The 70,539-nt window shown below is 46.2% G+C and overlaps 1 protein-coding gene across 2 annotated transcripts; it reads left to right on the top strand.

The window, feature by feature from the left end:
- Nucleotides 1-12,104: 12,104 nt before the first annotated feature.
- RYK (receptor like tyrosine kinase) lies at nt 12,105-65,910 on the top strand. 2 transcript variants are annotated; one of them, XM_066556419.1, is made up of 15 exons: nt 12,105-12,402; nt 28,528-28,649; nt 30,344-30,443; nt 30,761-30,895; nt 33,075-33,131; nt 33,768-33,912; nt 37,791-37,891; nt 40,713-40,838; nt 43,372-43,458; nt 55,104-55,173; nt 56,575-56,707; nt 57,463-57,572; nt 60,096-60,255; nt 63,817-63,953; nt 64,876-65,910. In XM_066556419.1, exons 1-15 carry the CDS (start codon nt 12,105-12,107, stop codon nt 64,985-64,987), a joined length of 1,893 nt encoding a protein of 630 aa, XP_066412516.1. In that variant the 3' UTR covers nt 64,988-65,910. The 2 variants fall into 2 exon arrangements, with proteins under 2 accessions (XP_066412516.1, XP_066412515.1); XM_066556418.1 differs by having other exon boundaries at nt 37,791-37,892; nt 40,705-40,838.
- The last annotated feature ends 4,629 nt before the right edge of the window (nt 65,911-70,539 follow it).

Below are 70,539 nucleotides of genomic sequence, written 5' to 3'. Positions count from 1 at the left end.
GTAACCCCGTGTGCTCCCCAAGCCTGACTTTCAGAGCATGACTAGAAAGTGCTGCTGGCTCCAACGTGCCGAGGCAAGCGCTGCCTCTTCCTGCAGGTTCTGCAACTGCTGCTGCTGCTGCTGCTGCTGCTGGGCTTTTGTGCAACACCTGGAGCCTTTCCAGAGGCTGGCAGGTAGGGAGGAATGGGAGCCTGCTCCGGGAATGCTGCTGGGTCAGTCTGTGGCCCCACACTGTGAGGTTCCTGGCACGGTGGGTTGGCAATGCTGCTGCACTCACCCCCTCCCCAGGAGCAGAACCAAGGCAGATTTTGTGATACTTTCTTTTATTTTATCCTGTTCTTGAATAGTTACCCATGGGCTGGGGGAAACTCTCCTCTTGTATTCAGGTTTTATGCAGAAATTCCACAAATTCTTTGAAAACTCCCCAACTTTCTCAGCCTCGCTGCAATCTCGGGGCTTCACAGCCCTCCAAAATCTGTGGAATGAGCAGCATTTCCTGGTGTTGAAATGCTGATGTAAGAGGGTGGTGAATCAGTGGGGATCTCTCAGCCTGAACCATGTTGTATGGCTGTTAGTGCTGAAGTTTCGCTATTTTAATCCACAAAGCCCCACACAATCCAGCTGGAGTAAATGGCGAGTAACCCCGCTGCACCCAGTGTCAAACCTGGGAACTGGTGGGAACTGAATTCATGCCAAACTATTCTGCTTGGTGGGACCCTGCTCCAAACAGCCTGGATGCCATGCAGTAATCCAAGCAGTGTGTAACATTGTAAAGGGTATAAATAGCCGGGTGTGTCGGAGGGGCAGGGGGAATTACAGCAGCCTTGGAAAGATGAGCTGAAAGCCAGCTATGGGCCTGGGGCTTGAATTCACACTCAATCCTGGCTCCTGCCATGTTACAGGCACTAAAACAAGTTGGCTTTGCTTAATACATCCAGCTTGCACTGCTTTGTTCGGGTCTTTAAGTAACACCCATCAAACTGGGGTGCTGGTCCCCAAGTGCTGGTCTCCTTCCCTGCCAGCAGCTCACTGAGGATGGTTTGGCTTCTCCAAAGTTAGAGCTGCCTGCTGCCTTGAACCCAACTCCTCAGCCAGCAGCATCCTCATGTTCCCCCAGCTTTTCCAAGAAAAAGCTGACGCAGCTGCAGATTGAGGGGCAGAGGCCACAGAGCCACCAAAACAAGGACGAAACGAGTCCCCAGATGCGACGGCATGACGTGGGGAGATCCTTGGAAGTGACAGAGGAGACCATCACCCCCAGGTTATGGCAGCCTGGTCACCGAGGGCCGAGCCCTGCTCAGATTCCAGCGTCCCCCTCCTCCAGGGTGAATGAACTCCAGTGCTGCTGGAGTTTGGAGCGGACACTATGTCCACATTCTTCAGCCCAGGGCCGGGAATGTCAGCTCCTGTCCGGACGCCAGGGGCTGGCATTCCTCCCCGGTGCTGCTCCCAAGGAATGCCAGCCTGGAGGGTGCCGGGGAGAGGGTGCCACTGGCTCCGGGGGGATCAGGGGAGACACGCTGCTCCTCCAGGAAAGCCTTTGCCGAGCTGGCAGAGCCGGGCAGGGTTAGCACATGTGTGCTGCTGCCCTGTGTTTACTAAACACTGCTCCCGGCCAGAGGGAATGGCTGGAATTCACCCCTCGCTCCCCAGCAGACCCCAAGGACATGCAGGCGGAGCAGGGGAATTCGCTCCTCCAGCCTGTTGCCATGGCTGCATATTTCAGAGACTCAAGCAGAGAAAAAAATAAAAGGAGAAAACCAAAACATTTCAATGGGAGGGAAGAAAAATAGGAGGGGGAAAAATGCAGAAGAGTAATGAGAAGGACGAGCGAGTCCAAGAAATGTATTAGATCATCCTCAGAAACTGGTGTCTGAGGAGTTCTCCACAGCTTAGGCTGTTCCAATATTTACTGTGTGTTATTTAAACCATGACTCCTGGCACCAGCTGGGGCTCTGCAGCACCACGAGCTGCTCGGGAACATTGTTAAAAGCTGGTCCTGGGCTCCAGGAGAGGGGCTGGAAGCAAAATATCCCTGCTGGCTGTGGAAGGCAGCCTGCTGCAGGGGAGCTGCTGGATCCTGAGAGCAGGGCTGGATCCTGAGAGCAGGACCCAGCGCAGAGCTGGCAAACAGCAGTGTGGGATATCAAGTCCTAAGTTACAGGATCAGAGCCTTGGAGAGGCTGAGCAAGGACAGGCAAGGGCTGGCTGCAGTGTGAGAAAGGAGCTGAGCTGAGCAGCAAGCAGAGCCTGAGTGAGGGTGAGATGCACACCTGCAGGCAGTGAGGTATCCTGGCTCCTCTCATCCTGGAGGGACTTGTTGCTATCAGTGCCCTGCGTATTTAAAGTCACTCTGTGGGCAGTTTTTTATGAGCAGGTTTTGGCACAGGGGTTGCTTCCTGTGCTTTGTGTCCATGGCACTCTGGAAAAGCATCCCGTTCTCATGCAGAGGCAGTGCACAGCATCAGGAGCCTGGAGTTCCCACTCTGGCCAGGGTGATGCAAGTCTGGCTCATGTATCCCTGTGGTACCAACTGGAGTTCACAGGGGAGCCACAGGCATGCCAGAATCCAGCTGGGTTTAAAACCCTGCAAAGATCTGGCACCTTTGGCTCCCATATCTCCTGGAGGAATCTGGATCTGCAGCAATGTTTATTCTCTCCTGGGATTCCCACTGTTAATTACACGATATGGAATGATGGTGCCATGGCCTGTGCTCCATGCCAGGAGTGCCAGTGCTGTCTGACCACACGCAAGAGCTGGTCTGGAGCTGGAGGTGAACAGGAACAATTTCCCAAGGGATGAAATCAGATAATCAGGTTTGGGTGGGAAGAGACCTTAAAGATCACCTATCTTCACCCCCTGAGACAGGCAGGGACACCTTTCACTATCCCAGGTTGCTCCAAGCCCTGTCCAACCTGGCCTGGAACACTTTCAAGGATGGAACAGACACAGCTTCTCTGGGCAACCTGTGCCATGAGCTCTCCACCCTCCCAGAAGGGAAGAATTCCTTTCCAATATCCCATCTGGCAATGGGAAACCATTCCCTCTTGTCTTGCCACTCCAGTCCCTTGTCCCAGGTCCCTCTACAGCTCTCCCAGATCCCCTTTAGCTCTGGAAGGTGCAGTGAGGTGATCCCAGCTCCTTCCCTTCCCTTCCCTTCCCTTCCCTTCCCTTCCCTTCCCTTCCCTTCCCTTCCCTTCCCTTCCCTTCCCTTCCCTTCCCTTCCCTTCCCTTCCCTTCCCTTCCCTTCCCTTCCCTTCCCTTCCCTTCCCTTCCCTTCCCTTCCCTTCCCTTCCCTTCCTTTCCCTTCCCTTCCCTTCCCTTCCTTTCCCTTCCCGTCCCTCTCCCGCTCCGACAGCGACACCTGGCGGTCCGCGCCGCCCTTGCACCCCCGCCCGGGCCCCGCAGATCCCGGGGCTGGAGCGTGTCCAGGAATGGAACAGAGCTGGGGAAGGGGCTGGAGCACCAGGAGAGGCTGAGGGAGCTGGGAAAGGGGCTCAGCCTGGAGAAAAGGAGGCTCAGGGGGGCCCTTGTGGCTCTGCACGACTCCTGACAGGAGGGGACAGCTGGGGGTGGTCAGGCTCTGCTCCCAGGGAACAGGGACAGGACAAGGAGAAAGCAGCCTTGAGTTGTGCCAGGGGAAGTTTAGATTGGATATGAAGGGAAATTTCTTCATGGAAAGGCTGTTCAGGTGGTGGAGTCCCCACTCCTGGAGGGACATAAAAGCCAGGTGGATGTGGCACTTGGGGGCATGGGAAGCCTTGGCAGTGCTGGGGGAACTCTTGGACTCTTTCATCTTAAAGGGCTTTTCTAACTTAAGTGGATTTTAGTCACCCACTCCCCACAGCAGAGTGTGGCAGTGGTGTTTTCCAGCCTTTTCCCCATCATTCATTCAGGAACATTTCTCCCTGGCTGGTTCCATTCTGCTCACAATAATGAGTCTTTAATGACAATCCTGTTGCATGCTCAAGACAAAGCTTAGAAATGAGGGAGAGGGGATCTGTTGCCCTGTCCAGGAGGGATAATCTCACTGCACGGGCGGGGAGATGCAAAGATCACCAATCTAAAAGCAATTTTGTGAGTGAAACGCACGGCTGTAAATTATCCATACAGCTTTCACCCCATAAAAATGCTTGTGGATGGTTTTCCAAGACATGCCTTTTGCTTTTCGTGGGGTTCAAGAGATATTAAGCAGCAGAAAGTTCCTTTCCAGCTGACCTAACCCTCACCCTGCCCCACAAGGAGATGCCTCCAGTAGGAAACAGGGGACAGAATGAATTGCTGTGACCCATCAGTGTCCAGCCCTGTCACCCACAGCTCAAGAAAATGCTGAAATAAGACCTATGGAAGTGGTTGAAGGTCAGACTTCCTCTTCACAGGGAAAACCCAAGGAAATGCAGCTTATTTTACTCATGCAAGCAAAACAGCTGAGCACAATCATCACAAAGCCAGAAAATGCCCAAGGATTTTTGCCACAATGGAGACAAAATTTAAATCAGCTGGTGAAAATGTGTGAGGATCCTGCAGTCCTCATCCAAGCTACGGCAAGACCTGGCCCATGCAGGTTCTTGCTTCCAGGATCCCTTCTCTCTGTCTTTGGGGCTTTAAAAGATTTCCTAGCACATAAATCAATGTGGGAATACTGCAGGTCTTACCAGAAGCATTTCAAATATTTTGGATTTTTTTTTTTTTAAAAGAAGTTTTCATTGAATTTCAGGTATACAGGGCTCCATGTGGTGGGAGCTGCTGGAGAGCAAACGGTCTGGCCAGGATTCTGAAATCATCCAGGAATGGTTGGATGGGAGGAGGACAGGTTGCCTTTCCAAAGCCTTTTTCCTGACTCTTCCCACAATTTCAAGATGAGGATCTATGAAAACACACCAGCACTGAAAGAACAGAATAGAGCCAAAGGCACAAAGCATTTTAATGAGGCAAAAACATCCTGCTAAGTCTTTTGGTTTATTGGTGTTGAGCCTGTTCCAAGCCCAAAGAAAAGGACTCTGAATCTATTAAAATAGTTGGCTTGTGGGATCTGCCATGTAAGCATGATTAAAATCCATCTATTTTTATCCATATGAGAATATATCAGCCAGAGGAATCTGTTTTTTTTTTTTCGGAAGTAAAATATATTTGTCTTCAATAAAAGCATCCAAGTGAGCTCAGTGTGCAAAAGCATTGCCCAGTTCTGGGAAGAGAGAAAGGTACCTGGATCTGCAGCTTCCCAGTCCCTTTGCTGGCTGGTGCTGGTGACATTCCAAGAATTGTAATGCCATTTGCACAGAAAATGGGAGACAAGAGTTAAATATCTGCCACCTGAAGAAATTGAGGCTTGCTGCTGCCCAGAGCAATCTAAACCCTGAGAGGAGTGGGGGAGTCCTGCTCTTTCCTGCTTCCAGTTTTGACGGATTCAGGGGCTCTACAATCTCTTCTCTAGAGGGTGTGGGATTTGCTCAGTACTTCTTTCTGCTTCTCATTTATCCCAGTGAAAATGGGGATTTTAATACTTTCTCAGAGGGAAAGTCACAAATATTTTCCACTTCCTGGGCAAATGCTCCAATTGTGCTTTTGTAAAAGAGGGATGGGATACAGTGACTCCTACAATTAATTATCTCCATTCCTGTATTGTGTGTGGGCTCTGAAAAAACGTGGTAAACCATAAACCAGCTCCAACTGCCAGAGCACAGGGAAACACTTGCATAAGTGACCTGTAAAACACAACCACATCAGTTTGTAACTGCTGCTCTGTTGGCTTCCCAAGGGAAAGGGGAAGTCCTGGAGAAGACTGAGCTCTCTGAGGATGGGTGCTGTGTTTGGAGTCATGTGCTGAACTACAATGAAAGGTCTGTTGTTTGAGCAGAGACATAATAAAACCCCTGGAGACCAATTTTGAAGGATCATTTGCACTGAAAAGCCAACAAAAGACCAAGCAGGAGTAGGTTCAGGTGCCTGCTTTCCTTCTCCCTCTGACAGATACTCAATTTTCTCTCAATTTTTCCATTGAAAATGGTTTGATTTGTAATTTTCTGTCCTGATACCAACACTCACCTGAGCATCAAGCTCTGATCAAGTGCAGAACAAACTGCAACAGCATTATAAGCCTTGTTGTGCAATACCCATAGCCCCAAATCTTGGCATCCACTGGCAAGGAAAAGGCTCCCAATGACACACAAACATCAGCCAGCAACCCCTGGGTGTCCTGGGGAGGGAAGAGGTGACACAGCCAGCCCCCAAACACAAACAATTTATTTCTTTTTAGCAATATCATGGCATGCACACTCCCCTTATAAGGCAAACACAGAAATGGCATGTGCCTTCCCAACCACATGCTGAAACCGTATTCCAAGGCTCTGCTCTCCCCCAGCCTCCCTTGCTTCATGCCACAGCAGCTCCAGCCAGCTTCATGTTCCCAGGATGTTTTTGCTCATTAAATGCTACATTTCCAGGAACTTGTACACACATTTCCCTGTGCTGCTGTGTGATTTTCCTCTCTGTGTATCCCAGCCCTCTCTGTGTATCCCGGCTGCAGCAATGGAGCAGACAGCCCTTCCTTCTCCAGGGCAGCTTTATGGACCTGTGGGCACAATTAGGAAATAAATAAAGGAAAAGTAGAAATCTGGTGCAAAGGGGAGCAGGTTGGAAGTCTGAAGGCTTTTACCTTTCCTTCAGTGCTATTCAAGAAACAGGGGGCACCGGTCTTCCCAACAGTGCTGCCTGTTTATAGTTGATGTAATAGGACAAAAAGAGTCTGTAGGAAGGTCTGTATGTTTTAAACTTTGAAATTTCAGCTCTTCCCTCCCCTGGAAGACTCCACGGGTCAGTGCTGATTTGAGTGAAGCCATCTGTCTATTTATATTACTCAATGTGTTGTCCATTCCCTCATTCTCAGTTCTCCTCCTGCTTTGGGATAAGGCATGGCAAATTCAGGGATGTGGGAGAAAACAAGCAGCAAGTCACCAGTTTGTTCCACCCTGATGAGCAAGGAGAACTGGAAATCCTGGGGCACCATGCTCTGGGAAAGACAGGAGAGGGCAACCCCTCAGGAAATGGTAGGAAGTGAAGCAGAGCAAATGAATAGGGTTTTTCCTACTCAGAAGTGTATGGACGCATGCTTGCCCATGGAAAGGGGCAAATAAATACTAAATAAAGGGGAATACTAAATAATAAAGAGGTCAATTAATACTAAATAGCTGAGGAAGCCTGCTGTTTGCACAATCTCAGCTGTGCCTAGCATTCCTAAATCTCAAGCCCCTCTTGCCCATTTCTAATGCTCACCCACGAGCAAAGCCAAAGCTCCAGAGCATTTCTGCAGAGAAGCCTTGCAGGCAGAGGTCCTTGAGCAAATGATGAGCTGAAGATTCCTGGGCGACAGAACCAAGGTGCAGTTGAGTTGGAAGCCATCCAAGCACTGAGGTCACCTGGTACTCGTAAAGGAGAGAAGCTGTTTGAAGGGGAAAATGTTGGAAGACTGATTGGAAGAGGCAGCAGGACTTCATTCCTGTGTCTGTGTGAAGGGGCCAGCTCTCCTCCCCAGGGAATGCTGCACAGTGACTTACAATCATGAAGAGGAGGTGGGAAAAGCCAGCCCCCATTGCAGCAGCGTGTGCGAGCGAGTCTGGACAGGGAGCAGCCATTCCCAAAGCCCTGTCTCCCATCTTCCAGCACCCACATAAACATCCCTGTATCATGTGTCTTCCATGAGGCCCTCAAGTATCAAATTCCTATCAGTGCCATTAATTGTCAGCTATTTGCTTTTACAGATTTGTTTTACATGCAGAAATGAATCCCAGCTCCTCTGTGCCTCTCGGGACACGGCAGTGGTAAATGCTGATACAATCAGGCTGGGAGCACATGCAGTGAAGCATCCCAGTGTCTATCCAAGCAAAACTTTTCCATGTGAGTGCTGTGAGTTCACAGCTATTGCTAGCAGCTTGCCACGGACAGACTTTGTGTATCCTCTTGCAATATAATCTTCCCCAGAATGGTTTTGAAAGACCGTGAACTCGATCCTGCCAAAAATAGTCTGTGCAGCCAAAAAAAATCAACACAAGATCTTCAGTGTTTGAGCTGGCCTGTGAATTGCATTTTTCACCTTTTTCCAATGAGATGTTTCTTGACATCCATGAAACCTTCATTTGGCTTCTAATACCCCCAATTATCCTTGCAGCCTGCATTTTAATTACAACATCAGAGCCCAGCAAGCAATTGGCTTCATAGGCAAGGGGGGCCTAGCCAGTCCTGTAGCCCCGTGAGCGGCTGTGCACAGGCTGGCAGCTGCAGCCCAAGAATGTGTTTGTTTGTGTTTGGTTTATGTGGTTTTGGTGACCTTTTGTTAAAATCAGCCAGTGGCTTCCAAGAGGCAAAGTTACATACTCACTGAAAAGAAATGCAGGGAAATAACCCCGCACGGGCCCTTCTGCTGAACGTCACATTTGTGCTGAATATCGTGTCCTTATGCCCAAGGCAGGGGTGGCTGAGGTTAAGGTTAAAGTCATGGGTGGCTGCATGAATATTGTCCCTTTGGTGCTCGTGAAGAAGGACAGGCCAGAAATAAGTTTGGGAAAAATGGGGCTCAGTGGAAAATGAAAAATGGACCCCCATGTTGGGGTTCCTGTGGGTCCTGCCACCATTACAGGCTGTTACAGCTGAGGAGTGTCACTCACAGATAAAAAGAGCTGTTTGTCTCCTGCCTGGTGCCTACACCACGTTTTCAACCTCACTGGAGTTGTCCAGCCTCCAGAGAGCAGCAGCAATTTCTGCTGTTCCTTCATACTCACTGTGATTGAAGCAGGGGCCCTCCAAGAGATAAATCCATGCCAACACTCTGTTAGTGCCTTCCCATATAAGCTGCCTGCTAATGTCACCAGAAAAGGGCATCAAAATTTTGGTTGGTCTCTGGCTGGCGAGCCTCAGTCTTGGTTTTGATCACATCAGATACCACACATTGTCTGTCTGTCTGTCCACGAGTCCCTAAGTGAGGTGCATCAGAAACCACGCCGAGTCTGGGATTTAGGCTACATCTGCAGGGCAAATAAACACAGATGCCCAGGCGCCGTGCTTCCAGGCTGAGGAAATGGCCTGTGGAGAAGCTGTGGTGTGGAGGGCTCTGCAGCCTGGGCCACATCCCCCAACTACAGGCCTGCATGTAATTTCCAGCTCCATCCCAGTTTGGTATTTTATTTTTTTTACACTTCACACTGTTTAAGTAAGTGATGGATATTGTGGGGAGGAGTGCGAGCGATTTCTCTTTCACCTCAGTGATTAGAAGAACAGAACTTCCTACACACTTTCCACTCTTATGATAATGAGCTGAAAGACTCAGTGATTGAACCCTGCTGTGGCAAATTAGCCTGCAGTGTCCTCCTGTCACAGTGTCCCACAGGAAAAAATTCCTCCTGGCAGGTCAGGAGGGAGCTCAGAATTTAAAGACATTAAGGGATTTAATGGTCATAAGTGAATATTGTGATGCTTCTGCTGAAAATCTCAAGCAAGCAGGCAGCTCCCAGTGATGGATTGGCTAAGAGCTAAGCTGTCACTGCTCTAGGGATTCCAGAGGAGCTGGAGAGCAGCCAGGTGTGACAGCAGGTAGGAAGGTGACAATGCAGGTGGCTCTTCAGCCTTGATAAATGAGGAACAAGGTGTGTTTAGGTCAGCAGCCAGCTCAGAAAAACAAAATCCCCTTCGTAAGCCAATTGGAGCAAAGGTTTTGTGTTTCAGGGGAAAGGTGGACACCTTGAAAAAGGGTTTTGCACCAAACTGACACAGAAATCCTTACTTTTGAAATACTACACAGCAGAGAATTTTGGGAAAAGGTCAGGAATGTTTGTATAGGAGATTCAAAGCCTCTCAATGGAATTTAATGTTGTTTGCATCGTTGGACTTGATTATTATTGCATTCTTTTAAAATATATCAGCTGTCAAGCAGCCCTGCTGCTGGCATTCCATACTGTAACAGAACAGGAGATGTGTTTACAGTTTGGATTTTACTTCAGGATCGTTACAGGCAGCAATGGCTTGGCTGGAGCTGAAATCGCCATCCTCTGTGGGCCAAAAGCCCTTTGTTACAGTGAAATGAAATGCTGCTTTCACTCTGAAAGGACTGTAAGACAAAAAAGCAGATTAAAACATTAAATACAACATCAGTATGTTTTATATACTTATAAACAGCGCATTTAAAAAAACCTTAATTTTTTTGTTTTAAAAAAATTACCAAAAAAGGAAATTCTCTTAAACTAAAGCACGGGTATTCCAGCAGTATTTCCAACTGGGAAAGCTTCTGAGCAGCGTGTTGGGTTTTGGGTAGTGGGGGAGCTATAGGAGTGGTTTCTTTGAGAAGCTGCCAAAAGCTTCCCCTGTGTCTGATGGAGCTGATGTCGGCCAGCTCCAAAACAGACTTCTCATTATCCTACAAATCTGGTAATAAATTCCATAAATTTCCTCAAACTTCCCTCCTGTTTTGCCCACGACAGTAATTGCTGAGTGGTCTCTTCCTGTTTTTATCTCAACTTAGGAGCATTATATTTTCTCTCCCCTGTCCAGCTGATGGAGCAGCTTTGGTGGGCACCAGGCATCCCACAGTCTGTCCCCGGGGGATTATCTTTTTTCAGGGATATTTTGGCAGAGCATTTCCATTCATGGCCACGAACCCCTGGCCCACCCTGGATGGATGGCTGGGGCAGGCTGGAAGTATTTGGGGATGGAATCAACCACAGCTAAGTGGGAGCATGGAGATGTGTAGAGTCTCAGGATGAGCATGAGGTGATTCAGTGGGTGCATCCCACTGATGGGGGATTGGGGTCAGATGCCATAAAGGACCTGGCCAAGGCTTTGGAGATGGTGGTCAACAGTGGCTGAACATAAGCCCAGGTGTGCCCATGTGGGCAAGAGGCCGATGGGTCCAGCAGGACCAGGGCAGTGACAATGACTGGGCACTGTGAGGCCCCCAAGTGCTGTGTCCCGTTCTGGCCCTCATGACAAGGACATCGAGGGGCTGGAGCGTGTCCAGAGAAGGAGATGGAGATGGGGAAGGGTCTGGAGCACCAGGAGTGGCTGAGGGAGCTGGGAAAGGGGCTCAGCCTGGAGAAAAGGAGGCTCAGGGGGGCCCTTCTGGCTCTGCACAACTCCTGACAGGAGGGGGCAGCCAGGTGGGGTCAGGCTCTGCTCCAGGGAACAGGGACAGGATAAGAAGTATTGTATTTGTGGGGTGCCCCAATGAAGGAAGGAATGATAAATCTGACTCCATGCTCTCAGAAGGCTAATTTATTATTTTATGATACTATATTAAAGAATACTATACTATACTAAGGAATACAGAAAGGACACTTACAGAATGCTAAAAAGATAATAATAAAAACTCAATATTCTCTCCAGAGTCCCAACACAGCTTGGCACTGATTGGCCAATGAGTCAAAACGACTCATACCAGAATCCAATGAAACAATCACGTGTGGGTAAACAATCTCCAAGCACATTCCAAAGGGGCAAAACAAAGGAGAAGCAAATGAGATAAGAATTGCTTCCCTTTTCTCTGAGGCTTCTCAGCTTCCCAGGAGAAAAATCCTGGGTGAAGGGATTTTTCCAGAGAATGTGAATGCCACAGAGAAGGAACGGCCTCAAGCTGTGCCAGGGCAGGTTCATATTGGGCATCATGGAAAGGGTGGCCAGGCATTGGAAGGGGCTGCCCAGGGAGGTCTGAAGTCCTCATCCCTGGAGGTGTCCAAGGAAGGCCTGGATGTGGCCCTCAGTGCCATGGGTGAAGGGTGACACGGTGGGGATCGGTCACAGCTCGGACCCGACAGTCTTCGAAGTCTTCTCCGACCTCAGTGATTTTGTCATTCCGTGACGGGCCCTACGCAGAGAGCGGGGATGCTCTGTGTCCCTCCTCCTCTTCCTCCCGCGCCGGGCGGGATGCGGGAAGAGGCGGGAAGAGCCGTGAGGGGGATCCCGCCCCTCCCGCCCGCGCTCAGGGGCCGCCCGCGGCGGCGGGAGCGGCGCGTGCGCGGGGCGGGGCCTGGCGGCGGCCGCGCCGTGCGAGGGTCCGGCGGGGCGGGGGGGTCCCGCCCGCTTCCCCCCGGCCCTGCGTCCGTCCCTCCGTCCCCGCGGAGCGATGGTGCCGCGGCGCCGGGAGCCCGGCGGGGGGCGGCGGGGCCGGCCCCGTGAGGCGGCGGGGGAGGCGGGCGCGGGGCCGCGGCGGGGCCGGCGGGTGCGGGGCCCGCGCGTGCGGGGCCCGCGCCGCCATCTCCTCCGCCTCCTGCCGCCGCCGCCGCTGCTGCTGCTGCTGGTGCTGCCCGCCGGCGTGCAGGGCCAGCCCGGCCTCGGCCCGCATGCCCCGGACTGGCCCCCCAGCGGCCCCGGGCCCAGCCTCAGCATCTACCTGAGCGAGGAGGAGGTGCGGCAGCTGATCGGTGAGTGCGCCCCGGGGCCCGGGGGCAATGCGGGGCTGAGGCGGGGGCAGTCCGGCCGCTCAGGAGGGGCTCAGGGGAGTTCTGCGGGCCGGGGTGGAAGTTTAGGGGGTTGGAAAAGGATGGAGAGCTGTGGGACTGGACTGGGAATGATGGGCGTTAGCAGCACCGGAGGTGGCTGTGGGATCCGGGGGGAATTGGGATGTCTGTGGGAATGCTGGGAGGGAAACAGATCTCGGATGCTGGGGAGGCTGTGAGTGGGGATGAAGGATCTCCAGCTCATGAGAGGATGGGGGTGTGTGAGTCTGGAGTGGGGATGGGTGAATCCAGAGATTTGTGTGGGTTCTGTGGGAGTGGCTGCGAGCAGGGATGAAGGAGCTGGGGCTCGGGAGGGTTGGGGGTCAGGCACTGGGGTGGGGATGGTGGGTGTCAGCAGGACCAGGGCTTTGCTGGGGGGTCCAGGAGACGGGGAATGTCTGTGGGATGCAGATTTGGGGGTGCAGAGGAGGATGGAAAGGGTTGTGAGTGTGGACGAAAGACCTGGAGCTTAGGAGAGGATGGGGACCTATGGGACTGGGATGGGGATGGGTGGTCCCAGGGATCTGTTGGTTTTGTAGGACTGGGGTCGTGGTGAGAATAGATGAGTCAAAGGGGTCTCTGTGCTGCTTTGTGTGTGTGTGTGGTTAGGGGAAGAAAAGGCTTCACCCTTATGGTGAGGGGCTCCCCAGACTGGAGCAACCGGGGATGGTGTCCTGTGGGAGCAGGGTAAGCCCTGGGAGAGGTGAGCTCAGGCCCATGATTTAATTAGCCCGGCAAGTGACATGCAGAGGGCAGAGAGGAGACCTGGCAATAATTGGGTGTGTGTGTGTGAAAGGAATCTTAATTTCTAGGCAGGCTGACAATTGCTGCGCAAGGACTTGGAGGCAGTTCCTGAAGTCCCCCATCTGGCCCGCTGTGGAAGGCTTTCACAGGAGTTCTGTGCTTGGAGAGTCTGACTTAAACAAAGATTTGTTTTCTGTAGGCTTTGCCTTCCATAGGCTCTTGTTTAGAGTTGGTGGCTGGAGTCTCAAAACAAATCTGTGGGTGTCCCCAGTGATTTGTTTTTCCCAAGTGCCCTGTATCTCTGCAAGCTGGAAAACTGGCAGTGCAAGACTTTATTTGTGTCAAATGGACAAAATAAAAATATCTGCAGTTAATTTGCACTCCGTGAGCACACAGCTGACCCAAGTCAGGGGATCTGGGTGCTGAAGAACACTGTAAACATTCTTCCCTCATGGTTTGCCCTGGTGATCAGTGTCCTGCTGTTGTCATTTGTACGTGGCACATGCTTGCTGCCAGATGCTCTGGTACAGATAGAGGGTGAAAATGTCTGGCTTGCTGCTGAGCTGGGATTCTAAATAAGTAGTTAATCTTGGGAGTACTGAATGGTAAGGTTTGAGCTCTCCCCTGTCTAGTGCCTGAAATCTCTGTTAGTTGGATTTGTTCAAGCTTCTATGGCCCACTGGCATAATTATTCATCATGGAGTAGCAACTGAGGAGGCAAGATGTGCTGTTACTATTTTTTAAACTAAATTTCTTCCTCTAGCTTCCATTATGGGTGTCTATTACTACATGGCTGAAATCACTTACTACTCTGTGACTGGTTTATATCATTTTAGTATCTGACATGAATGATCTATTCTGCCTCTGTGACCCCAGAGATAAATTGGAATCTAATGTGGAGGTAAACTGGGACTTCCTTCAGTTAGTGGGGTTCAAATCACTGGAAATGTGTTGCAAACTAAACTTCCACAATCTAAATTGTGTTGTTGGCATGAGCAGATTTTATTTTAGGGTATCTCTACATGTGCCCTCGGCTGTAGGTGAGGTGTAGCTTAAGGAGGCATTTAGACACAGGCCAATTTATCAATAACTTTGTGTATTCTTTTGGCAGAAAAAAAATCCAGAGGGACAAACAGTTTTGTTCCAGGTGTTCACGATTCTGGAAACAAAGCCAGCTTTTCATATGTTCCATTTTTTAGTATCTGATTGGGATTTACAGGTTTACATATAATCAAGTTCATGCTTTAAGGTCTCGTACTGATGTGTGAACTTGCAAAGGGCAGTGAGGGGGTTCAGCTTCTGGAACTTCCCTGAGAAAAGCTGTGGTTCAGCAGATGCTGGGATAGTCATGGGGGATAGGAAAATGAGCTTGCTTGTGAAGTGAAGTGTTAAGTTCACTGAAGCTGCTAATAGAAACTGGATTCTTTCACCTTTTGTCTCTAAACAATCTCGTGTCTGCTACTGTCTTGCTGTGGCTGAACAGAAACACTCAGATTTCCTTCTCATAAACCCAAATGTTACATGGAATTACTACAGTTACTACAGCCCGTGCTGTTTTCATGCTTCTAAATATCACCCCTGTGCATCTTTAGGTGACAAGCTTGATTAGGAATAAATGTAAGCCCACGTGTGGCTGCTGAATCAGTCACAGACAGCAGTGCAGAGCTGGAGCATCCCAGGGTCTGGTGGGAAATCTGTGGGGCCATATCCCCATGTGGTCTCTCCATCAGCCAGGCTGACACGGTTCAGTGGAGTGTCTGGTGCTGCTGCTTTCCCCAGACCCAGAGTTCAGTGTCTTGCAGAACCATGGGTTGTGTTTTAATCAGGCTGTGGCTCTTGGAAGTGAAATAGGAACTTGTTGCAGATTATTTGTGGCTGCTGTTCTTTGTGGCACAGAGGAAGGACAGAAACAGTGATTTACAGTGAAAACTGCCTGCTCCTTTCCTGTGTGCTCACGCCAGATTTCCACCGTCGGGCTGTGGAATTCTGACCATGTGTCTGCCTTAGGAGGAATTGTTTTGTAGTCTTCAGGACTTTATGTAGAAGAAAACCAGAGGAAACTGGCTCGTCTTGTTGTGTGAGGTGGATTTTTATTTCGAAACACTGTGGAGTTCTCAGGGTCTGAAAGCAGGACTTGCTGTAAGGCAGGCATATGGTGTCTCTGTCAGAAATATCCCTTGCCATTCCCATGGAAAATATTCCCAGCCATCCAGACTACAAGCCTTTGGGAAAAATAATCTGTGGTTTTCACATAGTTGAATGTGTCAGATTCCACTTACACCAGGCAGGATTCAGCACTAAAGGGAATGGAGTAGGAAGGAGTTAGCTGAGGGGACTTGGTTGAGGTGACTCCAGCGATGGCAGCAGGACCCTGAGGTGTCAGGGTGAGAGCAGTGGGGAGGTACAGAGTGAGGGGGAGTTGGGGAGGAGGAAGGGAATTGCTGCTTTTTGGGGAGAGACATCCAGAGCACCACAACCATATTAGGGGTGTCTGTGAACTCTCTTAGCACCGTCATCCGTAGCTTTTTAGAGCTGGTTCATCTGGAGACCCTTTTTTGGGCCTATGCTTAGACCTGAAGAAAGTTTTGTTAGTCTTAGATAGTGACTGTACAGGTGTGAGAGCACCACCTGATCCTGTCCCTTTTTCCAGTGACCACCCTGTGGTGCTGACCATGCAGGTGGTGTGGAGTTAGTGATGAGTTTCTCAGTAGGAGGTCTCTGCTTGATTTAGTGACTTTCATTGCAGTTTTCCCATGAAGTCAGAGTGTGGTGTTTGCCCCATGTTGAAATGCTCCGTTGTTCTGCTTTCACAGGATCCTGGGATGTGAAGGCTGGTACATCCCTGTTTTGCAGGTACAAATCTAAGGTTTAGAGAATAAGGTAGAAAATACTCCTTATTATTAGATAGATGGCTTACTTTACTAATTAAGGATTGGATCTAATCTGTTTCAGAACACGATGTTATTTGGCACTTTGTGCATTCCTGGTGTATCTTTTAGACCTTGATTGTGAGTTCCCAGCAGTTCAGCCTCACAGGTTCTACCCTCTGATTCTGAGGACCAGAATCAATAGCTGCCTGTGAAAACTTGGCTTAAGCAGTTTTCCTGGCATTGCATGCTGTTCTTTTGCAGCATTCATGGCAGCAGGAAGGTGCTTAAGCAGTGAGGACAGCCCTTTCTGTCCCTGCAGGGTTTTTTTTGGAGACTACGTGCCTTTCAGCTGTGAAATTGGTCTTGTGGATAGCCCTCCTGTCACATGGCTCTGGATCTTTTTAGGAGTCTGGTCTGGATGTTAACTGAGACTTTAGTCCCATGGGGGGAAAATACCACCACATTATTGTGTAACTAAGGGCTATCAGAATGCATGTATACAGGGGGCTAAATTAGAATTGCAGGGGAATTTTAAAGTCAGAAGTCCTACAATGTTTACATTGAGTTTCCAAATTTAGTGTTCTCTGGCCTAGTTTCTTCTGAGCAATCACTGAATGCTGTCTGTTGTTAGTTTTATATTTGCACTCACTCAATTACAGAGTTAAATTAATTTCACTTATGTGACTTGTACTTATGTGTTCTAGAATTTCATTAAAAGCCATTGTGCAGTTTACTAAAACGAGTTGTCTGGCTGCAAGATGCACCATCGATGCAAAATCTATTACAGCAGAGGGTTGTTTGTTTGGTTTGTAAATTGAGGTGGTGACTCACAGGGTGGTTGAGGTTGGCAGGGACCTCTGGAGGTCATCTGGTCCCACCCCTTGCCCAAACGGGGCCACCCAGAGCTGCTTGTCCAGCACCACATGCAGGAGCTTTTGAATGTCTCAGAGGATGGAGACTTCCCAACCTCTGTGGGCAGCCTGTGCCAGTGCTCAGTCACCCTCTCTGTATGAGTTTTTCTTGCTGCTCAGGCAGACCCTCCTGTGTTTCACTTTGTGCCTGGTTTTTGGATCTTCTCACTGGGCACTGGTGGGAAGAACCTGCTTCCATCCTTTCTGCACACACCTTTGTATATTTATATACATTGATGAGATCCCCCCAAGCCAGCTCTTCTCTGGGTTGAATAGCTCCAGCTTTCTCAGTGTCTTCTCATGGTAGAGGTGTTCCTTTAATTCCCTTTGTGGTCCTTCACTAAACCCTCTCTTGTTGCTCTGTGGCTCTTCTCTTGGGAAGCCCAGTGCTCCAGGTGTGCTCTCACCAGGGCTGAGCAGAGTCCTGGGAAATTAGAGGCCAGATTCAGTGTTGTATGTTAGAAATGGAGTCTAAGCATCATCCTGTTGCAGCAGATGATAATTGTCTTCATTTTATACTGTGAAACATCTTTGTTATGTCACTGTTTTGGGGAGTTGGCCGCAGACAGGAGTTCCCATCAAAAGTGCTTTATGGTACTTGCACAGCATCTATAGTGGCTGGAAATCCTCTTGTTCCTTTGTTGCCTGATTGTTATGAAAGGGAGCTGAAAGTGTGTATTCTTTGTGATTCTTGAAAAGCTTCAGGGCCTTGTTAAAATCCCTCTCAGCCTGCCTTGGACAGAATCACAGCCTGAAGCACCACCAGCCAGCCAGTGCTGTGCTCTCAGTGAGGGCTGTTAGCAGCACCCAAGATCATTTTCCATGGGAGTTGGGGAACTCACAGGTACTGGAAAAAATGCAGCAAAGAGCCTCTAAGGTTGCAGGAGGATGAAGGAGATGTCCCCCAAGGAGCAGATGTTTGAGTACCCCAAGGTATAGAAGCAGGTGTGTGTGTGGTACAAGAGTTACAGTTCAGGCTCAGGTTCTCTTGTATATGTGTTCTGAAATCTTCATTTCACAGCTTTTAAGTGCTTGGCTTTGAAGAACAGAAGCTTTTTGCAGGCTGTACTTTTTCAGTGTTCCACATGCCTGTCTTTGCAGGAGTACAAAATCCCACTTCATGGCACCAGTAGAAAGGGAAGATTTACATAGGTGCACACCTGGATGGAAAGTGTACTTCTAATCCTGGCAGACACCACACACTGAAACAAAACTGAACTGCTGAAAATGCTCTGATATATCCAGTGAAGTGCAGGTGCTGTTTTTAGGATAATAATTCTGTTACCTTGCTCTGTAAAGTCCTTTAGCTCACTGACAGACTGTGATGGGTGTGCAGTACGGTGGGTTTGGGATTGTGGGTGAGTTGTACCCAGCCTGCTCTGGAGCTGTGGGGCTGGGGACAGGCAGATCTTTGGGGCTGTGCAGCAGCAGCAGGTTGAGACAAGTTCCCTACAGCAGCATGTGTTCATTCTAGAGCCTCCCATTGTGCCTGGGTGTCTGTCTGTCTGATTTACCTGTGTTCCTTCTGGAGCCTCCCATTGTGCCTGTCTGATTTACCTGTGTTCATTCTGGAGCCTCCTATTGTGCCTGGGTGTCTGTCTGTCTGATTTACCTGTGTTCCTTCTGGAGCCTCCCACTGTGCCTGGGTGTCTGTCTGTCTGTTTTGACCCAGTGACATGGTTCATGTCCATATTGGGGCTTCTGAGAATGAGCTGCAGTTGGGGCTCCTCTGTCCCCTTCCATTCTGTTACCTCCCCTTTAGCTTGCACACTTCTAACAACAGTGCCATTTCTTTGGGGATGTGTGAAATTGTATAATCCACTGCAATATTGGTAAAGCTTGCAAACCTGCAGAAGAACAAGCTTCTAGAAGCTTGAAATAGCCAGTGGAAGGCCTTCCTCCTAGAGGAGGCAGCCTCTGGCCTGGATTAGGATTGCTTTGAACCATATTCTGTGATGCCACTAAGGCAGAAGTCTGAAATAAATTTCAGGCCTTGTGTGTGTTGATCTGCTCAGCATTGCTGAGGTGGGTGGTTGATTTCTGAATCCTGTTTTACCACATCAGCTGATGTGTTGGGATTTACAGTGCTGAGGGCTCTGTCTGAATCCTGCCTGGAGAAGGCTCTTTCCTTCTGGAAATCTGTGTTCAGGGGGGACTGCAGGGGTGGAGTGCAGCTGGGCTGCCTGGTGCAGCTCTGTCTGTGCTCAGGCCTGGGAGGAAACAGCCATTTCAGCTCCCCAGAGGCCAAGGTCTGTCTAGTGATAAATGTTTGTGGCTCTTGTAACATTTGTGTGTCAGGGACTTGGAAGAAACCTGACCTCTGAAGGCTGTCCTGGTGGTGATGAGGGGAAAAATTCCCGAAGCTGCATTCCTCACTGCAGTGAGGAGGACTTTACACCTGCATTCTGTTTGGCAGCATCCTATTTATCACTGCTGATTGTTTGGTCTCTTTCTCCCTCCAGTGCACAGACAGAATGGAAACGAAAGAGAGGAAATGGAGGCACAGCTCCCTGCATGCATGAGAAAAGCCAGCAAGAAAGGCTCAGGATACTGAGAGGAAGGCAGGGACCGAAACTGCTCCTAAACACCACCCGCGAAGAGGGAAATAAAGGAGATAGGGATCATGTTCACAGGCACAGAAAATCCCAGGGTGGTGTTTTCCTGAGAGTGGGAGCTGTGGAGGCAGCTGTACTGTACACCCTGGCTATTTTAAAGCTTGAAGCCTTGTGTTTTTCTCCTCCCCTTCTGCTATTCACAGTTGTGTTTGGATACTGGAAAAGCTGAATTAATGAGACAAATTCCAAATGTGTTGATTCACGGTTGTGCTGAGCTTTAGTGAAATGACTTGATGACTAATTCCTACCTGAAACTCTCCAGACTGGAATATCGTGGAGGCTCCTACTTTCCTTGCAGTGGAGTCAGATTTACTCCTCTGTACTTTAGTGTGCAGGATTGAATCCTACTCGAGGTCTCAGCCATGAGAGCAGGGAGTACAGGCTGAAGTGCATTTAATGAGTTGTGCCTGTTGAATTGAGCTCTTTTCCCTTTTTCCCCCAGAATGGCAGCAGCACCAGCAGCTCCCATGTCGGGATGAATGCTAACACTCTCTGCAAATGCCTTGTGATGGCACAAAGGGCTCGATGGCAGAGGCTTCAAAGGCATTATTCCTCTTCCATCGCTGCCTTTGTCCTTCTTTCAAGCGGATAACTCACATATTTGCACTGACTGCTCCAGAGAGCTGGGAGCAGAAGCAACAGCATGAAACTAATGTGATGCTTTAGAATTTCCCTGCCACTTACTGGGTGTTGAATAGCTGTAATTAAATTAACCAGAATATTGATTTCAGCACGCTGCTTGGGAAAGAGCAGAGCACAAGCATGGGAGCTGCAGCTTGGAAAGCTAGAGCAGGCTGATAAACTAATGATGGTTATCCTCTCCAATCTGGTTGGGCCTTTATGAAATAAGTTGATGGCCTTGCAGAGTAATTCCTAATAAAAGAAAAAAATACTAAGCTCTGTAGGTTTAGAGATGGCCACAAGAGTGAACAGACCTGGCTTGGTTTGTTCAGAGCTTGGTTTTGTGTTAAACAATCTGTATCACTCTGATCAAAGTGTTCAGAGCATCTCAAAAAGATGTGGACAGTCCATCATCCCTTCAGCAATCCCTTTGGGCACAGAACCAGCAGTACAGACTTCAAAGCTGAGGGATCTGAAGTGGTTTTTTTGGTGTTTTAAAAACTTTTATTCCATTTTCAGTCTCATATAAAATATAAAACAATACAAATGTTACAATTCACACCATTACAATCAAAACCCAACTATTTCTTAATTACAATACACTATAAACATTTCTTAACCTATCAACTTTTACCACACTATCCTACAAATAATTTAAAATCAATCATCTAAAATTACCTCTCCTAAATACTACTAAAATATCTTTCTTTAAAATATCTAATCTTTTTTACAAAACCACCTTTTGAAACTTATTTCTAATTCTGTTTCTCTCTCAACAATATTTATCCTATTCCATAACATTTCTAAATCAACATTTCTTCATCTCAAAATTTACATACAAATACACACTATATGAACCTTCAATCAAATTTAAAATATTTTATATAAATCCATTTCCCACATGATGCACTGAGGGAGGGGGTGTGTCTATTCTTCGTAATTAATATTAAATTTATTTGTGCTCTGTCAGGTACTCATTACTTGAATAGCCTTGGCACTGGCCCAGACACTGTTCTGGAGGTGACTTAGGGTCTTGTCTACAGGGATAACTAAATCAACATGTGGGTGCATGGCTGTAACTAAATGAAATAAAAATACAATGGCACAATTTCTCTGGGTAGGTGACACTGAAACACCACAAACACATGTTAATCACGAGCCCAAATGGCACCTGGCATACCTGTGAGCTGGTGTTTTAGCTGGGAAGGTGACAGCAGCTCCCTTCCAAAGCTTTGGGGAACTACTGAGCATTTGATCAGAGATTTTATTTTGAGAGCAATGCTCTTGGCAGCTGCAGTTCATGAGAAGGGAACCTTTTTTCTATTTTCAGTGTTTGCTTTCATTCTAATTCAAAAGGAGCATCAAACTTCGTATTGCAGTAATTATGAGATTTGCCATAGCTGCTAAGTTAATTTTTTATTTCATAAGTACACTTAAGAATAAAGTTCTTTTATATTGTTCCACAGTCAGATTTATTTTTTGTATTACTGAGTTTCCTTTCAGTTGCTTCCAACCCTGTACCTGTGCCATTCCTCTTCTCACTTGTCCCATTTCTCCTTGCCCTGTGTGTAAATCCTTGCCACTAATTTTCCTCTGCCTCCAAGTATCCATTTCGTTCATCTCTGCTGCATTTTTTCTTTGGAATTGGTGCTTCAGGTAACTCATGTGCACCATCCTGCCTACTAACAGCAACCTGGCTGCTGTTCTGGTGAGTTTTCTAGGTTTTCTTTTTTTTTCTTGCAGTGGCCAAATTTCATTTAGAAAGGTGTTGTCAGGAGCAGAGTTCACTTGTGGTTTGTTCTGAGGTGAGATAAACAGTTTTGGTTTAGGTTTTTCCCCATCTCCCCATTAAGAAGGGTCATTTAACTATTTCTACAGACATTTTTATATCCTACCTAGCAGAAAAGTGGAGATTTTTTTTTTTCTGTAGGTGAAGGAGAGAAGAACAAGCAGGTGGTTGAAATGTAGTTGTTGCTGTTCAGAGACAAATAAATGGTAAGCAGGTGGGTCATAGGAACAATAAATATCTTCTATTTAGTATGGGTGGAGTTAAATATTGATTACTTCAGCAGGTGGCATCTCCTAGGGGAGCTTCTTCCTGTGGAAGTGAAGTCCTCCCTCTGACTTTGCAAAAGGCCTTTCAGTGGAAAAAATCCCATTTGCCCCGGGTGTTGAATTTGCACATTGTATTTAACAGTATCAATGAGGTGAATTGGGGGTGAACTGCCTGTGAAGATTTCACAAGGACTTAATGAGAGCTCTCAGCGAAGAGTTTTTCTCCCATTTGCTGGATGTTGGGGAGCTTCCTGCTAAGATTTCCTGCCGGGGAGTCTTGGTTGGTTTTCAAGGATGCATTAATTGCCTTGAAGTTATGTTGGGTATTTCCTCAAATTGAATGCCTTGCACGTTGTATTCCCCCTCCAGCTCATGAGAAGTTAACTCTGCCCAGGTAACCAATAACCACAGCCCATGTTCCCTCTGCTGCTGCTCCTTGGAGTTGGGTGAGCTTGCAGAGGTGTGAGTATTGCTGGGTTTGTGCTGCTGCTTTATCTCTTGGCTTGACACTGATCACCATCCTTGGACAGTCCCTGGTGCCTGTGTTAGGAGACTGAAAAGCTGCTTCTTCATCATCTCCATGCTGCTGAAGCTTTAACTTGTTTTTGCCCTGTTTTATTTTTCATCAGTCATCTTTTCCACAGACTCCCAACGTGTAAGGTGTTTAAAAAACAAGTATTTCAGCCCAAAATCCTGCCCAGCAGCTCTAACTGACAGACTGTAGCTTTGTGGAAAGCTTAAGTAAAAATGCAGGTGGAAGGCTGTGGTCAGTTACTTGTTTTATTAAAACAAAATTCACTTTATTATTGTATACACTGGATATGCACAAATATGATGTAAGTAGTTTTTTGTGTGTCAGTATTTTCAGAGGTTTAGTATTGCATTCCCAGTAGTTTGCTATTTTCTAAACTAAATCGATCCATGTGGATCAGTTTGCATTTTTTTCCTTGTATCTTTGAACTCCCAGCTGTAGTTTCAGCCCTGGGCAAAGCTGATTGTTGAATTAATTAAGCACATTCAAACTAATAAGGCTTGTTCTGGGAACGTGTTCTTTCTGCCCTGTAAAAAGAAAAGAAGCTTCAGTAGTCAAGAGCTGATTTTTAATTCTGCAGTCACATTTCCTTCTGTTTGGGCTGTATTTTCCAGTGGACATTTGCAGAACATGCTGCAAAACCAGCAAAGTTTAGCATTTAAAGTCAGTGTTTCAGACTTAGGGCGGTGCACTTGAAATGAAAGGAAAATTGAGGTAAAAAGAAGCTGTCTTTTTCAGCAAGCTAAGTTATCCAGTGCTGGGAGAATCCAGTGTGTTTGTGGGGTGAGATAAGCAGGCTTGGGAGGGAGTGGTGTTGGAGGGGTGTTGAACCTTGGGGTCTGTCCTCTCTCACATGAGTGTTCATCCTGGCGTGGAAACTTCTGCTGTGGCCAGAGGACTGACCCACATGAGCAGCTCAGGAGCAGAGGCCTCATTCTCTGGAGTGCATAATAGAACAAATAAAATATTTATATAGAGATCATAACTCACTGAACTGTGTAAATCTTGCCTTTAATTGGTTTCAGTGGCTGTGAGTCAGGATCAGGAGTGGCTCTGCTCTGGGTGGGCTATGGTGGTTTGATGTCACACTGCAGAGATTTCTCAGCTGCTGATGAAGAAACTCTTTTAAATTACAGACTAGAGCATTAAGAAAACAACCCCCAACTTCAGTCATTTCTCTGCTGGGGAGCCACTGGACAGATAATTGTGAGCTATTGTTACCAGACTGCTGTTAATGAAATGCTGCTTCTTGCAAAGCAGCAAATATAATGGGAAACTCTTGCATTGCACACTCATTTTGTATCTCCCCATTTAAGAGAAATCTGCCAGAATTATGTTACGGAGATTTCAAGTGATTTAGTAACAAAGTGGAAACTCAGGTAAGAGACTTTTAAACACTGCTGTCATCTTTAAGAAGAATATGTTAATACTGGTGCATGTTGCAGGATATATTTTCTTCATAAAAATAAAACCCACTTTTCCCATGATGGCAGAGGCAAGTTTCTTTTGTATATTGTGCTTAAAATGAAAAAAAAAAAAAGAATTGAAGCTAGACTGTATTTGCAGAAGGACATTTGAAAAGAAGTATTTTGTTAGGCTGCTAGGCTGACATGATTCAATTTTGTCACGAGCACAAGGGCTGCCCAGCATCCTTGGCATCTAGGAATGAAAGTTGGCCTCCCCCCTTCCTTTCTGAGCTTCTTCAGATGCTTTGTTATGTTAAACAGTGCAAAGAATGACAGACTTTCTCTGTGCTGCTGCTTAAATTTACCTTTTTGTTTGCCTTCAACTTTAATTTATTCTTTCAAGTCTGTGCCCAAGGTACAAAGATGGGGAAGTTAATAATGAGATTTAGAGGTTGCCTGGGTAAAAGGTTGGTGGTTTTGCCTCGAAATCCAGCAGAGCATTGCTCTGAACTGATTTCATGTGTGTTGGTGTAGGTTAGTCAAGTCCAAGTAAGGAGAAACCAGATCCTTCTGTGCTGTGCCTTGTCTGCATATGGACTTGTTTAGGGAGCTTTGCCAAAGCAAAGCTGCAGCCCAGCTTTTCAAACTGGTCAGAATTGATCACCAATATTCTGCTTAAACCAACAGAAGCTGCTTTTCCTCATCTGTGTTTTGTGATTTTTCTTTGTAGGGGTCTCTTCCCCTTTCTTTATGTTTTGCCACTTTGCCTAGAAAATTATTGAGGACCTGCCAATTTCCTGTAGCTGTTTGTGTTGCATCTGTGTTTTCCTCCTAGAGCCACCTGTTTTCTCCTTTTATTATTCCTTTTAGGATATAAAACATTAAATCCATCTTGGATTTACCCTACATAGTGCAAAGGAAGAATTGAGCACCTTCAGAGGAATCCAGCATCTTGCAGAATGACATTTTCTCATTTCTCATTTCCCTCCCCTCACCCACCAGTAAGGAGGCTTAGGTTTAGTAGTTTACTGAGCATTCTTGAAATCTGAAACAACTGAGAAACTAGAACTTGTTTCTCTTTTCCTCTGCAGCCTGCTACCTCAGCTGCTGCATGTTATGCTGCTGCTGAGTTTGGAAGAGATTTACACTAAAAAACTGAAACATTGGGGTTGCTGCTTTAGGCTGTGTATTGGCAGTGACCTGCTTCATTTGATACCATTTTTCTAAGCTACCCAAGTCCAAAGCATGCTTTGGAAAAACCTTACAGCATCTGATGAAGTCACAGGACTGTTTTAGTGTAAGCTCCATCTAAGTGCTGCTGCAGTTTCACCCTCAGTGTGGGATGCTCCTGGGCATCCTCACTAATCCAGGGAGTTCAACTCACTGAGGAGTGTTCCCCCACTTGTTTTCTCTCCCTGCATAGTACCAGCTTGACTCCTTGCACTTGGCTTGCTGAAGGCTTAAATAAGGAATGTTGCCAGGCTTGTGTAAGTTTGCAAGTCTGAAGGAAAAGGGGGAAATGCAGAATTAAAGCAGTTCTGAGTTCAGCTGTCCCGGTGAGACTCAGATCCCACACCACAGCTCTGGCTCTCACTGGTGTTCTCTGCAGTGCCCTGTGTGATTCCCGACCTGGCTGTACCTTCCCAGTGCCTTCCCCAAGGGCTGGTGCAGCTCCCAGGATCAGCCCTGGGCTCCCCTGTGGCTGCAGAACACACTTGCCTGCCTGGCTGCCTGCCTGCAGCACAGGCTGGGGCTTTTTCTCACTGGCAGGTTCAGCTGCAAAGTTCTGTGTGTTTTGCTGGCCTGATTGAGATAAATTATACAGACAGAGTGCTTGGGGAATTCAGGATTGAGGCGGGGAGGTAGTGAGGGGATGAAAAATTAGAAATGGAAGGATGGTCTGGAAGCAGATCTGTCTTGTGGTGGATTGGAGCTGGGGAGATGGGAGCTTGCTTGTCTGGGGAGGACCCTGGTTCTTAGCTGTGCATGGGAAAAGGAATTTTGTCTGATTCACTGATTGGAAGAGATGTGCTAGAGGGGAAATGTTTTAATCATTGATAAGCTTAAAAGGGGAAATGACTGTGCTGTATTGAAACTAACATTTCCCAAGGGTGTATCCATCTGTTTCCAGGCTTGGGGAAAACATTGACCCAGATTCCTAGGAGAAAAACTATCTAGTGAGAAGAGATTGGAAGATACTGCCTGTGAGTTTAGTCACAGAACTATGGAAAGGTTTGGGTGGGAAAGGACCTTAAAGCCCATCCAATCCCACACCCTGCCATGGGCAGGGGACACCATTGCACTAACCCAGGCTGCTCCAAGCCTCATCCAGCCTGGCCTTGGGACACTTCCAGGGATGGGACAGCCACAGCTTCTCTGGGTAACCTATGCCAGGGCCCCACCACCCTCTAAGGGAACAATTCCTTCCCAATATCCCATCCCTCTGGCAGTGGGGAGCTATTCCCCCTTGTCCTGGCACTCCAGCCCCTTTTAAAAGGTCCCACTCCAACCTTTTTGAGGAACTCCCTGAAGTTTGTGACCACAAACACTGGAAGCACGGAGGGTCTGCTGGTAAAGTGTCATTGTGTCCTTGGGTTTGAGTCCTTCCCTAGGCAGTTTCTTTAGCTCCCTGATGGGACCAGGACTCTGAGCCAGACAATCTTCTGCCTTTTCGTAGAAATTCAGAGCTGTAGTACAAAACCTCTGGAATTATTTTTCTATGCCAGTCTTGAAGCATAATACTTTGAATACAACACAGCATTGATGCTCATCAAGCTCTTACATTTTGCTTGTGAAATTCATATAATTAGTGTCTCCTATTAGTGTGGAGCTTTTTCTGGCAGTACAGGCACAAAACATTGATGTCCTATAAAATGGACATCAATTACTCAGTGTTGTACCACTATTAAAGCTTAGAGGTTTGATTTTCTGTTGGGTAACTTGGTTTTGTACACCTTTGGATGATATTGCACATTAAGATACTTCTGGCAGCTTCAGTTACGATTGCATTTTATATTATTCTTAGGAAACTGGGTTTTTGCAATAGGCAATTTTATTGCTGTGTACCCATTTGATTACAATGACCAGATCCTCTACAAAGTTTCTATTAAATCAAGGATTATCATCCTGAAATTTTGAATTGTTTCTGTGAACCTCTGGTTGCTGGGACCATTTGTCAACAAGAGAAGCTTTTCCTTATTCCAGAGGCAGCTTCCTTGTTCCAATTGCATTGTTTCACATTGTTTCCCTAATTTTAAAAATTATTTGTACTTAATGGCATTCATTTGAATGAAAATTCTACCTTTAAACCTTCCCATCTTGGTTGGATCTAATGCCAAGTGTCTGATAGTTGTGAGCTCTTCTCCACACTCCTGTGTTGGCCTACTCTGAGTTGGGTTTCGTGTGTAAACATGTCGACATGTAAGAATGATCCAGGCTGGGATTTTTGAAGTTTGCTGTTGCTTTTATGTGTTTTCAAAATTCTGTTTTGTTTCTGGGGCTGTGTGGGCTTCTCCCTCCTCCCTCTTTTGCTGGTGGATACGTTTTTGCATTTCCCATTTATTTTTAAGTGGAAATAGGGACTGTGTGTACAAGAACTGTCTCAGGCTGTTTACATTAAACACTTCGAGCAGCACCTGCAGCTTTTTCTGCTCAACATCTCATTGAGATCATTTCTCCCTGGGATTACTCCATTATCTTGATTCCTTTCGTGCATCCAGTCTTTGGGGTTCTTCCCCTTACCACCCCCAGTACCTGTGATTAAACTGTGGCAGGGGTTTTAAATCCAAACCATTCTGTGATTCTGTAATCTAATTTCCTTGAAGCTAATCCCATACTGCCTAGGTGTCTCAGGCTCAAGAAATGAGCTATTCCAGAAGGAATTACCTGTGATTAACCAACTGATAATCCAGAACTGTTTGGTTTGAGTGAGCACAGTTGTAAATAAAACGAGCTGTGATTCCCAGAAGCAGAACAGGGGATGTTCAGGAGAGCCTGTAATGACTCTCCTGGATGTTTGTGTGAAAAGTTGTGTTTCCTTCCATTGCATTCCAGTTTTTACCTGTTCCTTAGGCTGTGGCACCTCTCTGAAGTGATTGCTCTGTAAGGTTTTGGAGCACTCTGTGAGAGCTGCTGGCTGTGAGCCTTGGTCTCCAAACCTGCCTTGGAATTTATGGGCTGGAGGAAGTGTTTGCTTAAACATGCGGATATAAGTGGAGCTGCTGGTCCTGAAAGTTGCTTGTTCCAATGTGTTTAGTCCTGTTCTTCTTTGTCTTACTCTTCTCTTTCTTCTTACAGGTCTGGATGCAGAGTTGTCTTATGTGAGGAATGATGTGGTTAATCACTATGCCTTGTCCTTCAATCTCCTGATACCCAGCGAGACCAACAATCTCCACTTCACCTGGCATGCCAAATCCAAGGTGAGCAGGCATGACTTCTGCTCTGGGTACTGGAGACATGAGCTCTTCTGCTTGGTGAATACTCACTGCTATCATTTAATGGCCTTTTTCTTTGAAAAGATTAGCATATGCAAGGTGCAAAATACTTATTTATATGACTGCAGGCAATAAGTTAAGATGGCATACGTCCAAGCTGCTCCTTATTTTAGAAAGTTGAAACACTTATTTCAAAGTATTTTATACTTCTTGCTCCTGGCAAGGTCCATGTATGCATACAAGCCACTGTCTGTGGAATCTCTTCCCTTGGTGCATTGGACACACAGGAGGGCAGCCATGATCTGAAGCCTCTGGCAATCATATGTAGAGCAATTGTTGTAGAGATTTCTAGAAACATATGCTTGGAGACAAGGAGAGTCTATAAAAGCAGCATCCAGTGTGTTGTTACTGAGCCCTGATTAAATGGAAAGGCTTTTTATGTCACTTAATCACTGTGCCTGGAGCATGCAGCAGCAGCTGTCAGAGAGATTGCGTATGCTCTTACATCTGAAACATTTCCAGTTACTTAACAATTTATTTTCATATATGAAATGATCTGTTTAGTCTCTGCCAGATGTTCATTCTGTTCTTTTAAACCTGAGTGATGGTTCTTCTTCTGCCCTTAAGTAGGAAAGGCTGCAGCAGGAGCAGTAGTATTAAACAAGTCCACCAGTGCAGGTCCTGAAGCTTCCTCCTGCCATTGTTCTTCCCTTTGAGGTGTAACTTGTTAAGAGGAGTGACTTTTGGCCTGCAGTGGAGTTGGGTTGAGTGCCAGCCAGCTCTGATGCCATATTCCACATGCCCAGTGGCAGTTCAGTCACTTTGTCATTTGAGAGGAGTTCCTTTGTCACAGCTTCAGCCCAGGCTCCCTGCATTGCTGGCCCTGCCCTGTGTTTCCTTGGGTCTGGCTGGGAATTCTGAGGAGGAATTTTGGAGCTTCCCATTCCTGGGGTTCCATCCCTCAGCATCCTCCTCTCTAACCTGGTGTAGTGCAACTTGGAGGAGCTCAGAAACAGGGTTGTGTCTCTTCCCTTGGCATCTTGATTAAAAATAAATTGATAACAGAAATGAACCATATTATGTTTTTAGAAAAGGGGAAAAACTAACTATTGGCACAAAGTCAAACAAATTGATTCAGCTGAGAGTGGAGGGGTAGGATGAATTTCCAAGAGGAGCTTATGACTTAGAGTAGATCCTGTACTTTTTTTTTTAATGAATGTTTGCAGAGTCAGCTTCTTAAGTGGAAACAAAATCTTGACTATAGTTGAATAAACTATTTCTAAGCGGTTTTGTTTGTTAAACTGACTGTGGGAGGGGGAATTTTTTGAATTCTAGCAGCTTTAACAAACTGACTTTTGAACAAGTTTAAAAGTATAATTGAGTGAAATTTGTGGAGTATTTTTTTTAATACAAGCACTCTGAATTCTACCCCAGAGTTTAAGGAATGATTTCAAGAGTAGCTTCTGTTTTGGCTTTCTTCATTTGAACTGTCACAAAAGTCTTGATACTAAAATGTCACTAAGAAACTTGGAATATGGATGCCTAAAATTACCAGCACTCCTTGAAAAAAAATATATGGGTTTTTATTTTCAAGAAGAATTATGAAGAGGGGTGTTGCATTTCTTTATACTCCAGAACAGATTTTTGATGTGTTTTCTCTCTCCCATCTGTTGTTACAGGTTGAGTATAAACTGGGATTTCAGGTCCATGATCCCATGGCTATGGCTCTGCCCCAGGCCAACATTTCTCTTCAAGGAGAAGTTCCTCGCACCCTCTCAGGTAAACTCCCCACCCCCATCCAGCTGATGGATGAATAATGGTCATTTAGCCACAAATGCAGTTTTAGTGATCTGTGAACACTTAATAAAACTGACAACAATTAATTTAAAATCCATATCCTTTAATGCTCTAGTAGCTGAAGTGATGAGGCGTGAAGACTGAAATAGCATTTCTTAGTATAGAGTTCTTTATAATGTGATAATTTATGATGTTTATAATGTGCTTCATAAACATAATCTCAAAAGGCCCTTATTTAAATGTCATCTCAGAGTCTGAGAGTGCCCCACTCCCCTGTAACCCCTGTTTTGTGTTCACAGTGTTCCGTGTCGAACTCTCCTGCACCGGCAGACTCGACTCTGACGTCACAATACTGATGCAGCTCAACTTAACAATAAATTCCTCCAAAAACATCACAGTTTTAAATTTCAAACGAAGGAAAATGTGCTACAAGAGTAAGAGATTAAGTTTCAGATATTTTAAAGTTTTTACTGTTTAAGTATGATAGGAAAAGGGAGTGGGATGGTGTATGATCCAGGACAGGAATAAAACAGTGAATTTTGGGGAGGATTGGAAGAAACCAGGTAAAATCCTGCCTTTCAGAGAGGAATGAGGACTTGTGTTCATTCATCAAGTTCTGCTTTAACCAACTTTCCCCAAGAGTTCCACTACACTGACTGAGCTTTTAATGGATATGTAACAAAAAACATTTTCTCTCTGTTTGGAAAGAAGAAATCAGTTCCCTCAAAGCTGCCACATTCTGAGAATTCAAACTGTTCTAAAAATTACCAAGAAAATCTACTTAGTTTATCAGTTGTGATAAAATTAGCTGTGTAGTGAGTGTAGGAGGTGTTAGTCTGTTAGATGTGAAGTACAAAATGATCTTGGGAAATAATCCAGATTTTGGAAATCCTTAATTGACTCTTCTGTGTTACCACTTGGGAATTTGCAAGCATAATTTATTCTTAGATTGTTCCTATTTACTGTTGTTGCTTTCTAGAATTTTCCTAGGATTTTCTAGTATTTTCATAGGCATCAGGAGAAGATTATTTTGGAGAATTCCAAGAGCTGTACCCTCCTTAAAAATGCCTGTGGTATTCCACTCCTAGGCAATATTTGGGGATGGCCACCTCTCTCTTTGCATGCTCTTTCTGCCTCTGTTCAGCTTACCTGGAGCCTTTGAGGACAGTAGCTGTCTTTCCAAAGAGGGGTTTATCACTTTTCTTGAGTATAAATACCAAAGGATGAGCTTGGGGAAGGTGTGGATGGAAGAGTCAACCATGCCTTGTAGCACATAATGTTGGGATACTCATGTTCCTTTCTTCAGGAAGACCATTCTTAATTCAAAGTGTGTTTCTCCTTCTAGTAAAATGGAGGTCTGGCTGATAATGTTGATGTTTTTACCTTTATTTCATGTTTTCCTGGGTATTTTTTCAAATACTCCAAGTGGGGGAAGTCAGCCCTGCTGAGCCATTCACAGCTTACTGAGCTGTGGATGTGTGATGGAGCTTTCCAGAAGCGCCACACTGGGGATGAGACAGAGCCACTGCCTGAACCATCAGAAGTGCTCCTTACAGAAACTTCTGCAGCTTCCTAAAACCAAAAAAAGTCTTTCTTTGGTGTGTATTGATGGGTGTAGAGCATATGGGGCTTTCTGATTGAATTTAATGCATAAGTTAGGAATATGCAGGAACTTGCTAGTGGTTTTGCTCAGGGCATTCCTGATAGCTCCTCCTCAAGTTCAAAAAAGGGATAAAAAAAGAAAAACTCTTTGATTTTTAATTCCCTTTGATTACTTTTTCCTAAGCTGCACTGGCTCAACAAGGAGTGGGAAGGGGCTGTGCTGTGTTGGACACAACTGAGAGCAGGAAGGGGGGTGTGCAAGCGGGACTGTGCCTGTGCAGCTTCAGAAATCCATGGGATTCCCTCAGCTGCCTGCAGATCCTCTGGGAGGGTTCATCTGGAGGCATCTCCTGCATTGCCCAGGTTTGCCCTGCCCCTCTTGGTACCCAGACTCAGAGTAAGCTCAGTGAAGATTTGCCCACTTTCTAAAGGACTGCTACCACACATGAGCTGTTGTCCTCCTGCCTTCACTTGCATATTTATGAGTATTTAAATGGACATCACCTTTTCCATCCTTCTGTTTTAACTCTTTGACTCCTGACCGGCATCAGCTGAGAAGGCACAGTGCTTGTGGTTGCATCTCTGACCCCTTCCTAGGGTGAGCCACATTAGACTGGAGCCAGGATTTCCTCCAAAAGATCAGGGTAGTCTTCACTGAACATCCCAGCAATGCTTTTCTCTGCTGTAGGAACTGATTCTGTGAGGTCTTTGTTTAGTGCCTTAGCAAACACATTCTCTGTACCTCTTCTTTCTGCTGCTTTGGACCTTGGACAAGCTGTAGGGTTTTACAAGGATTCAGTGGGTTCAAGTTTTGCCTCCCTGAACATGTGTTTCAGTGTGATTTTAATTCTACCTGGTTAGGTGTTTAAATGGAAATGTAGGGATTAGTGTAGTCCTTGAATCAGCTCTTCCCTTTGGAAAAGCAGATCTGTTTTTCCATACCTGAGCCAATGTGAAGGGCTGCGATAATAAATGTGCTCCAAACTTCATGGTTTTCTCTCATCTCTTTAGAGCTTGAACCAGAAGTCAAATCTCCAACAGCTGAAAAAAACAGCAGCAAGGCTATCTGTAAGTAATCCTGAATGTACAACTTGGGGTTTAAAAACTGAAAAACTTTTTATGTGCTTTGATTCCACAGCTTTCCCTATGAAAACAATCCCCAGGTAGTCTGTACTATACCCAGTATTGCAGTGGGTTTCTGGTAATTAATTGTTTTAACTGGTGAAGAGGAAAAAACCCTATTCCAAGTCTTGTAACAACTTTTGTATCACATCTTAGGGGCTCTGGTTTCTGTACATGGCTCTGATCTATTTTCTTGACCTTGGGACCTGTCTGGTTTGCTGTTTCAATTTATCACTATTGAAGGAAAAGAATGAGGTAGTTTCCTCCTCCTCTTCTAGCTGGAAATATCATTGGCTGACTGTGGCTCCATAATACCCAAAATGGGAGTGTTTTTTCCAAAATCCTGTTGGAAAGCAGTGGGAAAGAGTGCACAGTGCTCTCTTTACCTCCCACTGTCTCTTCCAGGGTAGTTGTTCTCCAGGATACCTTACAGAACATTTGGGATGGCTGAGGCTGCTGCCTCTCCTTGCCCCCAGCCCCTCTGCTTGTGTTGCCATAACAAACAAATGTTTCTTTGGGGCTTTTTGTTGGTTTTTCTCCTTTTTTGAGAGGGATTCAGTAACTTTTCCACATCTGTTGCAGTTGATCCTGTAAACGCAGCTCCCACCACTTCGACCCGGGTGTTCTATATCAGCGTGGGTGTGTGCTGTGCTGTGATATTCCTGGTGGCAATCATCCTGGCTGTCTTGCACCTCCATAGCATGAAAAGGATAGAGTTGGATGACAGGTATGTGTTCAAGCTTTCCCAGGGTCGTTTTGGGACATATTTGCTCAGATTAGTGGGAGTTCAGTCTCAAAATGAGCACTCTGTGGTGGTTTGCAATTTGTGCTCTCAGTGCCAAGCTGTAGCAGATGCTGCCTGTGTGGGGCTGTGGTGAGAGCTGTGCTGCAGAAAGGCAGCAGTTGCAAGTTGCAGGTGCTCTGCTCTTTATAAGGTGGAAGGGTTGTTCAGGTGTTGCCAGAATATTTGTGTGTAGTGGGAAGATTCAGACAGAATAAGGTCTGCAGGGATTGTCAGGAAAAATTGACTTGGGCTCACTGGGAAGGCAGACTGGGAGAGCTGGGGGTGTTCATACTGGAGAAGAGAAGGTTCCAGGGAGACCTTAGAGCCCCTTTCAGTGCCTAAAGGGGCTCCTGCATAAGGGCTTGGAATGCCAAGAGAAGGGGGAATGGTTTTCCACTGCCAGAGAGTTTTTACCTTTATTTTACCTTAGGTAAAATAGGGATATTAGGAAGAAATAGGTGAAAATCCCAATACTGGGGATATTAGGAAATATCCCAATATTAGGGATATTGGGAAGGAATCCTTCCCTGTGAGGGAGGTGAGGCCCTGGCACAGGGTGCCCAGAGCAGCTGTGGCTGCCCCTGCATCCCTGGAAATGCCCAAGGCCAGGCTGGACAGGGCTTGGAGCAACCTGGGACAGTGGAAGGTGTCCCTGCCTGTGGCAGGGGTGGAACTGGATGGGCTTTAAGGTCCCTTCCCACCCAAACCATTCCATGCTTTTACATGATTGGATGAAAACATTTGGGTTTTACTGACACCTGCAGGAGACTGAATTTCAGTTTTCCCTACTTTGATTGATTTTCCAGTGTTCAGTTCAGCCTTAGGGTACAGTCTCTGAGCTTTACAACTGCTTGGTTATAAAACTGGCAGTGTTGGGCTCTCTCAAATATATTTCCAATCAGGAAAAAACGTAGCACATGCATGGAAAATGGAGTTGTAACATGAGTCCAAGGGCATTGGAGTGGGGATTAAACACCAAGGAGAAGAGAGGCTGGAAAAGCAGGTGGACTGAGGCTGTGTGAACAGCCTGCATCAGATGCAACTGTTCAGGAGCAGGCAGTGTGAAACTGGATCCTTTGGAAAACAGCCTGTGGGTGGTCACCCCTGTGAAAGGATATCTTGAACTAAAGGATGTCTTGAACTGCTTCTGTGCTGCCTGCAGCCTCATGGAGTAGCTTTATCTTTTCATCCTCCTCCTTATCCATTCATCTGTTCCTTTCAGTTTCCTCCCTGCCCTTCCCTCCCCTGGTGTCCCCAGCCCATGTGGCTTTGGCACTGCCACTGCATTGAGCAGTTGTGGTTTCTCAATTGTAACCAAATGAATTTGTCAGCTTTCCTCAATTCCTTTGTGCCTGCTTGTCTGAGGGAGGGGTTTTAATCAGCTGAAGGTGTTAAAGGATGTGCAGCTTGCTTTAATTCAGAAAGGAAGAACATTCCATTAATAGTGTGGGATAGTGAGGTGTTGAGGTGTCCAGCCCAGCAGTATGATCAGATGTCCTCCCCTCTACTCCATTGCACTGGATTTCTGTGGAGATACAAGGTCAAAATCCTAAAAAACCAACTGACTTTCTGTGGAGATAAAGCTAAAAATCCATCTAATGTTTGTCCTTTGTGGTTTGCAGGTGTTAATAATTTGCTCTGAATCACTGTATAAATTCTGATAAATTCAGGGCACTTTCCCTGTCTGTGGAAAGAGTTTGGAATGAGATGATCTTTGAAGTCTCTTCCAAACTAGACCATTGTGAGATTTTATGAAGTTTGTGCAGCTCCTGGGGTTTAGCTCTTCAAGCACCATGTGATGATTTATTTTTTGAGCCTGAAGATACCTGGCCTGGATGGACTCAGGGAGTGCCAGAGCAAAGGTGTAACAGAAGCAAAATGTGCCTGAAACTCAGGAGGTGTGGGGCTTGTTTTGAAGCAAGAATTTCTGATTTGATTGTGAATAATAATCTCAGACTGTTTCTGTGAAAGGTTCCTAAATGGAATATGACAATGTCATTAGGGTTAATGACCTCCCAGGAGCAACAGAGCCTGGAAAAACCCACTGGTGCTCTTAATTTCAACCCCCAGAACTAAATAAAACTGAGCAGGGTTGTTAACTGGAAGCTCAAGCCGAGTTTACAGGCTGCACGTGGATTATTTAGGAACATTGTATTGGAAGTCCACAGCAAATCTGCAAACCTCAGAGCAAAGGCACTGGAAAAGTGCCAAGGAAAGCTGGCATGGCTTAACAGCAGAATAATGGGAGTCATTAAAGCAAGAAGGCATCGTTCAAATAGCTGACAGAATATGCAAGTGAGGAAGCTCAGGAAGTGAGTTAAACCTAAAAACCAGAATGAAGCCAACCCAAAAGGCAGTTTTTCAATCTTGCAGCAGGCATTAAAAGAATAATTCCTTCCTCACACTTGCCTCCAGCCAAAGGAATCCGCAGGGCTAGTGGGTGATCAGGTTACAAAAGGAGTTTCCAGCCAGAGCAAGAAAAGGAAATGCGAGTTGTGCCTTGGTGTTTGATGTGGTGGCCATGCCAAGACTCTCCTTCCTGGGGAGCTGCAGAGTGGATCATACTGAGGCAGCTCGGGGGTGCAATAGTGGGAACAGTTCAAATAAGCAGTAATAAGTTGCCAGCACCAAAGAATATTCATTCAAAAACTCTGAAGGAAGTTAAAGGGGAGGAGCTGGACCAACATCAGTGGTTTTTAGGCTCGTGCTAAATGCTGTGCTGGAACCCTGCACCTGGAAGTGGGAATAACTGTAAAAAAAAAGTTCCAGGGAGAGATTGAGGCCAGCTATAAATGAGTAAGTTTGTATTGTGAGATTCCAGTAGATTCTGTTCCAAACTAAAAATTCAGTGGGTTCATCCATGGCTGTGCTATAATGGGGAAGAGTGGACTTGGATTTCTGGTTTTTAAAGGAAGCCTGGCTTCAAAGGTAGCAGTGGGCCTGAAGGGCATCACCAGCCATGCCTGACAGTCCTACAGGGGTGGCTGGCCCTGCTTGGCCAGTGCTCAGCAGCAGCTCAAGAAACCTTAAATGTTGATTATTTGGCAAAGCAGAGGTTGTATCCCAAACCAGTTTCCTCTTTGTCCTCCCAATACAGTCAGTAGTGGAAAACCCACTTGAAGCTGGATCAAAGTGGGAGATGTTTGTGTGTGTTTGGAGGGGAAGAACTACAAAAAAGCTTCTGGCCCTGCCATCAGACCTGCTAACAGGAGTTTTGGTCTATTACAGCCACCACAGCTGTCTTTTTAGGGTTTTGACTATGAAAATAAGACAGAAGTGAGCCTGCTGTGGTTTAGGCTGTGGTTTACCTGTTTCATAAGTACTCTGTGGGCCCCTGGGTCCTTCTGCTCAAAGAAAGCATCTCAAAAAGCACATTTTAGGTGGTGCTGGAAGGAGCAAGAGGTACCCTTAGGGAGGGGAGTGACAAAGTAGGGCAGGCTGTGAAATAGAGCCCTTGTCGGAGTGGGACGCCAGTGCCATGAGAGAAATGTGTGCAAATCTTTCCTGGGATGTAATAGTTGTTCTTGGTATGACAGGGTGGTTCTGGCAAGGAATGTTTTGTCACTTTGATTATTCCAAAGTGGGGAGAACTACCAGAAGACAGAGCAAGTTCTGGGAAGCAAATAGGAGGAAGCTGTTCATGCTTAGTCCCAAGATTTTTGAGTCGCCTGAAATACATTCTCATGTGTGAGCGACTTTAAAAGAGCAGAGTTTTTGAAGTCTTGCCTGGAAACTCTCGTGGTTTTGACCTCAACAGGTTAATTTGGAACGTGTTGGAGTGGCAAGCAGTGATGTTGATGTGCATTTTTGTTTCCCCACAGCATCAGTGACAGCAGCAGCTCTCAGGGGCTGTCGCAGCCCTCCACGCAGACGACGCAGTACCTACGGGCTGACACACCCAACAATGCCACACCAGTAACCAGTAAGTGTTAATCTAAGCACAGAGCCTCCTGCCACGCTGCTTTGGTGGCAAATGCAGGAGAAGAATGTGAATAATTCTCTGGTTCTGTCACCTTGCTTCTTGAATTCACACAGTATGTGTTTTATGCAGCCATGCCATAGTCAGGAGTGAGTTTGGGGGGATGTGAGTGGTCATGTGAGCATGAGGCTGTGTTTGTGCCTTGGGTTGTTCTCCCTGCACTCAGTGCAGTCAGCCAGACTTCACCAGTAGCTGTGAAGTATCTGTTTTAACACTGGGAAGAGCCTACCTCATGCAGGCCAAGCAGAGGAGAGAGAGCAGGATGTGTCCACCCAGCCCTGGGATCAGTTCCTAAAGCAGGTGATGCCATGTGCATGAATTCTGATGGTTGTGTTATTCCTGTCATCTCCTATTGCTTACAGCTTTGCTTGAAATGATATAAAATAGCTGAAGAGAGCAGTGAGAGGAAAGGAAGAGTGGCAGCAGTTTAGATACTGTCCTGATACCACAGAATCACAGAATATCCCAGCTGGAAGGGACCCACAGGGATGGATGATCTAGTCCAACCTGGCCCTGCACAGACACCCCAATAATCTCACCCTGTGCATCCCTGAGAGCGTTGTCCAAATGCTCCTGGAGCTCTGGCAGCCCTGGGGCTGTGCCCATTCCCTGGGGAGCCCTGGCAGTGCCCAGCACCCTCTGGAGGAAGAACCTTTCCCTGATCTCCAACCTAAACCCTCTGACACAGCTCCAGCTGGTCCCTGGGGTCCTCCTGTCCCTGGTCACAGAGAGAAGAGCTCAGAGCTGTTCCAGCTGCAGACTGGGACCAGGTCGTTCAGTCTCCTCCATGTTGAACAAACCAAGTGCTCTCAGCTGTATTCTGAGTTAATTCTGTTGTTAATGAATGTATTTGTTACCTGTGGAACTTTTACTCCTCAAATGATTGTCTGCTGGAGGGAGGGCTATCCCATCCAGCCCTGCTCCAGTGAAGGGACTGTTCCAGCTGGAGGGAAGGTGTCCAGCAGAGGGACACACATGGTTTTTTCTTAAACCAACTAATAAGACCCCAAAGTCTCTCCCATTGTTCTCTGATGGCACTTGGTGATAGTGACTGTCCCACGATGAGGGAGCACAGCAGTAAAGTCATCTCAGCCCTCCTGTGTTCTCCTTTTATCCTCCCCATGTGTGGAAGCAGGTGTTACCTGAGGTTGAACTGCACCTCTGGGAGAGATTTGGCTCACTTCTAAATTGTACAGTATCTCCCTAAAAAAAACCCCTAAGTTATTTGTCATCTGAGTTCATCTTTCCCTTGCAAAGAGCTGCCATTAAAATGTATTTGGTATAAGCATTAATTTAAAAACAGGCTTGTAAAAATTTAATATAAGAAATGATAAAAAAGTTCCTTTTCACAGAGTTTGGAAGAGACCTTACCCTGCAAATTATCCTAGAGCTGGTTCCCTCTTGTCACCTGAGTCCCTCCCCAGCATTTTTATTTTCTGTCTCTTAGAATCACAGAATCATTTAGGTTGGAAAAGCCCTCCCAGATCACCAAGTTCAGTTGTTCCCCCAGCACTGCCAAGGCCACCCGTGTCCCCAAGAGCCACACAGCTTTTAGCTCCCTCCAGGGGTGGGGTCTCCACCTCTGGGCAGCTGTGCCAGGGTTGGACAATGCTTTGGGAAGTGGAATTTTTCCTAATGCCCAATCTAAACTCCCCTGGTGCAACTTGAGGCCATTCCCTCTCATCCTGTCCCTGTTCCCTGGGAGCAGAGCCTGACCACCCCCAGCTGTCCCCTCCTGTCAGGAGTTGTGCAGAGCCACAAGGTCTCCCCTGAGCCTCCTTTGCTCCAAGCTGAGCCCCTTTCCAGCTCCCTCAGCCTCTCCTGGTGCTCCATTCCCTTCCCCATCTCCGATCCCTTCCCTGGACACGCTCCAGCCCCTCCATGTCTTATCCCAGCTCAGGTTGAGCTGCTGACATCCTGTTGACCTCAGATTTTTTGTTTTGGCTTTCCAAGTGACTCAGGTTAATTTGGTTGAGTTCCAGTTGCTGGAATGTTGGCCCCCAGAATCCTCTGGCCAAGGGCAGGTGACCAAGCCCAGGGTGATGGCTCAACCCTCCTCACCCTGCCCAGTGTGGTGGCCACTGTGCCCAAGTGACACCTGTTTGCTGGGGACAGCCCTTGTTTCACAATGTCTCTTACCTGCTTTGGGACACCTCAAGTAGCACTGGAAATGGTGAAAATTAGGAGAGGAAGAGAAAAGGTTTGATGTGTGAAAAAAACATTCCACAGTTGCATAATTTTGCTTTCGGTAACATTTAAATTTTGAAGAAACTATTATCAGAGTAATTCTCAAGATTTCTCTAATAATTCATACACATGTACAAAAATATTCCGGGTTTTCTGACTCTACTGGAGTATCCAGATGGCTGGAAGTGCCAGAAGAGGGCACTGGTAGTTTGTTAATGTTCTGCTGGGGTAAGGCATCTTCCCAGCTCTGAGTTCTCCAACAATCTATTTCCTCCTCCTGAGGGCAGTGCAGTGTTGATCACTTTCAGTACAGGAGTTTCCTTCACCCAGAGTTAATAATCAAAGTTGTTTGCATGACACTACAGAGAATTCCTGTGTAATTTCTTTCCCTGCAGTTGATTATTCTTGTGTTTTTTCTTGCTAAATACTTAAATATTTTTAAAACTAATCTAACATATATTTAAGGTGGTGCTGCTCCCTGGTGTGTGGAGCCATAGGTGGTCAGGGGTGAAGCCCTATGCCTGTTCTCATTCCAAGGGTATTTATGTTGGATTGTTTGGCTCTGCTGGCTCCTCAGGTTATCCCACATTACGGATAGAGAAGAATGATCTGAAAAGTGTCACTCTCATGGAGGCCAAAGCTAAAGTGAAGGACATAGCCATCTCCAGGGAGAGGATCACCCTCAAAGATGTGCTCCAAGAAGGTATTTACAGCTCTCAGACACTTCATTCCTACCACGTGCTGTAGATATATAAATACAAATATATGGATATTTATTTACAGAAATCATTCATGGATGATGTTTCTGATCTTTGTTGCTTTGGTGGATGGGAGGAATGATGAGTTATGTTTGCATTTGGGGTGTGGAGGTGGGGAAAGCAGCTTCCAGAGTTAATTAGGCTGGGGGAGTGACCAGGTGTGCTCAGTAATTCATTGAGCTTGTCTGTCTTAATCACCTGCTCCCTGAAATGATGGGTGGCTGAGGAGAAAGGGAATCACTCAGGGCTCAAGGTAACTCACTTCTGGGAGTTCCTACAGGAACTCTCTTAACAACACAACAGGAACTGCTCTTAACAACATAAAAATCAAAGCAAAACCAACCCAAAGCCCAGAAGAACTTCAGTTGTCCTAATTTGATGTCTCAGTTTGATAACTTTGCTTTGGAAAATCTAATTGGTAGATGCATCATTTACAGCCCTGATGTAAAAGATTCAGAGACTACATTATTGTTTTCCTGGAATATCCTGAGTTGGAAGAACCCACAAGGATCATCCAGTTCCTGAATTGTTCACTCCTCGTTTCCTGTGCACTTTGAAAGTGCTCATGCACAACATGAATTGATTCTTGTTGAAACTGAATTTGAAAAATAGGCTTAAATATTTAATTTTCTTTGTCATTCACCTTTACTGCTGCAATTTCAAGTCTCTGTTTCCTGAGAAATCAAACTTCCCAAAGGTTGGAGATTGGAGTTAATCATCCTTTGGAGGCAGAATGCTTTGTGTTAGTCTGAGCAGCAGTGGAGGATGTTCCCATTCTTGTTCAGTGCGTGCCTCTGAACCCCTGGGGTGGCAGCTCTGTGCTCACTCCCAGTGTGGACCCTGCAAAAACCTTCCTTGGCACGTGGGATGTGCTTTGTGTTGCTCTGGGCTGCCTGGAGCTGGGATGTTGGGAGTCACCCTTGACTAGAAGTGACTCAGTGCCCCAGCCACGCTGCAGATGTTTGGTGGCAGAGCTGCCCTGCTCTGCCAGATGAGGCATAAGGAGCTGTTGAATGCAGTTTGGACCCAGTTCATCCAGGGATCTTAGCCTCCAGCTGTTACTTTGAGTCAGAGCCTTCAAAAGTTAAGCACAGAGTCATTAGGGTTAGAAAAGCCCTCTGAGGTCATCGAGTCCAAGCACTCCTCCAGCACTGCCAATTTCACCCCTGTCCCCAAGTGCCACATCCACATGTCAGAGAAGACCTGACCAATTTTAGTTCAGGATCATAGTGGTGTTGAGTCTCTGCCATTGAAGAACAGAAGAGTTTCAGAGGGGAAGAAGGGGATAAAGTAAATACATGCATGGAACTTTTTTACAGATCTTGGCCACAGATTCATTATAAATTTCACATAGCTTCTGTAGCTTTTACATTTTGGAAATATATGTTTAGGCACTATTTCAAAGTCTTCAAGAACCAAGACAGGAGGAATTTATTTGCTGTTAGGTAATTAACGGTGTTGTGTGCCTGAGAGACTCCTGAGTTCAGCTGTTGCTTACTGAGACTGCAGTTTGAAAACCCCTGTCATGCAGGGTTTCCTTGCCAGCCTCAGGATAGGTGACAGAAGTGTTGTACTGCCCCTGTTTAAGGTATTTAGAAACAAACAAGACCTGTATTTCACACTGTCAAAGATCTTTCAACCTAGTCAGGCAGGAGGAATCCTTGGGAAGGGGCTGTTATGCTGGAGTAGACTCTGTGGAGATGATGCACACCTTGGTGCAGAAAGTGTTGCCAAGCTGAGCAGTAAAAGCCAATTAAATTCTCTGTGTTTTACCAGTTGTTCCCAGCCCAGCTCCTCAGAGTAGCTCCTCTTCCTGCAGTAGCATCAGTAACATCTTGTGAATGGAAAAATGCTGGAGAGTCTGAATGACCCCCAAACAACCCCAGCACCTTCCAGCTGAGGTGAAACTTGTGAATAATGTGATGCTGGCTGTTTCAAAGTGTTCCATGTGTGCTGGCTGGCCAGAATTGCTGTTTCCTTGTGAATGTTTTCAGAAACACTTGGTCCTTGTGAGGAATGCCTTGGCTTAGAATTCCAGACTGGATGGGTGAGAAAAGGGACCTGGAGTTCTTAGTGCAGGGAGTTGACTGAAGTGCTTTGGTCCTTGTGAGGAATGCCTTGGCTTAGAATTCCAGACTGGATGGGTGAGAAAAGGGACCTGGAGTTCTTAGTGCAGGGAGTTGACTGAAGTGCCACAAATAAACCATCATCATATTGATATTTAATTTCACTGAGTGCTATCACTAGTTCACTCTCATGCTTTTCCCCTTATTTATGTAAAACTTCAGCATTTGCTGCCTGTAGTTGTGAATCCCCCTTGTGCTGGTGTTGGGTTCTCTCTTGGTGACTTTATTGGGTTTGGAGACACTTTAACTGCAGGCATTCCTCACTTTCTGCTCTGAAATGTACTGTTTGCTTAAGATACTCCAAATGTTATCAGTGTTTCTTTACTTTACTCATTGGTTGTTCTGTTCCCAGGCACGTTTGGGCGCATTTTCCATGGAATTCTAATAGAAGAAAAAGACCCCAGTAAAGAGAAACAAGTTTTTGTCAAAACTGTTAAAGGTATGTTTGCATGAAGGTGTGGGTTTGTGTGCAGGTGTTTGAACTGTGCTGCAGGCTGAGAGTGCCAAACCTGGCTTTGTAACAACCCCCTTTTCTCCAAAACATGCAAATGATGAAAAGTAAAAGCAGTTTGGATGCTTCCTTCAGCCATAGAGAACAGCAATCATATATGGAAGAAAAATGCATGCACCAGTACTTTCAGTCATCACCCTTGAATACTTTTGTTTATTATTCTTCTAAGTAGAAAATTATATTGTTTTTTTTTACTAAGCATATCATTGTCTTCCCAGTCACAGCCTTGTCCTCTGCAAATTGCTGAAAAACACTTGAAATGTATCTTAAGAATCTTTTACAAATGCATGGCTGTACAAAAGACAGGGCATAGTTTCTGCCTTCCTTAAACTTTGCAACTGAAGCATGAGAATTGGCATTTAGAACTGAATTTATCCAAATACAGCACCTGTGTTCAGGAAATGCCTTGAAATGGGGATAGGTAGACTTAAGGAGCAAGGTGGGTGTAGATGAAAATATTGCAAATGTCCCACATGTCTGTCACATGTATCCATGTGTGTATTACAAGTATCCTACCTGTATCCCTGTGTTAATGTATCCTACATCTATCCCTTGCTCTGCAATCATCACAAGTTCTCTTTTTGCCAAATTCCCAGTACAGTGGTTGTTTTCCCTCTTATTTTTGTCATTTCTGTTGGGTGTCTTATTGCCTTTGGTTTTTCATTTGACAACTTCTTTAATTCTTTCTTGCAAAAAAAAAAAAGCCACTATAAGATTTTCAACTCATTCTGCTTTTTTTTTTTTTTTTTTTTTTTTTTTTTTTTTTTTTTGTGGCTTGGCTATTAATTTTTAAAGATAATGATTAGGAAATGGTGAAGCTGCTGAATTTTGTTGTTGACTCTTTCTGCTGCCCATTTATTCTCTGCTAGCCTTAAGGAAAATATGGTGCTTAAAGGAAGCAGCCACTTTGGTGTGTTTCTGGCACAATCAGATGTTTCTGGTGCTCTTCTCCCTCACATGACATAGAATAATGGAATGGTTTGGGTTGGAAGGGACCTTGAAGATTACCCAGTCCCACCCCTGCCTTGGGCAGGGACACCTCCCACTATCCCAGGTTGCTCCAAGCCCTGTCCAAGCTGCCTTTGGACACTTCCAGGGATCCAGGGGCAGCCACAGCTGCTCTGGGCAACCTGTGCCAGAGCCTGCCCACCCTCACCAGGGAAGAATTTCTTCCCAATATTCATCTAATTCTGCCTTCTGACAGCTTAAAGCATGTCCTATCCCTCCATCCCTTGTCCCAAGTCCCTGTCCAGCTCTCCTGGAGCCCCTTTTGGGGGCCCTGAGTTCTCCCTGGAGCCTTCTCTTCTCCAGGTGAACGCCCCCAGCTCTCCCAGCCTGGCTTCTCTTGCTTAAAAACCAAAAAAATTGCTTCTTTCTAGTATTTTGGGAACACTTTCTGAATTCTGCCTTCTTCTGTTCCCTTTCACTGCCAAACAGTTCTGTCTTTTTTATTTCTTGGCTCTTATTTAATAATAGTTCTCAAAAACTTGGCCCTTGGCACCCGAACTACTTTTTCTAGCATTGGATTAAACAACATAACATTTGTCAAAAGTGATCTTAATTTAGCTGCCTCCCATGACCTCTTATTGAATTGCTTTCCCAAAATGGGACTTCCAATGCACTCCTAAATCCATAATTCTCCCTTAGAGTGACTTGTGCCTGTGACACATTCATGTCCTATAGGGAAAAACTCTTCCCTTTGCAGGGAAGGATTCAGTGCAGTGATGGCATTCATCACTGTAGAGAATTTCCCAGCATTAAAAAGGATCTGTGTGTAAGAAATGTAGAGTAGGTTTTGCTGATACTTGGGCCTGGGCAGCAGAATTTTGCAAGGAATAAAACTTGTAACATCCCCTCTCCTCACAGCAGGGCTGATATTACACAGCTTCATTTTCACACCCTGGCTGTTATTGCTGTGTGTGTGGCTGGGACATGTAATAAGTTGGGAATTTGATCTGGTTGGAAGAGAAAAACCTGCAAAAATTCTCTTGTAACCAGAGTTTTTCCTTGATCTCAGTCATTCTGTGGCCACACACACACTGCTGTTCTGGCACAAGCAGAAGCAGGGCAGGACCATAAAAGCTTGATGGGTATGAGAACCATTAAACTGACTTAAGTATCTCTTTGCTGAAGGCAGTAAAGCCTGAGGGTCATGGAAAATAGACAAGGAATAGCTTTGTCTATGGAGCTAAATTAACCCTTTCCCAAAAGTATGAGCTCCTCCAGAACTGCCTTTTTTAACCCTGAGGTGCATTCTGAAAGTGATAAAATGAAGTCCAGTGGTGCCCCAAATGTCAGGAAACAATGGGGATGGGGGTGGAGTATCCCAGATCTTTGGAAAATGTGAACTGAGGTTCTTTGAGTAGGTACTGTGAGGAAGAATAACCTTGAGAGAAAAAACACCTCTTTTTTCTCACCAGGATCAGAGCTTGGGAAACTGAAGACACTGTTCTGAAATTAGGGGAGTGGTTATGGCTTTAAACCTGGAATTTCAAGAGAATCCTAGAATCCCAGAATGGTTTGGGTTGGAAGGGACCTTAAAGCCCATCTCATTCCACCCCTGCCATGGGCAGGGACACCTTCCACTAGCTCAAGTTGCTCCAAGCCCTGTCCAGCCTGGCCTGGGACACTTCCAGGGATCCAGGGGCAGCCACAGCTTCTCTGGGCAACCTGTGCCAGTGTCTGACCTCACAAGGAAGAATAAATAATTAATTTTTTCAAAATTGTCTTCCTTATGTCAAATGTAAATTTACCCTTTTCCTGTTTAAATCATTGCCCTTTTTCCTGTCCCTGCAAGCTGTGATCAAAATTCTGTTTCAGTATTTCTTACAATCCACCAGCCACAGTAAAGTATCCTTGGAAAATTTTCTTCTCCAGGCTGAACCTCCCCAGCCCAACAAGTAATACAAGAGTTTGGGTTTGTTGGCTGTTAAGAGCTCTGTGCCACTCAGGTGGGTGTCAAGATTGGAGTGTGCTTGTTCAGCATGATCAGACTGCTTTCTCATCTGCCACAGAATTTGGGGTCTTTCATTTGAACACTTCATGAAGTTATTGAAGTACTTTTGAAGTGATTCAGTTGTTACTTGTTCTGTAGCTCTTAAATTGATGGGGTGTAAAAGTTGGAGATGCTTCTCTTGAAATCTCAACACCCCCTCTCTTACAAAGACTGGCTGAAGGAGGATTCATCGCTGGGTTTTACTCCAGATCCTTAAAAGAGTTTTTTCGTTCATGGAGATTTAGTTCACTCCTGGGAGAAAGTTGTAACATGCCCGTGGTAGTGACAAAGTTTCTACATGCAGGTTCATGAAATAGATGAGTTTATAAGTTTTTTTTAATGCTGTATCATCTGTTCTGGGTGCCTGAGCCTTCTTATATGTGCAGTGCCTTGTGCCAAGGAGAGCTTCAAAGGAACATGGATCTCTTTTGGCTTTCTGGAAGCTCTGATAACTCCAGACTGCAAAGATCCCAAGCTCTGGGGGAAAAGTGTGACTTGTTCAGGCTGTCCTGCATCCTTCATGTTGGCCATACAGTTGTTGTGTTGTCTTTGCACTTCACACTTCCACTGTGTTCATCTGCTAGGCAAGGTGCTCATAGTTACTTTCACACTTAGACATTTCAGTGGAAAATTCACCTTCATTCTGTCTTCAAACAGACCCTGATGAAGACTGAGGATATGTGTCATTGCCAGCAAGAACAAGGATATGTTATCTAGAATATTTGGGATTTTAGAATCTTTGAATCAACACAACCTGAATGAGTTCTTTGTCAGAAAGATGAGAGACTTAGCTGGCATTTGCTTTCTCCGTTGTGTTTTTTGTTTTACAGAAAAATTGGGTTATGAGGATGGAATGCTTCACTTTCCAATCAAAGGATTCCAATCCCTCTCAGTTTTGGGAAGTGTCTCTGATGGCATCTTCCTCCAAGCTGGCATTACATCTCTTGCCAGGGTTTAACAGATCCCTCCAGCCTTTCTGGGGCATCTTTTAAATCATCTGATGTCAGAGGAGGAAGAAAACGCACAAGTTTCACCTTTGATTTAAAGAACACATTGTTTAATGGTGCTTTTCCTGTGAAGGAGAAAATTCTTAGCAAAACAAATGGAATTGTGTTATTCCAGGAACATATGAAGTGAGGGTGAGCTGTGCAGAGCCCTGACTCATTTAGGATGTTCTGGCCAAGGTACACTTTTGGTAAAAACAACACAGTGTGCTGTTCAAGATAACCCAGCTGCTCCCATTTCGTGTTCTACCCACTTAACATTTTTCTGATGTACAAGGAAGGAGTGTTTGGAAACAAACCATCCATGGAAAGCACTGGAAACAAAGTGTTGACAAAGGTCAGCTCTTTAAACTTTATTGTTCTACCAACTTTTAACAAAGCTTTTGAGTTCTGTCACCTTAGGTCACTAAAAGACTTTCAGCATTCTTGGCTATCTCTGACATTTTACTATTTAGAGTTTTAAAATTTATTGCTTGTTAAGAGGAGATGTCCCATTCCTGGAAGTGCTCAGGGCAGGTTGGACAGGGCTTGGAGCATTGTGATCTAGTGGAAGGTGTCCCTGCCCATGGCAGGAGGTGGAGTGAGAAGAGCTTTAAGGTCCCTTCCAACCCAAACCATTCCATGGTTGCAACATTGGTGGCCCTTTAGGACTTCATGCAACTGGGAAGTGTAGGAATGGAAATCCTGGGAATTCAGGCTGTGCCAAGCAGGAGAAAGCAATGGGCACATTTAAGGGATTTAGGTGTGGACAAGAAGCCCTGTGTTAACCAAGGTGAAGGTTTCTTGTTCACACTAAACAGAACTTGGAGCATCATAGTTGTTCTCAAGGGGTTATGTTTCAATTGATGGAATTTGCTCTTCTGGGCAGTTCATTCTTAAGAAGCACAGCCATGTGAAAATAGTTCTAAGTTTAAGTTTGTACCTTAAACACACAGTATTTGAAGTAATTGTTCAAAAGTATTTAATCTTCCAAAATCAGAGTGCAGGATCCTGTTTCTGAAGAGTATAGTTTATGCCAAAGAATAAATCAAGAGTTACTGCTCATCTGAGCTAAATTCTTGAGTGTCTTTATAAGGGAAGATACTTGAATTTAAAGAATTTGGAATAAGTAGCAAATTTCTGAATATCAGCCTAAAAACGCACTTGATTTGCCATTTAATCCTAGTTCTTTAGGAAAATATCCTGAGACACCTAAAGCAGTACAGTATGCTTCAGAAAATACTGAGGGGATGATTTCCAAAGTATTGTACTAGATCATTTAAAGATTTATTATTCCATATGCTAAAAGATATTCACCTGCAGGACACTTTAATTTACATACAGTTGAAATCTCTACTTGTACATCAGTTTTATTATGTGCTGCAACTTGACCTTTGGACCAGGACATCAGTCATGTCTCTCTTTCCCAGTTTCACTTTCAACTTACCTAACACTTTCAGGTTCACTTTAAGTTAAATGGATTATTGAACAAATAGCCTTTTACTTCCTCCTCTTTGCTGCTGCTTCCTGGATTCTGGTGTTACTGTTACACAGGGAACTAAGACTATCCCCAAATCCTGCTTTTCTCAGCCCTTTTCTGTGGTTTAAAACTGCATGTGCATTTGTAATGTAGGAAATCCAGAATAGCATTCCCTATTTTAGCAGTGTCATGTTGACTCAATCCCAAGATTTATTAAAATTAGGCTTGGATTTGTCAGTGTGAGCTGCTTTGCTTTGCAAAATAAACTCATGTGGTTGATACTTGATGCCTGGATAGCAGGATTGGAAGAGAAATCCTGCTCTGTGGAAATCTTATCAGGACTAATGCAGTGTCCTGTGCTGTAACCTCTTCCTGCTGTGGTTTGGAGTGCATGTCTTACCTTTACAGGAGACTGGAATTCTGTAGGATGCAGAGCTGCCTTGGAAAGCAGGGGGATGTTGAATTTGTGGAAGTGATGACCTGGACACCTCCTGCAGCTCTGAGCTGCAAACAGGAGCTCAGTGTGCTGTGCTCAGTCCGTGGCAGGAGGAAGCATCAGATGCTCCACTTGGCTCTGGCTGACTCCTGGGGCCTGGAAATTTGAAAGCTGAAATATTTTTTATATCTACTTTCCTTTCTGCCTGAGATAAAGCAGGTTGGATCATGACTTCTTGCATTTCCTTCTGGTGAAGGAAAGTTGTGAAGGTTACCTGATAGGAGCATTAAAAACGTCCTGTGCAACAGATGTGATCACAGGCATTGAATTACTTCCAAATACTCGTGTAGAGGGGTTAAAGCAATACTCAGGCATCCATTCTCTTTGAACTGGGGTGGAATTCTGCCTTGGGAGCAGTTTTACCTAATTAATTGCCATACAGAAACTAACTAAGCAGTAATTAACAAGGATGTGTTGATACTGGGAGCATTTATCACCTGGAGCTGCTCTAGTCCTGCACTCTAAATTCCTGTGACCACTGTGCCTGCCTGTGTGGCTGTTACCCTTCAGTAACTGGAGCTTGTGCACTTTGTCATGGGATATTTGGCAAAGCCCACAAAGCTGAAAAATAATAAGGGTAATAGAAGCTTGTGAAAACAGGCAGGGGTGTAGAAAATGGCCTGTGTAAGTGTTGTGATGTGGGGGAGTATTACCTTGCAGTATGAAACAGGAGGAAGTTCACAGGGGAACAAGCCATTACAAATGGTCCAAAGATGAGAAAAGCTGCAGGTAAAACATCTTCTTAAATATTGTAGTTGGAAACATTGATCAGAAGCCTTGGAGCTCCTGGCTGTAGTATTTGCAGAGCTGCTTCTGACAGGAGTCTTGAAAGAATCTGCTGTTAGTGCTTGCAGCAGGCTGTGAGAGAGTTCAAATGGGACTCAGTTCAATTTTGAAACCTGTGGTTACATGGGTTTTCAAGTTCTGCTTTGTTTTCTGAAGAAACAGATTTCAGTGACCATTCTACAAGGAGAAGTCTTGTAAATTGTAATGCTGCCTGAGAGGGGGTTGTGAGGTGGGTGTCACTCTGTTCTCCCAGGGAACAAGGGACAGGGCAAGAAGAAAATTGCCTCAAGTTGCCCCAGGGGAAGTTTAGGTTGGATATTAGGGAAAATTTCTTCCCAGAAAGGGCTGTCCATCCCTGGCACAGCTGCCCAGGGCAGTGGTGGAGTCCCCATTCCTGAAGGGATTTAACAGAGGTGTGGATGTGGCACTTGGAGACATGGGTTAGGAGTGGCTTTGGCAGCACTGGAGGAATGAGTGGACTTGATCTTGGAGGACTTTTCCAACCTAAAGGATTCTGTGATCCTACTTAAGCTGTGCTTTGCAATTTTGAGGCTCTGGGAGGTCTGACTTACAAAGTGACTCATGAAAGCATTCAGCTAATCAGTTCCCCTCTGCAATATCCAGGTAATTGCTGCTTTTCATCTCTGCTATGTCCTTTGGGGTGTGGAGTGACTTTTCCTGGTGAAGCAGAGCCTGGTGCCCTGCAGCTGATGAGTGCCTGGTCTCAGAGCAGGCAGTTCCCTTCAATTTGGTGTCATCACAGAACTTGCCCAAGATCTTTTCACCTGATGATTCATGTGATCGATGAATGATAACAAACAAAGATTTTAAAATGAATTTTTGCAGATGGATTTTAAGACGTTGGTAAAAATGGAATAGGTGTTTTTTCTCCCCATGAACCAGGCAGGGCCCCAGCACATCCCAGCACAGAGGGATGTAAAACCAGCAGTGCCAAGAGCCCCATTGTGCCTGGCTGCATACAAATCCTGTGATATCAGGAGATAAACCTGCAGCTCCATCAGAGCTTGGAATCCTGCCTTGTTCTTGCCCTGCGCCTCAAGGCAGGCTTTCACAGCCAGGCTTTTGGGTAAAACCAGGGCTTGGAGAGCATCTTCCTCTCTGGAATGCATTTACATCTATCTCAGTCTTGGTTTTAAGCACCTTCTGAAAGTTGAACCTTTTTGGTCCTAACTTGAGTATCTGGAATATTTCTGGGTATTAAATCTTCCTCTGAACTCACCTGAATTTGCTGCTCTTTGGTTTCTCAGCTGTTGGTGCATGATCACCTTGTGGAAATCTGGCTGCTCCTCATGAGTATCCAACTGCAACTCCATTTGTGGCTGAGCACTGACATGTTCTTAATCATAAAGAATGTAATATCTCAGTTCAGCTTTTTTCAGGGCTTTAAGGAAGTTTTTCAATGAGCCCTTGTTGCCTTGCCCTGGAGCACTCAAGTTCAGGGCTGTTCATGGTGCCCAGATTTAATAAAGAGGAGACTGTGACCTCCTCAGTTGTGTCTCCAAGTAGCTGTTGTAATTTCAGAGGTTTCTGGCTCTGTGGGAGGCTTTTCCCCCTCTCCCCTCTGTAGCTGTGTGTGTGGCTGTGCTCGTATCTGACACCTTCATGGATTTGGGGCAGACAAAAGAAGCCACAAAAGCCCTTGGGCTTTTTATTTTTACATCCCATGGGTGTGACAGTATCCTTCCCCTTTTCTGTCTGAGTGGCTGCACAAACAGTTTTGAGAAGAAAACAAGGTGTGTGTGTTTACATGTAGCACTCAGGGATTGACACAGTTTGGGGAATTTGGGGTTATACATTGGCCCAGGCAGGAAGATGGAATCTGTAGGATTCATCTCACTATGTCCTTGGAAAAAGATCTCAGCAAGCTGGGATTGCTGTGGCACTGGGGCTCTGTTTCTCTTATTAAAACTAGAAATGGTGGCTTTGCTGGATTGGTTTTAAGGATTTTTAGTACAGGATGCTCAGATTCACCAGGCCTCCACAACAAAAAATGTAATATTGCCAAAATCTCCTTTGTCCTGGTCTGTGAAGATGTGTGTGTTGGTTGCTCAAAAGTGGACATAGTCTATTAAATGTGACAGAGTTTTTTTAACTTAACTTTTTCCTTTGTAACTGATGAAAATGCCTTAAAAGGAAGCCTGATTGCAGTGGGGACTGTTGCAGTAGCAGTATTTTGGTGTTCTTTTCCCCCTTTTGACAAGAATCACTCCAAGAAGTGGTGATTAATACTGTGTTTTGAATTATATCTAGTACAAACCCACAATAATCAAATTGTGTGGTGGTTCTAAATTGGCACTGGTCTCAACTAGGGGAGGATTAGCCTTGAACACTATTGTTTGTTCTGAGTCTGTTGAATTTGTTGGTGTTGGGTAAGTTTTTTCTATGCAGAAAACAAGGAAATAATATTGATAAGCAAACACAATATGGATGGTGGGACTGTTTCACAAGATAAGATTTCAGTTTCCGTATACACTTGCCTGGGAGTCAATCATCCTTTTGGGTGCCCAACCACTATAACCTGGGGAGAAAACAACACTGACCTGCTGGAAACTTCCCTGAGTGCTGGAAAGGGAAAGGCTTTGGCAGAAGAGTCACCTTCTGGAGATGAATGGGTGCATTGTCCAAACCAGCCTGACTCGTTCTGTAGATCTTAAATCCACTCTTAAACAATCTCTGATTTAAAGCTTCAAATTATTGCTTGGTGGCTCTTATAATTAAAAGCAAACCAGTTCAGCAAGCACAGGGCCAGAGAGTGTGTGAGGAGTTAATCAGCTTAAACTCACACCCAGGAATCTCTTTCCTGCCTTCATCATGTGCTGGATGAAGAGGTTGAGGTCTTTGGGCCCTGTAATTACTGCTGAAGCTCTGTACAGGTAACCTGCTCCTCTGACTTCTCAGAATCTGCTTTTCCACCTCCATTTTTAATGCTGGCTTTTAGAACTGCCTGATTCAGTCATCCAGGGCTGTGTAACTTTGTTTTAAGGTAGGATCTTGGTTTTTCTTTCCTCTTTCCAAGCCTTTTGCATCTGTCTTGTACATAATCAAATTCATCAAGTGTCCAGCCCACAGGGGTAGGACCTTCCCTTTCTCATGCTTCTGTTGGAGTGCAGACCAGGGACTTCAGCTGGCCATGGCTTCAGTGTCTCCTGCACTGCAAGAACCTGTTTGTAGCATCCCCACATAGAGAGTTGTTATCAAATAGAAGGGAATCACAGATTTGTTTGAGTTGGAAAAACCTTCCAAGACCATCAAGTCCCACCATTCCCCCAGCACTGTCAAGGCCACCACTCAAGTGCCTCACCCACACAGATTTAAACCCCTCCAGACCTAAATCCTCAACCAGTGCCCCAGGCAGGCTGTTCCAATGTCTGACCATCCTTTCTGTCAGTAAATATTCCCCAGTATCCAGTCTGAACTTCCCCTGGTGCAACTCAGAACTGTTTCCTCTCATCCTGTCCCTGTTCCCAGGGAGCAGAGCCCGACCCCCCAGCTGTCCCCTCCTGTCAGGAGTTGTGCAGAGCCACAAGGGCCATCCTGAGCCTCCTTTGCTCCAGGCTGAGCCCTTTCCCAGCTCCCTCAGCTGTCCCTGGTGCTCCAGCCTCATTCCCAGCTCTGTTCCCTGCCCTGGAGAATCTCCAGCCTCTCAAAGTCCCTGTAGTGATGGGCCCAAAAGCACTGGCTGATGCATCCCATAATATACCACAATTGTCACTAATTTAGTGGCACCTCTGAGTTTCTGCAGAGTGCTCCCATCACTCTTCACTCAGCCCCATTTTCTTTTGCAGGGCTCAGGCTCAGTTAGGAAAGGGTGTCAGGGCTGTACAGGAGCAGGATCAGACCTTGGAGGAGGGAAAAGAGCAGAGGATTTCTTGCCTATTCTTCCTCCCAGGCAGTAAAACCTTGGCTTGACTCATCCAGGACATGTAAATTCCCCCTAGTGCAGCAAGGAGAGCTCCTTGGGCTGTGCTGGGCTCTCCTGTGCCAGCTCCCTGCCAGAACTAGTCCCAGCATGAGGGAGACATGGAAAATGCTCCCAGGTGTGAGGGGGGTGGGACTGGGAGAGCTCCTGTTGGTGTCTCCTTATGTTTCCCTGGAGGTTCTTGCCACCAAAGGTGGGAAAAAACCCTAAATACACAAATAGTGGTGAGAAAGGGGTTTCAGGCTTCTGTGTTTCTGCCCACTGGATGCTCTGATTGCCTTGGGTTATTGGAGTTATCACAGGTGCCTGAATTTTAGCTGGCAGCAGTGGTTTTATTTATTTATTCATTTGAAAAGGTGGGGGAGAGAACAGCAAACAGTTCTAAGGTTACCAAGAGTCAAGTGTGTCAAGCAAGAGAGCAAGGAAATAAGTAAATATAGACATAAACAGCCTCCAGCCATGTGGCAGTACACACAACTGTACCTGGAGTGGTAACTCAGCAGCAAAGCATCCCTTGGAGCACATTTGTGCTTGGGAGCATTTGGCACATCCCACTTCTTCCATGGGCACCACTCCTGTGCAGGATGAGACCCCACTGCCCAGTGCAGCTGTCAGGAAGTGCAGAACCAGAGCCTGTCAGCCCCTGGAATGTGTTTGATTTCCTTTCTGGGCTTGACCCCACTCCTTAAAGCAGAAATGAGCCTCAGAACTTGGCCTTGAACTTTTTTCTCTCTCTTTTTTTAAGTGCTTTTTCTAAGTGCCATTTTAAGAAAGGAGGCAAACAAGTTCTGTTTGTGCTCAAGTGACCTGAAGTGACTTGCAGATCTGGACTGAATTTTAATTAATGTGTTGATTTGTTTCCAATGTTTATCTGTGGTTCCTTTTTCCCTCAGATCAAGCCTCGGAGGTGCAGGTGACAATGATGCTGACAGAAAGCTGTAAACTCAGAGGGCTTCACCACAGGTAGGGTGACAAATCCATGTCACTGTGAGGTGGAAGTACCTGGGCTAAAGCTCCCTGGGGAGAGGGAGCTGTTTGTTGGGAATTCAGCAGCACTTCTGTAGAATCATGGAATGCCAGCTGGTTTTGGGTGGGAAGGGACCTTAAAGCTCATTTCTGCCATGGGCAGGGACACCCTCCACTGTCCCAGGTTGCTCCAAGCCCTGTCCAACCTGGCCTTGGACACTCCCAGGGATCCAGGGGCAGCAACAGCTGCTCTGGACACCCTGTGCCAGGGCCTCAGCACCCTCACAGGGAAGGATTTCTTCCCAATATCCCATCTATCCTTATCTGTCAGTGTGCATCTATGCCCCCTTGTTCTGTCACTCCATGCCTCGTCCCCAGTCCCTCTCCAGCTCTCCTGGAGCCTCTTTAGGCACTGGAAAGGACTCTAAGATCTCCCTGGATCCTTCTGCAGGCTGGACATTCCCAGCCTTATGTAATAAAGGCCTTGCCTAAAGTACAAGAGTAGCAAGTTTTTGGTGAAACATACTTAAATAGAAACAAAATTAACTTGCTCTGCTCTCATCATTCCAAATGAGCTGTTGTCCTCCCTTTTATAAGTCAAGCTTTTTAAAAAAAGTCCAGAAAGCTTTTCTTCCCTACACTGCCTAAAAAGCTGGGACCCTCATGGGTCTGGATGTGACACCAGGCTGTGAGAAATTTTCAGGAAAGAGTAAGAAAATTCAAAATTAAAAACAATGGTAAGTCGTTGGTGACTTTGCTAATGATTTTCAATGGAAAATACAGGTATTTTAAAAAGTGCTTAATGGAAATTGAAACTGTCTCCAGTTTGGTTTGAGTTTTTATGAATTTACATGTTGATATATATATTATGTATTATATTTCTTCTAAGGAAGATGTGCAGAGACACTGCAGCATGGGGATTACCTGAGCCACAAAAGGCATGGAAACGCCCTTAAAGTGGCTGATTCACAGCTAAAATTTTCTGTTCTGTCACTTTGCAGTGGATCAAACATGATGTTCTGACTTTTTTTTTGTTTAAATGCTGTAGTAGAAGTATATCTTTTATATCTGTAACAGATTTAGAATGCTGCACCTCCCAGTTTAGGATATAGCACTTCTGTGTCTTCACCTGTATTCACTACAATTTATCTCAGCCCTCTTGGACCAAGTGAAACTGTTTGGAGGATTCTTTCATAATGGGAAAGTAGTCAAATATTTCATTTATTAAAAGTACTGTCTAGGGCTTCAGTTAATTGGACACATTGCACTCTGCAATTCCTAATACAAGATTAAATGCTTTTCTTTCATCTTGAATTAATTTTATTGCTGTGTTTAGGAATCAAAATTATTTTAATCAAATTGTAGTTCCATAACATTAGGAATTTCTGTGTCTTCCAGGAATCTGCTGCCTATCACTCATGTCTGTATAGAGGAGGGAGAGAAACCAATGGTGCTGCTGCCCTACATGAACTGGGGGAACCTTAAACTCTTCCTGAGACAGTGCAAATTGGTGGAGGCCAACAATCCTCAGGTACCCTTGGGCATATGGGACTTTGTGCCCATTAAAACTCCATTTGCTCTGAGTTTGTGCCACCAGAGGAATGGTTGTGGCACTCTCCTGGTCAGTGTGATCCAGGAGAGCTGCAGAGGTGGCTCCCCAGCAAGTGTTTGCCTTGTTTCCCACCAGGAAAAGTTTATCCTGGGTGTTCAGAGGGCAGGATGCTGTCACTTCTCATTAGGGTAGAAGCTCAATCAATGCATCCTAAAATTATAGCAACAAATAGAGAAAATTGTGGATTAAATTAAGGGAAATGGTGTATGGAGAAATTTCAGATTTACTGATACTTCTCTTGGTATCCCAAGCTATAAATACATGCAAGATTTTAATTATGATGGGACTGTGAAGCTGCAGAAGGAGCTGAAGCAGCAGCCTCTGATACTGGTTTTGGAGAGCAGCAAGGATTTTGACTGTGCTGCTGCCTGGGATTAGCTGGTTTCCAGGGAAACAAAGTGAAAAAGGTGTGGGAAGGGGTAAAATGGACCATTTTTGCCTATGCCCACTTCCAATCAAAGGAAAAGTAGGTACAAAGAGTGTGGCACTTGCAAGATGGAAGTATTTTCCCTTGGCATGTCAAATATGTTAAAATTTCAAGTCAGACACCATCATGAGTGCCCATAGGTGGTTGTGTCTGTGGGGACTGGAAGGGGAGGAGGCACTGGGACACCCAGTAACCCTGCAGGTGCTGGGCTGAAGGGGCTGATGGCTGCTGCTCTGGGCTCTTGCAGGCAATTTCCCAGCAGGATCTGGTACACATGGCCATCCAGATTGCCTGTGGGATGAGCTACCTGGCCAGGAGGGAGGTCATCCACAAGGACCTGGCTGCAAGGAACTGTGTGTAAGTACTGTCCCCTCTGCAGCTGCAGCTCCCTGCACTCAGCCTGAGCTCCCCTTCAGAATGCAGGGTTGGGGTCTCTGGTGTAGTCAGTGAAGTTGTTTTCCCCCAAAGCAAGGGGAACCAGGAGTTGTGGTTCTAAAGGATGCAGAACATCCTCTCTGTAAATGCTTCAGCTGGGTTTGAGTATCACTTTTTCAAAGGCTTGAAAAGAATTAAAGTTTCCTTCAATTTTAGTAAAAACTTGGACTATCTTTGACAGTTTATCAATGGATAGATTTTTGTTTGAAGTTGGTTTTCTTCATTCTTTCTCCTTAAAAACTAAGTTAAAGACTTTGTTCATTGGTAGATTTCTTAATTGCCAAATGATGGATAGATATAAATGTACTCTGGAATGGCAGGAGTGCCAGAGAGGGGTTTGAGACCATCTTCAGGTTGGAATACACTCCAAAATGTAGAGGTGGAGGTGTTTGGTGGCCTTCTAGGAACCAGTCACTCAGTGACCACCATCTCTGCTCTTGTGCCCCATAAAGGTGCTCAGTGTGATGACAGATCCTGTTCCTAATTCCTATTGCTGTTCCTCACTGCTGAGCACACTGAGGAGGAAGTGGGACCACAGGAGACAGATCACAAACATCAGGGAATCACAAACATCAGGGACATCCCCTGGAACTTTATGTTTGGAAAGATAAAGAGGTGCCAGTAGCCAAGGTCCCCTGAAGGACTTTGTTCCACCCACCCCTCTTTGTTCCCCAGGTTTACTCTGGGTGGTGAAAGGCTGGGAAGTGCATCAGACCCATCTCCTAATTTTGGGAAGGGAGCCAAGATTCCAGTGATCTTGGCAGGTTTAAGGGAGGAAATGCTTGTGGTCTCATGTGCCCATGGCACAGCCAGGTCCAGTTACAGTGGACATGAGAGTTACACAACTCAGAGCTGTCTAATTGCTGGGGAAATGCCCTTTGCATTGCATTTATTTTCAAACAGGTCTTCTAGGAATTTCTCTGAACTCTTGAAAATTACTAGATAATACATTTCCTGTTGTGTAAATTTTGAGGATAATGAAGTGGCCTGAAAGTGCATAGAAAAAATAAAAAGGTATCTGGGATAGTAAAGAGAGAAGCACACAGATCATTTATATTTCATTTTTCTCATCAAAATAAATAATTGGTAAGATGAGAAGACAGCAAAAACCAGTTTGTTACAATACCCCCACCCCAATGTTCCTTCTGGATATTTGTCATACAGTGTTGAAGCCAACATCTTTGCCATATTCTGAAGTCAGCTGTTTATGAGAACACTGAACTTTATTGCGCACAGTTTTAAGTTCAAAGAGTTTGAATCACACCCCAGAGGGGGCAAATTCTCTCTGTTATTTTGAGTCATCTTTTCTTGATGAAAGTTTCCCTTAGTACCCTATTTCTGACAAGCATCAATATCTGTTCTGGAGGGAATAAAGACTTTTCAGCAGATGGCTTGATTGGAGCCATGCTTTTGGACCACAAAGGGTGCTGGTTGGTTCAAGATATTACTGGCTCTTTGTTTGCTTAGATCTTTGCCTCATTATTGCCACAGAGGTACCAGAGCTACAAAGTGTTTAATTGCCCTGATAGGGGATCTCCAACAGAGCAAGAGTAACTTGAGGCAGTTACTTATTTGCTTTAACAGTATTTTTTTGCGCTTGTAAGTGTTTGGCTTTATTTAATCAAGCCTGCTGATTTTTCTAGTGCTTATCAGTTGGCACAGAATTAAACTGGTGCTGTGATGATATTTGCTAATCAGAGTAAGCGTGTCTTGATGCAGGAGAGAGCCAGTGCTCGAGCTGTGGATTAGCAGTGCCCAGTGAGATGCTGAGTGTGGCCCTTGGGGCTGGGCAGAGCTGTTGGCTGTGGGGTTGCTGACCTATTGGAATATTACCAATACTGCAGACAGGATGTGCCTGAGCTTGTCTGGCCCTTGCTGCTGAACCAAACAGGGGCACTGTGGTGTTTCACCCCAGAGACACCTTTGGCTGGCTGGATGCTGCAGCTGGGCACAGGGAGGCGAGTCCAGGCTTGCAGGAGCTCAGGTTTACCTCTGGCAGAGAAGCTTTAAGGTGATGGTGAAGGAAAGGAGCTGGTTCTGATGGAGGGTTTCCATCCAGAGCTTTATTCTGTCTCCCAGGCCTCTGAATGCAGCAACAGCTCCAAAAGAACTCCCTGACCCCGTGGTTGCTGTTCCTTTTAACTCCAGGGAGAGGGGGAGGGAAGGAGTAGGGAGCCACCAACCACGTACAGGAGGGGAGGTCTCAATGGACAAAGGACACCTGGATGGCCCAATGTCCCCTCAGGGGTAGAGGGCATCCTTTGAATCTGCCAATCACTCAGTGCCCTTCTGGAATGCCAGGAGTGACAGACAGTGCTTGGCAGGGGTCAGGGTGGGGAAAGGAGGGATGATTGACACACCTGGGAGGGATCATCGGGGAGGGGCCCAAGGTTCTGAGGTAAATCCTGAAATCCCAATCCTGAGTGTGCTGTTCTCTGTGCCCAGCATCGACGATGCCCTGCAGGTGAAGATCACGGACAACGCGCTGTCGCGGGACCTGTTCCCCATGGACTACCACTGCCTGGGGGACAACGAGAACAGGCCCGTGCGCTGGATGGCTCTGGAAAGCCTGGTCAACAATGAATTCTCCAGTGCTAGTGATGTGGTGAGGGTTTTTTCCCTCCTTCTTACATTTTGGAAATGTGTTTTGTTGACATTTTGCTCTTTTTTCAGCTGTTGGAGAATCCCAGAATGGTTGGGATTGGAAGGGACCTTTAAAGCCTGTTTAATTCCATCCCCTGCCATGGACAGGGACACCTTCCACTGTCCCAGGTTGCTCCAAGACCCGTCCAACCTGGCCTGGAACACTTCCAGAGAGAATCCCAGAATGGAGAATCCCAGAATGGTTGGGATTGAAAGGGACCTTTAAAGCCCATTTAATTCCATCCCCTGCCATGGACAGGGACACCTTCCACTGTCCCAGGATGCTCCAAGCCCTGTCCAGTCTGGCCTGGAATACTTCCAGGGATCCAGGGGCAGCCACAGCTGCTTCTGGGCACCCTGTGCCAGGGCCTCCCCAACCTCATAGGGAAGAATTTATTCCCAATATCCCATCTAACCCTGCCCTCTATCAGTGTGCAGCCATTCTCCCTTGTCCCATCCTTCCATCCCTGTCCCCAGTCCCTCTCCAGCTCTCCTGGAGCCCCTTTAGGGAAGGGGCTGTGATGTCTCCCTGGAGCCTCTCTTCTCCAGGTGAACCCCCCAGTTCTCCCAGCCTGGCTCCAGAGCTCTGCTCCAGCCCTTGGAGCATTTCTGTGGCCTCCTCTGGACTTGCTCCAGCAGCTCCAAAATCCTTCTGGTGTTGGGGACCCCAGAGCTGGAGGCAGGGGACCATGGCACTGGATAGGTAACAGTGGCTTGTTCAGAGCAGCATCTGTTCTCCCACTCCTGCCTCAACTGCTCGTGGCAGATGGTTCAGGGGTCAGTCAGGCCCTTTGTGCACAGCAGAAGTGCTCCTTGCTCCCTGTTCCCTTGGAAGTGCTGGCAGGGAACACACTCAAATTCAGGGAGCTGCACTGAGACTGCTTTTCATAAAGTATCCCAAGTTGGGAGGGACTCACAAGGATCATCCAGTCCAGCTCCTGGCCCTGCACAGACACCCCAACAATCCCAAATGCTCCTGGAGCTCTGGCAGCCTTGGGCCCCTGCCCATTCCCTGGGGATCCTGTTCTGTGCCCCAGCACCCTCTGGAAGTCAGGGTGGACATCCATTCCTCACCCTGTGCTCAGTCTGCTCAGCACAGATCTGCTCAGGCACAGCTTCCCTTGATAAATCCACACTGGCTGTTCCCAGATATCCCTGTGCTTCACAGACATGGGAGTGAGCTCCAGGATAATGAGCTCCCTAGCATTAGCAGGAGCTGGTGTTTGACTCTGTGGCCCACAGCCCCCCAAATCCCAGCTCTTCCAGAGAATTCTTCATTCCAGTGGCCAGGAACCTCTCCCAGCTGAGGTGACCTTTCAGAGATATGAGCAGTGTTGCAGTGACCTCAGCCTGTTCCCTATGATGCATCCCATCCAGGATAGTGGTCTGGTGCCAGTTTGAGCAACTTTAGAGAAGTTCTGGTTGGTTTTTTCCCTCCAAGGTCTCTGTTCTAGTGCTGCAGCCATGTAAACAAGGAAAAGAAGGAAGGAAGGGAAGGTGCCAGTTGTGCTCCACATGTGTATTCATTGGAAAACACATGGGGGTTTGTGTTAGATCCAACCTGAAGACAGAAGAGGAAATGGAAGTTGCCTATAAAAGCATGTTTTTAGAGAGCTAAATTAACTCAATCAAATGGTGGTTTTTTATTTTTACTTTTTTAAAAAAATCTGGGACATGAAAGCAATTACTGTTTGTGAGAACTGGGAAATCAAAGTTTATGTAACAGCAGCAGTGAGGTGTGGAATTTTATTAGGATGAGTAAATCACATTATTGTAACCATTTTTGAAAACTCCAGTGCAATTCAGCATTTCTTCCAGTCCATTTTAACCAGAAGTACTTTTTTCATTGCTTAGGGATGAATGCCACCCACCTTTTAACACCCAGTTCTAACTGCAGACACGTGGCCATCTGAGTTTTGTAGAGTTCAAAAGTGAACAGTTTTTCTGGGTGTAGAAAACACCATGTGCCCTAAATATCAGCTTTGCATCTACCTGGACTCCTTTCACAAAAAGCTGATGTCAGATGTTTTTGTGGGTTTGGTAGGAACAAACCCAGTGATCCATTGCATGTAACAGGGAATGGGTGATGAAGTCTGGTACAAACAGTGTCTGTGTCTGCAGGGATGCCAGGGGATGTGTTCCAGGCTTGCTTTTTGGATGACTTTCTTTCAAATGTGTTTGCTGGCTTGAAACTTTCCCAATAATGTGTTGCTCCCCTGCCAACAGCTCTATCAGTCAGCCAGAGTGTAGGAAAACAAACCATGATTCCTGCTGAATCTTAATTCCCTGTTTTTCCTGCTGTGGCACATGAAACTCTGCATCTCTTCATGCCATTTCTATGCAGCTACCTATGGAATTAGAACAGCTGTATTCCCAGAGTGGTTTTGCTTGAATCACTCTGTTTCATCTTCATGATCACCCCTTGTCCCTCAGCATTCTTCTCCACTGCAGCTAAAAAGGGGCTTTATATCCTTCAGTGGCTGTTTGGAGCGGGGCCACATCTGTGCTCCTTCCCTTCTCTGCCCTTCCCACCTGAAAATATCCCTTCCCTAAGGCTTGGGTCAAGGCAGTGAGTGGGATTTCTCTTGATTAAAACAAGAATTGTGTGAGCCTTGCATGATTCTGCCCCTTTTTAATGAATGATGATGTGGAGCTTGAGTAGTGAGTCACGAGCGTGCAGTATCAGCCCCATCTCTGTTTGGTCTCCTGGGTCTCTGGGTACCAGATAATAAATCATTTTCCTTGTACTCTGCTTGTATGTGGATTCATAGATGGATTTATCATCACTTCAAGCTCTTTCTGGCAAGGGTTGCCAGATGAATGTGTTGAATGCTGATTGTGCTGTCAGGTTTAGTGAGATGAAATCTCTTTTTTTTTTTTCCTGAGTCCTATTCCTGAACTTACTCTCCAAATATACAGATAATTTGGAATAAAAAATTATAATTTCATTTCTGATCCTTTCACTTTTGCAGACTTTTTGGAGGATTTTTGAGGCATTTTAAAAAAGTAAAGTGTAAAAAAACAAATAACTGTTTTATAGGAGATAATAATTTAATGTTCAGTAATTTAGATTTAGGTGTTCTGTAATTTCATGTTAAAAATGCATGATTTTTAAACACTGATATCTTCATGCAGTAAGATTTTAAGTTTAGTTTGACTTTGTAGAATCACAGGTTGGTTTGGGGTGGGAGGAACCTTAAGACCATCTGGATCTTACTCCCTGCCAAGGGCAAGGACACCTTCCACTAGCCCAGGTTGCTCCAAACTCCATGTAGCCTGACCATGGGGCAGGCATGGGGCAGCTTCTCTGAGCAATTTATCACCAATTCTGCTGATTTTTCATTAGCCCAGTTCAAGACATGTTGAATTTGGTTATATATAGAGCATTTATGTAAAGCTTTCTTACTGTGTGTAATTGTCTTGATCAGCAATCCTCCTCACAGCTGACTTTGTGGCCTGGCTGGGGGAGCTCTGGGGGTTCAGCATGTTGTGTTAATGTTTTTTTTGCACTGTTCCTTTGCAGTGGGCCTTTGGGGTGACACTGTGGGAGCTGATGACCCTGGGCCAGACTCCCTACGTGGACATCGACCCCTTTGAGATGGCAGCTTATTTAAAGGATGGCTATCGAATAGCTCAGCCCATCAACTGCCCCGATGAACTGTGAGTGCCTCTGCTGGGGAAGGACAAACTGCTGCTCTCTGCCTGGGGTGCTTAGCCAGGCTGCCCAAAGACAGAGCCAGGGCTGCCTTTCCTTGCCTGTTTGTTCTGCCTGCCAGACAAAGCCTGGGGTGAACATTGCTCCTGGAACTCTGGCTCTGGGGTCCCCAGCATCAGAAGGAAGTGGAGCTGATGGAGCCAGTCCAGGGGAGGCCATGGAGATATTCTGATGGCTGGAGCCCCCTCTGCTCTGGGAATGTTCAGCCTGGACAAGAGAAGGCTCCTGGGAGAACTTAGAGCCCCTTCCAATGCCTAAACAGGCTCCAGAAGAGCTGGAGAAGCACTTGGGACAAGGGATGGAGGGACAGGACAAGGGGGAATGGCTTCCCACTGCAGAGGGCAGGGATAGATGGGATATTGGGAAGGAATTCTTCCCTGGGAGGGCAGTGAGGCCCTGGCACAGAGTGCCCAGAGCAGCTGTGGCTGCCCCTGGATTCCTGGAAGTGTCCAAGGCCAGGTTGGACAGGGCTTGGAGCATCCTGGGATAGTGGGAGGTGTCCCTGGCTCTGGCAGGGAGGGTGGGACTGGGTAATCTTCGAGGTCCCTTCCAACCCAAGCCATTCCATGCTTTTATAGCACTTGAGCTGTTTCCAGTGAACTCTGTACTGCTCCTTCCTGGATTGCCATGGGTTAAATCCTAAATCAAGCCAGGACCTCTGGTGACAGCCCCTTTGCTCATCATTCCAGGTGTCCATCCTTGGAAGGAGCTGTTCAGCATTATGAACCATAAGATCCAGAGCTCCTTGTCTCTCTCTAGTTGCTCAGCCAGTTTCCCAGTGCCAGATGCTGTTCTGCCTTTCAGGCTGGGGCTGTGGCTGCCTGGCTGACACGGTTCCCCTGTGCTCCATGTGCCTCTGTGTTGCAGGTTTGCTGTGATGGCCTGCTGTTGGGCCCTAGATCCTGAGGAGAGACCCAAGTTTCAGCAGCTGGTGCAATGTCTCACTGAATTTCACGCAGCGTTGGGAGCCTACGTCTGAAACAGCAGCAGAAGATGGAATTCCCTGCTTGGGAGAAGCCATGGCATCCACCTGCAGCTCCTTGCATCCCTTGGACTCACACACATGATGTGTATAAAGCAACACTACAGGGAGAAAGCACTTCTTCCAAAACACTGTGCCTTAGAATGCCTTAGTAGTCTCAAGTTTTTTTGTAAGACCTCTTGGTGTTGAATATTTTCTAGATATCACTTTTGCTAAGTTAAATTGAGACCTTTTGGTTTGCCATCAGGATTTGTAAAGTGTAGAGATAGTGAACTGAAACATGAGATTTGGATGGACTTTGCACTCTGACAGCAGACACGTGATTTTTTCAGAAGGGTTTATGGAACTGGTAGAAAAGTGAGGAGAGGGGAAATGAAAAAAAAACACACTGCAGAAAATTTTCCCTGCTTTTAAAAAAAATGTTGAAACTGAATCTTTCTGACCAGCTCTAGTGTTTGTACTTGTATGTATCTGGAATAGCTTTTTAGTATCAACTTCTTCTATTTTGAGACAACAGCACATTATGGTTGGATCCACACATCTTACCTTTTTAACCCATTCACAAATGTTCTTTGGAAAAGCTGGTCTTCAGGATACAACATCTCCTTTCTAAAGTGATGATGTAAAAGTGATCCCAGTTTACCTCATACAGAGAGTGGTGAAAGTGGGGTAAGAATGGTGCCCCTCCTTTCACATCCAAGGATTTTTGAGATGGTTTTATGTGCTAACTAAAGGCCTTCAGAGAAGAGCCAGAGCAGCCCCTGTGTGGGAGTCTGTCACCTCAGGCTTCTGCCCTGCAGTTTCTCTTGTTCAAAAAGGTACTGGTTGTTTTTTATGGGCTTTTATGGCCTGAAATGGGCTTAAATATATAAATATATATTTGTAAAGACACTTGCAGAGTAAAGAATGTTTTTCTATTACACCTAACGTGAAAGCTTGGTCCCTCACCTTACCCTGTGTGTGGATTGTGCAGGTTGGTGGTGGTTGGGTTGGGGTTGGCAGGAAGAGAAGGTGGATTACCTGCCTCCCTGAGACTTCAGGTATTATCCTGCTGCCTTCCTTAACCCAGAGATCCAATCCACCCCAGGTTGCTTTGAGCGTTGCTTAAGAGGACTGAACATGTTTTTTCAGCAAAATGTGCGATTCAGGCTTTTTCTATATGAAACAAAGTTACTTGCAGGGTAACTCCTGGTTCTCCTGGTGGACTGCAGGCTGCATCCTCTGCCTGGTGGCACCACGAGGCGGGTTGTGCTTCAGCACAGTGTGGGACATGAAAAGTTGCCTTTTGTCTCTCAGCATCTGCAGTTGAACACCCGCTGCCTTGAGTGTTTGTGCAACTGCAGGGGTGGGACATTGCCCTGGCAGGCTCTGGAGCCATTGCAGTGTTTTAGGAGACTGCTGTGCAAGTATGAGCAGCTGGATTTGGCTGGCTCATGCAGATGTGCAGCTTCTGTTCGTTCCAGAGTTGTGAACTTGCTGAAGACAATCATCTCAGAGGGTTAATGAGGCAGAGCTTTGTGTGGTCCATATCCCTCAAAACACCAGAGCTTTCCTGTCTGTACTCCAGGGTTTGTTACCTGTGGACAGTGACCTAAGCCTTGCATTATCCTGGAAGGAAACTTTCCTACTGGCTCAAGTTTGGGCACGTTGTGATGGGCTGTGCTTGCCTGACAGAATTGGAACTGGTTTTGTTTGGCTGAGTTTGGAGTGGCTGAGTCTGGGGACAGCAGCAGGGCCTTGGGTGTGTGGTGTCTCCATTCTGACCCGGGGAACTGGTACCAGTGGCAGGACTTGACAGTGACGTGGGCGTTGAAGTCAGCAGTGGCAGTTCCTGACACCCAGGTCGGTGTTCAAACAGGATCTGTGGAGATCACAGCTCTGAAAGTGAGGTTGGAGAACAGCCCAGGGTGAAAATGATCCACCTCTTCTCTGTGCCCAGAGTCATGTGCACACAGGATGTGCATTGTGCAAGTTCTGCTCACACCCCAGGGGTGTCACAGGTGACATCTGACCACGGTGGGATGGACGTGGCTCAGGGATGTGCTGCACCTGAACCTGCTCAACTCAGCTGTGGGAGCAGGAAATGTGCCAGCTCTCCCTTCCCTGGGCTGCTTCTCCCCTGCCTTCATCACAGAGACTGGGAAGTGGATCAGCACAGCTTAGGGTACAGATACAACTCTTCATTTTGGAAATTTGCTTTCATTTAATCGGGGTTCATCTACAGGATGAGGGTGCTGGGCCAACTGCTCCACCCAGGGCAGTGGTGGAGTCCCCATCCCTGGAAGTGTTCAGAAAGCAGGTGGATGATGGTACAGTTTGTGGGCATGGTGGGCTCTGGTCAAAGGTTGGACTCAGTGATCTTGGAGGTCTTGGAATGACCAAGGAGGTCTTGGAGGTCCCAATGACTCAATGCTTTGACCACAGACATTCTGCTGATAGCAGAGCTACCTTGAGTAGATGCCTTGCAGGAATTTGTTGTACCTAAGACTGCAAATAGCTTTACTGCAGGGATTTTGCTGCCTGGGTTGTACCTTAGCTCCATGGGCTTTTGGGGAAACTCTTGAGGAGCAGATCATGTGGGTAGAAGGTTGGAAAGACAGACTTCCTGGAAGGACAACATTATTGATAACTTTTAGTCTTAAAGTATGTGGAGAAGTCTCAGTGTGACTGACCCTGGGAAGAGCTGCATGGAGCATGGCTGGGAGGTGAGGTGAGGAGATGAAGAACAGAGAGCTGTGGTTACACAAAAGAGGAAGTTAGGAAGAATGTAGCTCCCAGGTGTTTTTTTTTCTTGGGAGGGTAATGCCAGAAGTCAGAATGAGGCAAGGAGGAGTAAAAGCAAGAGGTGTTGAGCATTAAGTTGGTGGCTTAGGTGGAAAGGCAGCTGAAGGACAGGGTGGGATGGATTTCTCTTTGAGGACTGAGGGCAGAGTTCTTGGGTGGACTCAGGTGGAGGAGTGATCCCTCTGGAGTGAAGAGAAGGATCAAACCATGGGGAGAGGAGGAGGCTGAGAGCAGACAGGGCTTCCTAAGTGATGGGTTGAGAGCTGTGGGGTTGTTAGGGAGAAGGACCTGGAAAACAACACTCAGAGAATGGCTGCTCTGTGGTTTTTCCATGTATCTCAAGACACCTTGGAGGATCAAAACACTTTCCTTGTTCAGCCTCATGTCCTTTGTTTCCTTTGTTTTGTAGCTGTGTCCAGATTGGCAGCAAAGGGTGAGACTGAAATGGCAAAAGAAGGTGGGAATTAAGAGGTGACCTTGTTTTATTTAATTTATTTTATTCCCTGGAGTTTTACACTTGCAATCAGCACCCCAGAGTGTTCAACAGCCTTTGTGCTGTGATCTGAGAAGGCTTCCAGCTCTTCTGTCTGCAAAAACTCATGTGTTGTGTGCTCTAAACTACAGCATGGAAAGGTCAGCTGGCGCTTGTCAGAGGTAAGTGAAAATACTGCCAAAATGGTGGAATTCCTCTCAGGACATTGAATTTAAACATTTTTTGTGGTAGCTGGTGGATGGGAATCATTTAGAAGAAAAGGAAGATTTAAAACAATAAGGAGAAAAAGTCACCAGTCCAAATACCAGTGTTAAAACTCTCACCTGGCACGTGAAGGGTGCCCATGCAATCCCATTGGGAAGCAGCCCCCTTGGAGTGTTTTGTGCCTCACATCAGGTATTTTTTTCAGCACAACACATGTGCAAATAACCCATGGATTTTGAGTTCTTGAGGCTGTGGTAATTCAGCTTGAGAAATCCCTGTCAGTTGAATTACTGCTAGTGGATTATCACAGGATGCTATTTGATCTCAGCACAGGAATTTCAGTGAGGAGCCATTGGAAGAAATTAAAGAAATGTGTTTAAAACGAGCAAAAGAGCTCTGAGAACTGGTATGAGGGATCCAAGTAGTTCCACTGACACCACAGAATGCCTGATAAGGAGTCAGCCTGGCAGCTGGAATCTGTGGAGCTGCTGCTGCTGCTGGGGGAGTGAAGCACTTCATGCCCTGGCACATCCAGGTTCTTCCAACCAGATAAGGACATCCATGGGCTCCACACAGCCATGCTCCTGGTAATTGCTGCTTCCTCATGGGTGAGGATGTGGAAAACCTACCTTTGCTCTGGGAGTGCCTCGCAAATATCAGATGGAAGTGGCATTGCTGAGAGGGAGTGTTTTGGGGTGGAGGGAACGTGCTTTATTCCTGATGGCTCACCCCATTCCTGAAGGGAGTGTGCTGTGCCTGTCCTGACCTTAGGCTGGGTCTTGCTTGGAGCAACATCTGAGTGCTGCTGAGAAGGGGCTTGTGTTGCTGTGCAGGAGCTCTGAGCAGGAGGAAGGCTTGGCTGGAAGATTTGGGGGTGTTTTGGGTCAGTTTTTGGCCTGTTTTGGCACTGATTGTTGGACTCAGCAGAGCTTGGCGTGTTCTCACATGGCTGAGCTTGATGTCCTGCTGCCAGACATGGTGGCTTTGCAGAAGCTTCCCATGAAAACATTCCTCCACTAAGAAATCCAAGAATTAGGCAGAGTTAAACAAAATAACATCCCCAAGCGTGTTTTTGATTCATATGCCAGCTTCTGTGCATTCCTAGGGTGGGAGAGGCTGGATCATCGTCCTGTCTCCTCCTCTCCCTCCTTTCTGCCCCCTGTCGCTATAGGACATGAAAGAACACAAGCTCACCACCGTTCTCAAGGTGAAGGAAAAAAGGGAAGTTTATTTTCTGACTCCAACATTTATAGTTTTCTACAAGTGACAGCGGATTGGAGGGTGACAGTGCCACCTCTCCAATGACACTGGACAAACCAACAGTCTATCAACTCTGTTCCTCTATAAAGGAATGCAAAACAATGAGTTATTTACAGAAAGTGTGTGAGAAAGTTTACTACAAGAATGTCAACATCAGGAGGCTTAGAAAATCTTAAAAAACCAGGGTGACAGCCCCCAGCCCCTCCTGCAGCTCCATACTCTCAGTTTCCACCTGGGTTTCTTAAAGAGGTTGTTTAAGGAACCTCCCATAGCTTTGGGCCTGGTGAGGTGGGTTATGTTTGGGAGAAACCCTCTGGGATCCAAGAACTCTTGTCTTGCCTTGCATCCATCGTGGAACCAAAACACAGAGCAAACCACCAGAAACCCTGGCACTGGCTGGGCTGCAAGGAGTCCCCCTGCCCAAGGAATTTGGCTCATGGGATCAGACTGGAGCCAGCTGGTAAGAGCAGGATCTGCTCACATCACCCTGGAGATGACAAGATGTCTGGGACCTGTCCTGATGTGGGAGAGATGCACAGCAGAGGCTGGCACTTGAGGCTTGCTCTTGGAGCTGTCCAACACCTTTAAATGAGCCATTTTCACAGTTGGGATGAGTTTGAAATCCCATTTTGTGCAGATCCAGGCCCTGGAAAAGCCAGTTGTTCTAAGGGTGGAAGTTAGGGGAGGTGGCTCCCATGACCTGGTGATGCTTCAGCCTCTGGAACAGACTTGGAGAAGGCTGGTAGCTGAAGCTGTGAGTGCTGTGTGCATTTCTGCTGCAAAACTTGGATGAAATCCAATTGGAATC

The sequence above is a fragment of the Molothrus aeneus genome, chromosome 10, assembly GCF_037042795.1.
Source record: "Molothrus aeneus isolate 106 chromosome 10, BPBGC_Maene_1.0, whole genome shotgun sequence".
Lineage (NCBI taxonomy): Eukaryota > Metazoa > Chordata > Aves > Passeriformes > Icteridae > Molothrus > Molothrus aeneus.
The sequence above is the reverse complement of the archived record's forward strand: the minus strand, read 5'-3'. Positions and strand labels throughout refer to the sequence as shown.

Excerpts from the sequence above, each read along its gene's own strand:
- RYK (XM_066556418.1), top strand. The coding sequence starts at position 12,105 with ATGGTGCCGCGGCGCCGGGAGCCCGGCGGGGGGCGGCGGGGCCGGCCC. Across the intron at positions 37,893-40,704 it reads AATGCCACACCAGTAACCAG|CTCCTCAGGTTATCCCACAT; the intron begins TAAGTGTTAATC and ends TGGCTCTGCTGG. Across the intron at positions 60,256-63,816 it reads TCTCCAGTGCTAGTGATGTG|TGGGCCTTTGGGGTGACACT; the intron begins GTGAGGGTTTTT and ends GTTCCTTTGCAG.